Source organism: Henckelia pumila, chromosome 1, assembly GCF_033568475.1.
Source record: "Henckelia pumila isolate YLH828 chromosome 1, ASM3356847v2, whole genome shotgun sequence".
NCBI classification, from domain to species: Eukaryota; Viridiplantae; Streptophyta; class Magnoliopsida; order Lamiales; family Gesneriaceae; genus Henckelia; species Henckelia pumila.
In genome coordinates, this window is record NC_133120.1 from 61,407,027 (window position 1) to 61,479,115 (window position 72,089).

A 72,089-nucleotide genomic window follows, 5' to 3' on the forward strand; every position below is an offset into this window, starting at 1 on the left:
CACCAAAGATGCGTTTTCACAGGGGCCTACTTCAAAAGCAAAAATGCCCCGACAACAATAAAGCAGACATGTGAGGAGAATAAAGCCAAAAGAAAGTGGCAGACATGTGATTCCTCCACTAGTAAAAGATGTCATCAATAATGGCATAAAAAATACAAAACAGCTGCCTCCTCCACTAGTAAAAGATGCCATCAATAATGACATAAAGAAATAGAAGATAACTGTAAGATTCCCTGAAGTTTCTCGGTGAAACGAGTGGAACCTCAGCTATAAATACAAGCGTTCAAGGAAGCTGAAGATATCGATCATTCCCTTCAGTTTTCTTACAAATAAATTGTTGTAATATTTCTCTGTCTATTGTATTAAGTTTTCTTTATGTATTACAAGAACAAGACTACTATGAGTAGCTAAACAAGTTGTCTTCTCCTCTTCAAAGGAGTTGATTTATGTAATAATATCATGTCTGAATAATTTCTTTAAAACCTCTTGTTCTTTCATGCTCATATTTTATAATTAAATTTATATACCATACGCCTTAAGGTAGAAAACGAATTAAGGCTGTGCTGGGTGTCGTTGAAGGAGCTTGTGCAGAAACCATCTGTTGCGACTGCGTGGTTGGAGTGTGAGGAGCACTTCGTAAAACTCGGCAGGTATGACCCGACGACATTTTGGTCAAAGAGGTATTTAAATTTATTTCATCTTACGGAAGCATGTTGGACCCTAATTCGGAGTATATCGGCTAGAAACCTTGCGTAACATATAGTCTTGCATGGCCGGGACTGGTTCGATAGGTTAACAATGCCACGTACAAAGGATTAGTTGCTAAATAATATTTAATTCAAAAATGGGGGCCACTAGGGAGTTGAAATAAAAAAAATTATGGTTAGAGAGTTAAGATAAAGTTTGAAGGGTTGGTAGGGATTTTTAAATCATTTATACTATATATATAACCGTTGAATATCAATAAAAATTATATTTATTTTATTTATAATAAATAATATGTTATTTTGTATTAATTAAATTAATCTATTTTATATAAATTTTGTATATATAAATATATAAAATAAATTGATAGTTCTAATATTTAAATTGGATTGCGGGGTTCATAAAAAAGTTGTTTTAGATTTTTGTTATAGTGAAAAGTAGATGAGTTTTTTTTGTTTTTGACGTGACAATAATGTGACGGACGAGGGACCACAAATTTAGTGGTTAGATAGGTTTTGGCATTGTAGATGCCCTAACGACAGTGAGTGATTGAGGATGACGCCAGCCGTGACTCCGCTTCTCCCCAAGATTCTCTCTTCTACCTCACAATGTGTGCATATATATATATATATGTAAGGGTTCTGGTTTGGAGTTCATTCACCAGCAAATTCCCGCCATAAGGAAGAAGAAGAGCAGCAATGGCAGTAAATGTGGAGAAAATCAATCTGGGTTCACATGGATTGGAGGTGTCTAAACAAGGGCTGGGCTGTATGGGAATGTCCTCTGGTTACGGCGTCCCTAAGCCTGAGCCCCAAATGATTTCCCTCATTCATCATGCCATCAACTCCGACGTCACGTTTCTTGATACCTCGGATTTCTATGGCCCCCGCACCAATGAAGTTCTGATTGGCAAGGTTTTTTTTTTTTTTTTTTTACCAGAAATTAGGCGCTTCATTTTGTATCCGTAGGCTTTCTTCTGATGCTTTGAGTTTGCCTTGTGTTATTTTGTGATTTCAATTAATCAATTTGAACATGAGGGTGATACGTTCTTGAAAAGCGCTTCATCCTTTTTCTTGTTCCGGCAAATCATTTTTAAACAGAATTTTTCGCTTTTGTTTTGCTAATGAATCGTAGGTAGTTATGGTTAAAGACCACTCCCTGAAAACTGTTCATAACCAATTTTATTCATTTTAACAAAACTATTTTATGAGCTGAAGTGTGTTAATATGAAGCTTTTGTTTGGTACCGAAACCAGACAAGCCATGAGTAATTAGTACTTGTCAAGAAGCTGGAGATATATGACAAACTCTATATTTTTTTTTCCAGTTGGTCTGCATTTGTGTTATATATCACTATTTTAAGCATGCAAATGTCTGATTCTTGTATGTTTTCATATGTACCGTATCACATTCTTGAGTCATATTTAGCGGAAATTATATTAAGATTATGAAACAGAGTATGGCCCAAATTACGTCAGCAAATATGTAACCCATGTGTGAGTTACATATTGTTGGATTTGGTGTAGGCTTTGAAAGGAGTACTTTGAGAAAAAGTTCAAATCGCCACCAAGTTTGGGTTAACTTTCAAAGACGGGAAGATGGAAGTATGTGGTGACCCTGCATATGTTAGAGCCTCATGCGAAGCAAGTTTGAAGCGTCTTGATATTGATTATATTGATCTATATTACGTTCATCGGATTGATACTCGTGTGCCTATTGAAATCACGGTAAGCAGTGTTATGATGTTTTTTTTGTGATTTTGTTGGTAAAAGTGTTATTTGATGCTATATTAAGACAAATGATGAAGAGCATATAAAGCCACTGGTGTATTTCTGCACTGATTTTGTTGTACTTGTATGTAGTTGAAAATAAGATAGTTACCGTACGAAGATTATCTTCTGTCTCATGTGTTTTTTAATTGATAGCTTCAAGGGCACTAAACTTTTGGATTTTTAGCAATAATTGCATTGAGCAGACTTGAAATAGACCAAAACAATTGCATTTGGAAAAGTTTTCTAGAACCTCATTTTTTCCACCTATACAAACTACAGAGTACGGAGCACCTAACTTTTGCTGTAATGCTTCTTTTGTGGTGAACATTGTCTACTACGCGTTTATGCATTTTTCTTGGTCAATTACAAATACAATTTCAGTTTTGATATTTCTGTTTTCCGTGATAGTCAAATCTTCAGTGATGGCCTTATGATTTTTCATTTGGTGGACAAGAAACCACCGGGATAATGGGAAACCAAACCAAAAATTTTCCTTGGCATCGTGATTCCTAATTATCTGTACCACGTACCTGAAACATCTTTGGCTTCATTGGCCTGCATCTACCCATAAACATTATATGCAATAGTAAAATAAAGAATCCAGGATTGGAAGCTATGCCACACCTGTAGTGTCAATATAATGCTGCTTGGTTCTTGAGTTTTTTTAGCTGAGACCTCATCCACTTTGCGTCTTTCAATACCTCTTTATTATCATATCCTTTGGCATGCCTTTTAAGATGGGAGAACTAAAGAAACTTGTTGAAGAAGGGAAAATAAAATATGTCGGCCTCTCTGAGGCATCTGCTTCAACAATCAGAAGGGCTAACGCTGTTCATCCGATACTGCTGTCCAGAATGAGTGGTCCTTGTGGACAAGGGATGTGGAAGAAGAAATAGTTCCTACTTGTCGGTGAGACATCTTTCCCTCTTGCTTTAACATAGGCACAATTGTTGCGATGAACCTGTATGTTTTATTATGACAAAATTACCCTTTTTTTCTCTGTTTTATTACTTTCAGAGAACTGGGAATTGGAATCGTCCCCTACAGTCCACTTGGACGCGGTTTCTTTTCATCAGGTCCTAAACTTCTAGAGAACTTCTCAGAGAATGATTTCCGTAAGGTTGGTGCCTATCTCCGTCCGTGAGACTACTTTTTAGAAATGCCATAACGGTACTTGTGATTTCCTATATGTGAAAATTTATAGAGCATTGATTTATATCTGTGATTTTTCTAATTTACATGATCGGGGATAGGTATGGAATAACAAGTGTTCGTTTTGATACATCTACTCTGAATCAGTGTCATAGGGCTAATCACTGCCTGTCCTAATGCTACTTGCCTGCTCGTAAACGAGGAAAATTTCTCCTGATAAGTGAGCAGAATTCCATCTTCTGCACAGCGAACATTTGATACTGATTTGATCTATAGAGTTACACGATTATTGGCCTGACAACATTATATTTTACTTGAATGCAGAGAATTAGCCACTTCATAATATATAATATTCCATACAGGGGATTGGTTCAATAACTGAGTTTTACTGTTATGAACTACAACATTGTTGTAAGCGGCGACACATGAAGATGACACTTTGATGGGATCGTTTGAGTTTATTCTACAACATTTAATTGGAAAGTAAAATCTGTATTCTTACTGTGATGGGATATTTTGAATTTATTCTTTTTTTATGAATAAATTTCATTAAAAAGGGGTAATTCTTTGCATTCTTAATGGAAGCTGTGTTTTGGATTTGTATTCTTCACATTTCTATGCGTCATGGCCACAATAAATAAATGTGGCTATCATAATTTGCAGAAAGTTCCTAGATTCCAAGGAGAAAATTTTGAAAATAACAAGCTTTTGTACGAGCGGATTTGTGAAATGGCTACCAAAAAAGGTTGCACCCCATCGCAACTAGCATTAGCTTGGGTTCAACATCAAGAAGCCGATGTTTAGCCCATACCTGGTACTACCAAGATAGACAACTTTATTGAAAATCTTGGATCTCTGTCTGTGACGTTAACAACACAAGATCTGGCTGAGCTCAATTCTTTGGCTGATATGGTCAAGGAAAACAGGAGTCCCTTCATGGGGAACACCTTTTACAATTCTGAGACGCCTCCATTGTCCTCCTGGAAAGATGAATAGAGATCTTTACTACAGCTTCTTCTCTATTTTGAAGTTGCTGAATGTAAACGAAGCCAATCGTTATAGAGACTGGAGAGTTGAAGTATCCTACTCGACACAGTTGTGGTAGATCGAAACATCAATATATCATAGAAGAATACTAATAGTAAGAAGGCTTAAACATTTCGATATTGAGCGTGTAATAATTTCCGTCATAGTTTACAAAACCAAGATAGAAAGGTTGTGTTAGTGGCATTGAAAAATAAGCAAGATTAGTTTCATTTGTCTAATAATTGTCCTGTCCTGCCTGTCCTGTCCAAGCTTGTAAGGATTATGAAAGCAAGTTTTAATGTTTATGTCTTAATATCTCTGTCTATACCATGGTTGTTAAAAGCGAGCGCCTTGGTCGCTTAAGCGCAAAGCGACGCGAGGCGCTCAGGCTGCGCTTCAGAGAACTCTGAAGCGCAGCAGATCTTCGAGGCGGTCGCTTTATTGCGCCTCGCTTTGAGGCGCAAAGCGATCGCTTCTGCGCTTCTTAAAAGCCAGGCAGATTTCGATTTTTTTTAAACAAGGCTTAAAGTCGCACATTGAAAGTGCACTTTTAAGTTTTTTTAAGCCCAAATAACTTATATAATATTAATAGATCTGATATTAAGCCCAATAAAAACTCACGGTCCTAACACTGCGTCTCTCTGCCTCACGCTCTGCTCCTCTACTCCTTTGCCTCGCCGAGCCTCTGCCTCGCCGCCGTGCCTGCCTCGCCGGTCGCCGCCGCACCGCCCTGCCGTTCCCCACCTTGTTTACTTACCACTTCCCTTCTCTTTGTTGCCCAAATAGGTGAACCCTAATTTTATGAATTTTTGTAAATTGTATTCAAATGTGTTTTTTTTTTTAAAATTTAATTAGTAATTTGTGATTGTTATTTATTTTTTCAGTTGTTATAACAATGTCACAATCAAACCCAACACTTCCATCGAATCGAAAGGATATTGCTTGGAATTATGCAACTCTTCCGGATCCTAAAAATCCAAATAATGTGTGTTGTTGTTTTTGTGGTAAAGTAACAAATGGTGGAATTTATCGGCATAAATTACATTTAGTTGGGGGCAATAGAAATGTGAAAGAGTGTTCGAAATGTCCGGAGCATGTTAAGGAAGAAATCAAAGAGTTCATTAAAAAAAAGAGCAATTTGAAGAATCAAATGAATGATATTCCTCATTTAGATGACATTGTTGATTTGGAAGATGATGAAGATGAAGACGATCTTCAAACTAAACGGAAAGGTAAACGACCAATATCCGGTTCAAGTGGGCTTGGGCCTACGGTGCAAGGTAAAAAGAGTAAACAAGCAGGGCCTATTGATCTTTATTTTGCGAAAGATGTAGAAGAAATTGTCAGACAAAGGCGTGCGAAAAATAAAGGCCAATATGATGAGAATAAAAAAAAATTAAGAGAAGATGCGGTTCAGAAATTTGCTACGTGGATGTATGATGCTGGAATTCATTTTAATGCTGTTAAATATGATTCTCTGCAGCCTTGTATTGATGCTATTGGGACTTTTGGAGTGGGAATGAAACCTGAAGTAAGAGTTAAGTATTTGAAGAAGGAGTTGACAAATACGAACTTGTGTCTCAAATCCCATGAAGAAGATCATGCTAAGTATGGGTGTACAATCATGGCAGATGGGTGGACGGATAAAAAGAGCAGAAGTCTGATAAATTTTTTGGTTAATGGTCCTAAAGGAACCGTATTTGTTGAATCAGTGGAGGCTTCAAGTTATTCTCACACTGCTGACAAAATGTATGAGTTACTTAAGTTATTTGTGAATCGAATTGGTGAAAAGAATGTGGTACAGATTGTGACAGATAATGCAAGCTGCAATGTCAAAGCAGGTAATATTTTAAATTGTAAATTCATGTTTAATTCTGAATTTTTTTAAAATTTTTGAGTGACATTACCTTATTTCATATTCAGATCGTCTTTTGGAAAACAATTTTCGACACTTGTATTGGACTCCATGTGCAGCACATTGCATAGATTTGATGCTTGAGGAAATATTCAAAATTCCTCGTCTCAAAAGTTTGCATGAAAGGGCATTGATGGTGAATGGTTATATTTACAATAGACCACAGTTATTGAGCATGATGAGGGAGTTTACCGGACAGAGAGACATGATAAGAACTGCAAAGACCTGCTTTGCAATCGCTTTTTTGACTTTAAAGCGGTTTCAAGTACATCAAGCAAATCTGAGAAAGATGTTTACATCTAAAAAGTGGGCAACAAGTCGATATTCTAAAGAGGTGGCTAGGAAACGTGTTGCAGAAGTGATGATGATGCCTTATTTTTGGAAATGTGCAGTTTTTGCATTGAAAGTTGGCGGTCCATTGGTGAAAGTATTGAGGCTGGTAGACGGTGAAAAAAGGTCCCCTATGGGTTACATCTATGAGGCAATGGACAGAGCCAAAGAAGCTATCGCTGCGTCATTTAATATGAACGAAGAGAAATATCGTGGTGTTTTTGAAATCATTGACAGAAGATGGAACGTTCAACTCCATCATCCTTTGCATGCCGCTGGATATTTCTTGAATCCCGAGTTTTTTTACACAAATCCTGACATAGAAAATGATGCAGAAGTGTTGGAGGGTTTGTACAAATGCATAGCTAGATTGGTGAGAGGTGAAGATTTGCAAGATAAGATCACAAATCAATTGGAGAAATACAAAAATGCAGAAGGACTTTTTGGTTTACCCATGGCTATCAGACAAAGAGCTTCAAAATCATCAGGTAATAATATTTAGTGCAATCTCAATTTACATTCTCAAGCATTACAAAGTTACAAACTTTGGGAGGTAAGAAATTTAATTTTTGTGTTTCAACTTTAAAGCTGATTAGTGGTCCTCTTATGGTGCATCAACACCTGGGTTGAAAGCATTTGCAATGAAGATTTTGTATCTTACATGCTCTTATTCAGGCTGCAAACGTAATTGGAGTGTATTTGAACATGTAAGTTTCAAGTGTTTTTTATTATTTAATTTAATACATACTAAATTTCAGATTATGGAGTATGAAGTGTAACTTCTTAATTCTAATTCTTTGGCAGATACATTCGAAAAAAAGAAATAGATTGTCTCAGCAACGATTGAATGATTTGGTATATATCAAATATAACAGAGCATTGAGGCGGAGATATGTCATGCGAGATATGATTGATCCTATTTCTTTGTCAGAAATAGATGATAGTAATGAATGGTTATTGGGAAAGTTGGATGATGGTGATAGTGCCAATGAGGATAATGATTTTGTCTTTGAAGATGATGATTTGCGTTGGAGTGATGTAGCACAAGCGGCTGGTGTTGGTGAAAGTGCATATGGCTTTCGATCTAGAAATGCATCTAGATCAAAAGGAGCATCATCATCATCCATTTCAGCAAAAAGAAAGCAATCTTTAGCTCGAACTAGACTTGTTGAGGAAGAAGAGCTGAACATTGATCATGAAACTGAAGAAGAAGAAGATACCGATGGATACAAATCAAGCGATGGGGCTGAGGACGTAGATTTGGAGAATGAAGATGATGACTCTTATGATATTTGATGTTTATCTATCACATTTGCAAGGATTCTTGACTTTATTCTTATTATTTTGATAATGTTTTGTTTATTGCGCTTTTGTTCCATGAAGCGTGCGCTTCGCTTTGCGCTTTAAGCCCAAAGGCACTTGAGCGCTTTTTTGCGCTTTACGCTTTTAACAACTATGGTCTATACATATATGTTATTGATTGTGAAAAGACATAGTTGTCCCGTATAACTGCTTATTTATAAAATGAGAATGCCCTTTCTTTTTTCCATTTTTATTCAGCGTGCACATTTTGGGGATAGGAAAAGGAATAACAACTTTATTTTATATGGTTTGTATTTGAGTGTTGAGACTCACGATCAATCAAGGCAAATCACATTCTAGATCTGTATGAGATTTATTTGATTATATATTATGCAGTTATTGGGATTGCGTAGCTGTATATTTACATTACATTATTTATGTTTTTCCTAATTTATGGGCTTTATTTTATCTATAAAGAGGCTGAAATATCAATATATATGTATATATATATATATATATAATTCTTGCATAAACTACATGGTATTAGAGCCAATGTCATTGGTCTACATCCTTCAATTTCAAGAATTTCACTCTGCTTCGTTTTTTCCCGTCTAACCATGTCTGAAGAAGCTACTACGAATACCAAACCTAGGTAGTGTTTGGGAGAGCTTCTAGGAAGCACTTCTCAGCTTTTTCTTAACAAAATTTTGAAAATTTGTGAAATTTTGTTAAGGAGAAGTTGAGAAGTGCTTCCTAGAAGCTCTCCCAAACACTATCCTAATACATCCAAACGTCCAACTGAATCACTCTTTCACTCTATCCAAATAACTGTAATTTGACTCAATGGGAACAACTTTCTCAGGTGGTTTCAGTCAATTAGAGTGTAACCCGTTGAGTTAAGTGTTGGTCGAGGGTCCTTGTCATAACTCTTTGTATGACAATCTTTATTTTAATAATATCTGTATACACATAGTAGTTGCATAAACAAAGTCCTTGAATATACAAATAGTATAAAAAATATGAGATGATCATGTGATGACTATCATGAAACTCATATTTGAAATAATGTATATTCTAAACCGTTCCTAGTCGATTCAATAGTCACCAAGAGGATAAAGGCCGCTTAAACTTGAGACTAGTATTTGCGATGTGAGTATCATGTTTCATTGGTAGGGGACATAGTGATGCCCAAGTATACAAATTGGTGCTCCTTGTAGAGTGCACTGAACAACCCTCCCTAAAAGACTTTCGAAGTGGTTCTCACTTGTCGAGTGTAAATATTCTAGTTTATGGTTGTACACCATTAAACCGTATGATATGGGATAACATTGAGACTTTATGTTCTAGCGCTGCACTTTGACATGTTTACCGACTCCGTTGGAGTCATAAGGTGACAAAGTTGGGTGTTGTGATGAAACATGTAGGATTCGATGCATTGTAGTCGAGGATTCACTGCTTAGCTTCGGGTATGGATATCCTATGTAGATAAAATAAATGTCAAAATTGAATAAAAAAATAATTATATATATTAAAATAAAAATTGTTCATTACTCCCGAGTCAATAAAATCCCTAACCAACAGTTGACTTGTAGGGCATCTACTCTAACACTAAGAGCGTGGTACAAGAGACTGACACATTTCTTAACCAAAAAGTGCTACAAGAGAAGGGGTTTAGATAAAAACCTTGTTCATTAAAATTTTGATTATGATATTATTATTGCTCAAATTAATGTTGATGACATAATGTTTTGTTCTACTTTGTTTGCTGAAGTTGATACATTTGTGAGCCAAATGAAAGACGAATTTGAAATGAGCATGATTGGTGAGTTAAACTACTTTTTAGTATTGCAGTTGAAATAGTGCAAGGATGGAATATTCATTTCTTAAAAAAAAAATATATGCAAGGAAGTAGTGAAGAAATTTGATCAAGAAAGCGCAAAACACATGAAAACGCCAATGAGATCAACAGAGAAATTGACCAAGGATGAAAGTGGAGTTTGAGTTGACACAAAATTATGTAGGAGCATGATTGATAGCTTGTTATATCTCATTGCTAGTCTGCCTGATATATGCTTTTTTTTAAATGTCTGTGCTAGATACAAGCTAATCCAAAAGAGACCCATCCGAAGGCTATTAAGAGATTGTCTGGTATTTTAACGATACATAAAATTATGAATGACACGAGCACTTGTCTCGCAATTTTTAGTTATGCAGATCAGGCTGAGAATTTTGATGATAGAAAAAGCATGATTGGAGGATGTTTCTATGTGGGATGTAACTTGTCTCATGTTATAGTAAAAAACAAAATTTCATCTCTCTATCAACTACTGAGGCCAAGTATATTCTGTTGGAAGTTGATGCACTCGGCTACTTTGGATGAATTACATGTTGAAGGATTACAGTTTTGAACAAGATATTTTGATTGTTTACTGTGATGATATGAATGTAATAGATATCTTTAAAAATCTTGTATAACATTGTTACTATAGGACGAAGCAAATTGATATACGCCATTGTTTTATACTTAGGTAGTGTTTGGGAGAGCTTTTTAAAAGTACTTCTCAGCTTTTTCGTTAACAAAAATCTAAAATTTTGTAAAATTTTGTTAATAAAAAGCTGAGAAGTACTTCCTATAAGCTATCCCAAACACTACCTTAATCTTGTTGATTGTAAAAAGTCGTCTTACAGCAACATAATATATAAAATGAAAATTGAAAAAAAAGAAAGAATATATAAACAGAAACCAACAAATAAAAAAAATTAAATTGTGATGTGAGTATAAAACTATACCCCAGTATCCGGCCCCTACCGTGGCCCATGGGCATCCCATAGTAAGGGATCGTTCTCGTTCCAAAATATGCCTAACATGCTTTTGTCAATGTATATATATATATATATATATACTAACTAATTTTGAGAACACCAAAATTCTTTATTCCATAATTACTCCTTATCCACTTTTCTACTAAACCTCCCACTCACTTCATTTTTTGCTTTCAAAAAAAAAAAATTACATATAAAAATATCTTTATTTTACACATGTTTTGTGCATTTTTCACTGGTGTTTATACAGATTCATAATTAAACATTAACTATAAGCGCAACAGAATGAAATTCTAATCATTGTGTACATAATGCACTATAAAGATAAAATGATGGAAAGTAAATCAGATTCAAGATATTGAAATTTTTATCACATTCAGATTCTTATTTTCCTTTAACAGAAGTAGTTAGACACACATTAATCTTATAATTAAGACTAATTCTGAAAATACCTTCTTATGTGGTTCCAATTCACAGTTATCATGACATTCACCCAATCATTCACATTTATCACCATCTTAAAACATACAATCCCCCAAGAATGTTTGAGAGCTAAAGTCCCGAAGACTCCCCAAAAGCCAACAATGAACCCAAGTGCCATAGCAATGTAAAAACCTCTACTTATGAGCTTACCATCGTCTATCTCATCCACATTTTCTGAAGAGATTGGATTTTCAGGCCTTTCGTCTTCGGGACAATGCTTTGGGAGCGGAGGACCACAAAGTTGAGGATTTCCAATGTATGAAGAAGAGTTGAAAGTTTGCATGTGAGTGTTCCATGGAATTGTACCGGATAAGTTGTTATAAGCCAAGTTTAGGATTCCAAGATGGCTTAGTTGTGAAAGGGTATCTGGAATTTCACCTGAAATGTTGTTTTCTGACAAATCAAGAGCATTTAACATAGTTAATTGACCAATGTCATGTGGGATAGAACCCGTGAAGCTGTTTCTTGAAAGATTCAAGGCAAAAAGGCCATCAAGACTTGAAATTTCATCAGGTATTTGTCCAACTAGCTTATTGCTTGAAAGATCAATGACTTTCAAAAGTATTAGATTTCTGACATACTCGACCTCCTTCCCTTTCCATATTATGTTTATGCTGTCATAGAATGTATGCCCGAAATCCGAAGCTAGGAAAGCATATGATATATTGTCCGGTATCTGGTTGACATCCGGGTTCAAACTCATAGAAGTGAAATTGTTGATACATTTGGGTATTGTTCCAGAAATCTTATTCAAAGATAGATCCAAAAGTTGTAGATTTTGAAGATGACAAAAGGTTAAAGGCAATCTACCAATGAAGTCATTGGATCTTAGGCTCAGCACAGCCAACATTGGCAAACTTCCTCCTATCCATGCTGGAATGTGACCAGTCAAATTGTTTTCTCCAAGATCCAAAACATGCAACCAACGGCACTTCCTCAATGACGTAGGAATTTCTCCCACAAAGCTGTTGTTTCTTAGATGCAAAGAAGAAAGAACATTCATGTAGCCAAGTGATTCTGTAATCCTCCAGGATAAATTGTTGTTTGCCACATTAAAATACTCGAGATATGTCAAATTCTTTAGACAATGAGGAAGCTCACCTGATAATCTGTTGTCTGAAATGTCCACAACGCTCACAAAACTTGCAGCACAAACACGATTCAATCTCCATGACAATTTATTCATTGCAAGATTTACAAAATTGAAGGACGAAGCCAAAAGGGGCAGTGTGTCAAACTCATTGGAGCTCAAGTCTACATATCGGAAGGTTTCACATGATAAATCAGGAGCAACGCCAGAAATCTGGTTGTTTGACATATTCAAATACTCGAAACAAATTGAATTGTCCCAAATCTTTTTATCTATTGTGTCTGAAATCTGACTATTCGAAATATCAAGACTTGCGGACTGGCCACATGCTTTCAAAAGCCAGTATGGAAATTCTGGTCCCAAATTGGTAAATGCCAAACTTATAGAGAGCAGTTTAAAGGGAGGTTTCCAATGAGAGTTGATCTTTACTCTTAAATTCGAGTTGAAAGACAAGTGGAGTTCATAAAATTGATCAGAAACGTTCAAGAAATGGCCTTCATTAATTATGCCTTCCAAGTGGTTTGAACCAAGGTCCAATAACTCAAGTTTAGAAAGGGATCCAATGCTTTTAGCCAGAGTTCCATTGAATCTGTTGCCGTTCAGCTGCACCAATATCAATGATGTACATGATGCAAGATCAGGCACACTGCCGACAAATCGATTTTCATACAATGTTAGTACTTCAAGATAGGGAAGTCTTAAAGTATGAGGTAATGAACCGCACAACATATTTTCACTTAGACCAAGATATTTGAACATGGTGGAATTCCACAAACCACTAGGAATCCGTCCTTCAAGCATGTTATTGGAGAGATCAACGTAGAGGAAGGATGTCATATTCCCTAAAGTATCAGGAATCCAACCTTCAAGCATGTTATGAGAGAGATCGACATGGGAAAGGGAGTCAAGATTCCCCAAAGCATCAGGAATCTTCCCTTTCATAGCATTATGCCCGAAATCAATGTAACTAAAGCTACTGCTCATGTTAAGAAACCAGACTAAAATCGACGTGGTGTTCAGGGAACATCTAGAAAAATCGATGACAGAAAGAGTAGTAGAAGAGTTGATCAAAGGAAGTGATGCTGCTGCAGGAAGAATTGATGAAAAGGTACAGCTCTCCATGTGCAACTCTTTCAGAGTGCCAAGTTTGCTTATTGTTTGCGTCCATGTCGTAACCGTAGTGAGATCAAGTCCACCGAGATCAAGATATTCCAAAGAGCGAAGATTAGAAAGCCAATCAAGATGTGTAATATTTAGTGACAAGTTGTAACCAAGATCAATATGTTTCAGCATGGATAGGTTCCCTAGATGATATGGGATCGTACCACCAAAATTGGAATTAGCCAAATTGAGATACTCAAGTCTAGCAAGAGAGCCAAAAAATTCAGGAATACTAGTGTAATTAAAATCGTTGGTGCTGAGGTCGAGATGATTAAGATACAGAGTTCAACCAATGACGTACTTATCTTACCGGCCAACCGATAATAATAGGCATATCTCCCCTTGGGACTGACAAGATCCAATGCCACCATGTGATTACTGCGGTTATCGCAGCGAACACCATTCCATTTGCAGCAATCTTTCTTGGGTCCCCAAGTAGAGAGCATGCCATAATCATCGATGAAATCATCTTTGATCTTGAGTAACACCAATCTTTCCTTCTCTAAGCATCTGACTTCATTGTCTCCGATAGTTCCACTAACGAGCCAGATTGATAATAAAATTATCAGAAAAAGTAGCGCATGCATGGAAGTGTTCATGAGTTTTAATTGTGGTGACATCATTCATTTTTTATGTAATATATACGCCATTGACAAAGGGTTTTAATGCATATAATTAATGGCTAGCTAGCTCTTAGATAACAAAATCCCAAGTTAGGACACAAGATTTTGCCCTCTTTTTTTTTTTTCTTTCTTTTTTTAACACAAAGTCCACAATTCTTAAATTCGTCGTGAATAATACTTCAGTTTGCTAGAGTGGACTTCAAGTCAATGGGTCACTCTCTATTATTAATTAAGCTAGCTTGACAAATTCCTACTATACTTTTGGATAAATGTGTGTGAAGGGTATTTAGGTGTACTTGATCCTGGTCAACAATATTTTTTTTCGCTAACTAGTTTTGCACATCAATGTTTATAAAATAGTGAATGTAATATAAATTTAAATATTTTCATTTTTTACAAACTAAACTGAATTGAGAATAAAGAAATGAAATACAATAATATATGATACGGATTATGTAAATAATTTTAAAATAATAATTATTTTTTAGTCTGTTAAAATAGGAATAGAATACCAAGTTTAAAATATAACGAGGGTAATTTAAGTAAAACCAAAAAAGCTTCACCATCAGCACCCTTCCTTGATGTCTTTTACTCAATAAATACTAGCGATTTTATGCATAAGATGCCTGCTTATGTATAATATTTTTTTAGCAAAATAAGACAATTAATTTGTTTTAAAATCATATTATTATAGAATAAAATATCACAGGAAAATAATAGTGTCTTAATATCCCATAGGTGGATGCATAAGATATAGTGATTTTTATTTAATGGAATATATTACATTTTGTTTTTAAAATTTAAGATAAATGCTACTTTAAAAAAATAATAAAAAAAATTGAAGGTTGTGGAAAAGAAACGTGAAACCAACTTCGAGGGCTATGAGTATATTTGGTATTAAAAAGGGACTTCTTCACCAAATTACAATTTTTATTACATCTCTCCCTCATATATAGTATAGATTAATAGGTAAAACATTTTTTTGGACTAAAAACACATAACTTTAAGCTTTTAATTTCTATTTCGACGCGTCGGGTTGTTTTCAAAAATCAAATGTGTACAGTGATTGACCCAATTCTATCTCTATGTGGATTTAAAGGATGGATTGAAATCGTTAGTTCAAAATACAAGTTTTTCCGATTGACAACCTGTCTCGATACACGAGGAAATCATTATTTGAAAACTTATAAGTCAGCGAAAACCCTATACATACTCCCGGGAAGTGCTATGATCCACCGGATGAAATGTGGATCTGGACCGTTCATGGAAACTGGGCCTCATAAATAGGAGCCCGGGCCCCACATAATTATGTGAAGCCCGGGCTGTTTGGATGGCAGATGCTACACCGAGTGAATTTCACCCGGTACAGCATAAAATAAGCCCACACTCCCACCAATCTAAGTTTGTGGATAGATGATAGCTATGTACTTCAAGTAACGGTAAGCAAAAATTTGGTCCAAATGTTTATTTTTTTAGAATATAATACAAATCTATTAATTTCTCACAATCTACTAATATTTACATTTATACATCTATACATATTACAAATTTTTTAGAATATAATACGAATCTATTAATTTCTCACAATCTACTAATATTTACATCTATACATATTACAAAAGTATTAACCAATGTCAAAGTTTTACATTTTATATCGTTGAAATCAGTCGTGTGTGTAGAAGACTGTGAATACACATTTTTAACATATTTCAAAAATTTTTCGAATAAGGCAAACGGCTTTGTTAGGGTTAGCTAAGAAAAACTATTTTTCTCAATCTTAAAAACAGTTTGCACCGCAACAATAATGTGGATAAATGGTCCAAGAGATTTTAAGATCTTTTTATACTCAGAAAAGCACAAATAGCAAGATACAAGAGCAAATAAATAAATAACACACTAGATATGAAAGTTCGAAAGCAATATCCTTCTACATCTCCATTTTATTACACTTAAAAAAAAAATTCACTAGAAAACTTTGGTTTATACAACTCACTCCAGTAATAGGGCTTATTCCTTGCCTAATATGAAAATTCTAGCACTTAAACACTTAAGACAATCAATCTTAACAGTAAATAAAACGGCACAAATAAGATATTTGAATGAATCCTTAATCAAACTGATGAGCAGTTCTTTCAAATGGTTCTGGATAAGTAGTTGAGAGAATGACTACAAGCTTTTGATGATCCTTAATGATATATATGATCGATTGACTTGTATGTTGGCAAGTTGAGTAATATAGATGAGGATCTTGTAAATGCTCAAAGGATGCAAGTTTGAGAATGCGTAAAGACAACTTCAAAGAGTGTTATTCTATATCTTCAACATTGTCTTGCATCTTCTGTTTATAGGCATCAATGTCAATGTTCGACTACAATCTTCATTAAATGCTTGGAATAAAGAGGCCTCATATCTTCTCAACTCCTTGCACTTCTTAATAAATACGAGACAAGACTCTTTCTCAAAGTAGACGAGAGCAGTTCTGCAACTTGTAAAAGTGGATTGCCCGAAGGTACCATTTTTTGAAATTTTTTTTCTGAATTTTGAGCATTTATCGGTACCATTTTGGCGGCTCTTTAGAGTACTTGAAGTGTGACTTTTCTTGCAGGAATATTGGAATTGATGTATCAGTTTGTCATCAATATTTTCAACGATAGTATCTTTAATGCTTAGCATTTTGAGCAGTTTAGCACTGGTTTTCAAGAAGTACTAGCGGTTTGAGATTGAGTGTCAAGTTCAGTATTTCCAAAGGAACTCATAAATATTCCTACAACCGGTTTGAGTTATCTGAACTGGTTGAACCGGCTAAGATATACTTAAACGGTTCTTTCTTACTAAGTTGTTGAGTAGTTGACAGTTTTGATCAGTCTTGGATATGTGAGAACCAAAAAATTCAGTTTAGGACAAAATTCAGCAGAGTCAATTTAGTTGATATCGGAATTCAGTTGAGGTCCAATAAAACTATATACTCATATTTAATTTACATACTGGACATTATTACTCCTACTTTTATCTTGAACACCTCATTTGACGGGGACATATATGCAGGTTGACCAAGATTTGGATTAGTGATTGGTCGGTGGCAAGTCTTGGGATGGTCGGTGGCAAGTCTTGGGAGCAGAGGTTGACGATGGTTTAGATTAAGATAATTTTCAGTATTTGATTATTTTCGATTGAGCCGTATAATTATTGTTTTGGATTTCCAGTTTAATTCTTGTTGTATACTGTCGTGTTGGTAACTTAATTCAGTTTCTGCAGTTGTACTCCAATTATGTTTATCTGTTTAGGTTAATTAATATTGCATGCATAAGTTTATGATTAATAGGTGATCTGGGGCACATGTATGCTCTTTTATAAATGACTACAACCTGGTTTTTGAAGATAAATTACTTCTTTGGAAGAATAGAATCAAAAGCTAAAAAAAGAGAAACAAATGATAAAATCACATCCCCTTCAAGGGAATGGATTGTCAAAAGTGGAAGACTACAGATCATTACACTACATAAACATGAAAATGGATGCCTACATCAATTCTTGCAATTCATTTATCAAGATCTATTCAAAATAAAGCAGTCATTCATGAAAATACCAGCCTATAGTTCTGCTACTTAATGCCATTCTATACCTCCAAGTGTAGTACAACCAATTCCTTCCCATACCGAACTGCAACCGACGTTTTCACTGTCGATACCTTCCATATTGTCGTCCCACCAGCCACCCCCATTCTCATCTGTTTCGAAATTACAAGGTTTTTGTCACGTAACTGAAGTTAGGGAAGAATGCATGAATAATAATTGAGGAAAGTGGAAGAAATGACGAGATGGTCACTTTCTTTTTTAAGAATATATCCCTTACAGTGATTGAAGAGAGGCTTAGATTCGTCCTTGCTGGGCAATTTCTTCCTTTTCCTGCTTTGTATCGGTCTTAAATCATCTCCAATAACTGCCAACACCTTTCTAGCCGATGGCTTGTCATGATCTAATCATAATTCATATATCGTATAGAATTATAAATATATATCTTGATCAAACATTCTCTTGTATCATACAAAATTGGAAATTATGCACATATTTTAACATCATCTACTACATATGAATTCATCTACCTAATCACATCACTCGAGTGATAATTTTGTTGATAGCATTGAAGTAAACTTTTAAGGTGGTTATATCACAATTCACTAATACACAAAAGTCTGAATGGAGGTTATATATTATTGAAATATTGTCTCACATCGGTTGGATAGAGTTCCTGGAGCCCTTAATATACAAGGGCAACCTCAGCAATTGAGCTAGCTTTTGAGGTGAGTTAGGTCCTAGTCTCAATTTATAACAAGTTATCAGATCTCAAGCCCTCCGTGTGTGATGGATTCGTTAATATCTTCACGTTCCAGATGTTCATTTCTGGGCGTGTATTAGGCCACCCGTTAATATCTCTACGCTCCAGATGTTCATTTTTGGGCGTGTGGGGATGTGTTGAAATTGAAATATTGTCCCACATCGGTTAGATGGAGTTCCTGGAGCCCTTAATACAGACAAAGGCAACCCTCACCTCTTGAGCTAACTTTTGAGGTGAGTTAGTTCCTAGTCTCAATTTATAACATATATATATATATATATATATTTAAAAATGTAATATTTTTCAATAGAGCTCTTGCATTACATCTGTATAGACGATGCAACACATTCAAATCACACTTAAATCACTTTTCGTATGTGCTCAAATTTTGAGGCAGCACTATATGCTCTATATCTACTTTTTCAGTATGATTCATGTGCTATTGATGGGAAAATTAATCTGGAAATTTCTAATTTATTCATTCACACCATAGGCACTATCTTAGCAACAGAGAAAATTGTGTTAATGTACTATGGTTCTGCCAACATCAACTACCTTATATTGAATGCTAAGTCCGGATGACACAGCAGCTTGTAAACATATAACCAGATATTGAAACGCTTTGATTTGTGACTAAGTATAGTTAACTATGGCTTATCTTTTTAACAGGCTTGTGGTGTATGAATACTTCATCACCTGACTAATACAGGGTTGCATACCTTCAAACAGATTTTCTCTGTTTCTTGCTTGTCGTAATTCGTGAGTATCATTTTGAGCAGAGGTGTTTGAGCAATCTTTCTTGTCCTCGCCATTATCCTTTAACATTTGAAGAACACTATCAATAGACAGGCTTGCATCTGCTTCTCCACCATCATTAGCATTTACTCCAACTACATTTGAATTTGACTCTTCACGACTTAAGGGTGACATAAAGGGCTGCTCCTTCCCCTGCTTATATTACCTTACATTACAGTATGTACATATGCAATTTACCTGTTTATGAATTTAAAACTTCTTGACAGTCTAAATAAATGTAGCACACACATACAGTCTATGCACTCACAACATCTTCCACAACTTTCGTGGTAGACAAACCAAAAAGGTATGAACAGACAACAGATAAAGATCCAACTACATTTGATAGTAGGGAGATTTCATTTTATTATTTCTCACTTCAATGTTTTGTCTGGTTTTGTTTGCAGAGGTTGTTGAAGAGAAGAGACTTTCCCACCTTTGAAATGTCCATTATTTGTTTCAGAATACACTCTTACTAGTTACTTCCTTTCCCTTTTTTATTCTCACTTCTGTTGTAGCTAACTTCTAACTATTTTTACCTAACCAACTACTTGGGAATACCACATTTATTTATTTATTTTATCCGCCAATTTTCTTGGAAAACTTCGCACTCTCTTATCTCTATTTTTCCCCGTCTTCTACTTCAAAGTATCATAAGCAAAAAAACAAAGTCATCAGAAGCACTCAATAGAAATCAACCTCAAAAATCTTATGATTAAATCCTCACTTGTTGATTGACTTATTCCATATACCGAAAAATAATAACCCCTTCCTGGTGCCAAAAAATAATAATCCCCCATGAACCGGGAGGCCATTGTGATTGGGCAGCTCGCATTAGCAAACCAGTGGCTTAATCCGACCAGTAGCTCATAATTTTTCCCTTCACGGAAATACAATTCCAACTACCTCATTTATTTTTAACGCAAGAGTTTCTCAAACATCAAAACCGTGTTATTCTTTTAATAATTTGTAAAAAAAAACATGGGCCACTGTATGATTTTGAGGATTACCCGAGACGAGTGTAGCACCGAAGTCCTCGGCAACTTCCGTTCAAGGAAATCTGATAGCGAAAGCTGCGAACCCAGTTGAGTAGAAGCTTTGATTCCAACATCTTTTTTACAAACATTCGACCTGAAAACGCAACGCAGATCTGAAAATTGAAAAAGAGAGCAGAAAGCAAGAAATCTCCAGTATCCAAGAATTTGAAAAAAAAAATCAAAAATTATAACAATAAATGAATAAATAAACCCTAGTCACTACCGATTTGGGCCACGGAAGAGAACGGTAGAAGCGATGGAGCGTTGCCCTGGCGGCCTGAGCGAAGGCTGTTTTGAGTTCATTTCAATGGCGACTCTTATTCAGAACTGAATCCTTCTCGTTTTCCTTTGGTATCTGCAGGCTACTTCTATTTTCGGAATTATTATCAATCATTGGATCATCGTCAAACATATGTCAATTTCAATAAACGTACATGATCTCATCTGATATAATAATATTAAAATAAAGAGAAAAATACTCCCAATTTAATATAAATTAACCCCTATTTTTGTGTTTAGCGCCATTTTTTTAATGGTAATTTGATGTTAAGTTTTTGAACCCAAACATAAATATACGATCAATTTTTGTCATAAAAAAATTAGTTTAAACTATGTCTACATGTTTTTTTTCGGATAAAAATTGATACAAAATATTAAAAATATGATACGAATAATGATATTTGAGTATCAACTGTTTCAAATCTGGTATTAGTGTATGATTTTTGAGTACTCAAATATGTAAGCAAATATTTATATTAATGACACATTTGTCTTTTTTGGATGTAAATCGGTACAAAATATTAGAAATACGGTATTAATATATGATATTTGAGCATCAAATATGTTACATCTGATACAAATATATGATTTTTGAGTACTAAAAAAAATTAATATTAATCACACATTTTCTTATTTGGATTTGGATGGAAATCAATGCAAAACATTGAAAATATGACACTAATATATGATTTTTGAGTACCAAATGTGTTAGATCTGGTACAAATATATGAATTTTGAGTACTCAAACGATTAAGAAATCAATATCTAAGTTTTGGTGTTTAACAAAACAACTCTACACATCAACAGTGGCAGAAGCCGCGAAGCAGAAACAAAAGCAGAAGAACTAAACCGCGAAATAGAAACAGAAGAGCTTAAAAGTGAAAATCAGAAGCAAAAAGCAGAAGCAAAAACTCAAATAAGCTGACATTAATAAAAGATCAGGCTAGATCAGAACATTTTATTAATCAGTCCAAGATTTTACCCAAAGGTTTCTAGTACACTGACTTGCGCAGCCACAATGTACCGCTCTACAGTAAACTAAACGACAAGAAAACGGATATTAATCAACGGATGTATTTGAATCAAGACGACTGTTACCTTGCAGCTATAAAAAGAGACCACATCATTCAGAACAAGACACCGGCTTACAAGAACTCACATTACTTAAAAAGAAGCAACTGAACACTTTTAGTTGTTATATACATCGAAGAAGAGTTCGACGCTAAAGAAAAAAGATCATTTACAGAAGACGAAGAACACTAGCACACACATCTAGACATATTAAATCTTTTAGGATCACTTCGTGTTATGTGTTGAGTTATACAATATCTGTAAACTATCAGTTGTGTGAACTGACCAAAACATTAGTGTAAGAATCAGTAGAGAACTGATTCATAGAGACTAGCAGTCTCAGTTGTAGGCAGTAGAATAAGTTCTAGCTGAGGTGGGGTGTTGCAAAGGTTGTAATACTCAAAGTTTTCTAGCGGTACCTTCTGGAAGAACCAAAAAAAGGGGTGATGTAGGAGCAGTTGAGTTTTCGAACATCCAGAAACAATCTTTGTGACATCTACGGCATTTATACTCTTTCTCATACACTAGTAGATCCAGATGATGCTAGTCAAATCTCCCACTTAACCTTTTTCGCACAACCATATCTTGTTGGTTGACTTCTGAAGATTCAGAGACAAGGAGAGCTCAGTGGCTAACACTGCTGAACTCAATGCTGGAACAGTAGACGTATTTTTTAGTCTTTCAGTAGAACAAGTAGCAGCTCACTATCAGTTTTACATCAACAGAATCATTTCGATCCTGACAAGTGATATCAGAGCGAGGATCCCTTTTCTCTTTCCAAAATGACGCATCAGAACCAGAAGACATGTTATGAAAGAACAACTCATTCAACACCTCTGTCAGCTGCAACTTCAAGGAGATTTCTGTCTACCTTACTGTTAAGAATCCTAAACAATTTTTACAAAGAAAGAAGAAAGCACAGATGCTGAGCTAAAGATTACCACAAACAAATGAAGTTGTTTATCAGCTAGTCTAGAAGCAGATTCAGTATTAATATCAACGAGTGTCTCGTTAAGACTGGAAAACAGCATCACGACTAAACTTTCTCATTCCCTATCTTTTAATCTATTGCATTTTATTTCATAGCAGTAGATAATAAGAACATAACAGGGAATGTGAATAGATTTCACTTTTGACTCCTAGCTACACATATCTATATTAGAATAGATAATTTTCACAAATCTATCCAGACATCCAAATCTAATGATGGACTTTTTAGGATTACTGGATCAGTAGAAATTTTGCATAAAACCCTGTATTGCTCAATCAAGCTTTTTTGAAAAAAAAAAAGGGTGAGGTTCCCTCCGGCCCATTCCCGGATTGCCTCCCCCACTACAGAAGGTACCCCAGATAATGGAACTTCCACTATAAAAAAAATCCAATCTGTAGGTACTTTTTCTTTGGTATATCCGAGGGTCAAATGCCAGTCAAAGAAAACTGACTAGCCAAAAGGCCGGAATAAGCGTAAAAGGCTTGATAAGTGAAAGAATATGAATACCCTAAGAACTAAAAATCTCTTCAGTCACTTGTACTTCTCATACTTGTGATGCCTCTCCTTAGGATAGACGGCCAAATAATTTTTGGTAAACTGGATATTTACCTCCAACAAAATTACCCTCAGTGCAACTTCTCTTTTAACATATTTTTTACGCATGAATACATCCATGATCAGTTATGGTGCACACACTTCTATTTTCTCTATATTTATAGATATAAATATAATTAATATGACTGTTAGCATGCTCACATTTTCCAATAACAATTTTTGAGTGTCAGAAATATGAAAGGAATTCTAGTCTCGACGAAGTCTTAATGCTCAGACACGTCAAATCAATTAAAGTAGACCAGAAGCTACATGATCAACTACTGTTGACCATTGCAGTAGATATCAACAATAATATTAGCAGAAGCCAAAAGTTAGAAAGATCAGAATTCATCTTGAAAGAATAATTGAAGATAGGAGAAATTTCAGCATTTCAAACGACATTACAGATTATACAAATCTGGCAAACAACAATCAATCATTCAAGACTAAGCTCTCTCATCCTTAATCTTTTTATTCCTTTTGCGTATTTGTGTTTGCATTATAAGTTGCCTCTTTACGTATTTATTCATAAGTAAATAACAATGTGTATAAAATGAAAAGATCATTTCAGTGAATAATAACAAATATCATTCATAAATGACGAATTGTAATTTCTATCTCCATCTCTACCACCTCTGTCCGGAAATCTATCCATGTGATCATTTCACCTTCTGAAAATACACCATAGCGAGTAAAGAGATTTAAAATCTGAAGTTATTTTTCCAGTACCAGTAGACGGATACCTTCAGAACTTAGGACATACGATGTGTTGGTATTATTAAGCTTATTCTTGTACTTCTCAAGTCTTCTTCTCTCCTCTATCCGAAGAATTACAGCGCCCCGTGATTGCAATGCTATTGCCTTCTCCTTGAGTACCTCGAAGCAATTTGGGCTAGCTCATTGGCCTCCCAATTTTTTTTGTCTTGGCACGTACTGGAAATTAATTTTCTTGAAGTCATTAGCCAGCTGTGAAGCGACTGTAAAATATGGTGCCAATGATAAACTGGTGCACTTGTATTCTCCAGCAACTTGCCGAAGTACTAATTGTGAATCACCAATAACCTGGATGTTTTTTTCTTGCAAATCTTTGAGGACATCTAATCTAATCACCAATGCCTCGCACTTAGCTTGGTTGTTGGTGCATGGGAATTCTTTTATCTTTTCAAAGGCTTCTTGGTGGTGAGATCCCCATACAAATTCCTTGGACTCCTTGAGCTTCAACAGCTGAGAGAACTCTTTGGTTTTTCCTGCCAAGTTGGAAATGAACTTTCTCTAGTAGTTTACCTGGCCAAGGAACCTTTGCAATTCCTTTTTGCTCCTCGGGGGTTTGGCCTCCAAGATTGCTTTAGATTTGTTCTTTTCCACCTCGACACCTCTTTGGTGCACCAAGAATCCTAAAAAGTTCCCTGCTTTAACTTCGAAGGCACACTTCAGTGGATTCAATTTGAGATCATGGTTCCTCATCCGCTCAAAACCTTTCTTCAAATGATCTATATGATCCTTTGCATTTTTGGACTTCACCACAATATCATCTATATAAACTTCATTAAAGTGATTAATCATGTCATGAAATATGGCATTCATCGTACATTGGTATGTAGCACATGCATTTTTAGACCAAATGACATCACAAGCCATTCGAAAGTGCCAATAGCTCCTGGACATCTGAAGGCAGTCTTTGTTGTGTCACCCTCATTAGTCTTTATTTGGTTGTACCTGGAGTAGCCATCCATTAAGGATAGTAGTTCATTGTTGGCCACTGAATCCACAAGCATGTCGGCTATGGGCATCACATAGACATCCTTCGGAGTGGCTCGATTGAGATCCCTGAAATCAATACAAACCCTCAATTTTCCATTTTTCTTTACCACAGGAACCATGCCATTCTGCATATCTGATTGGTTTGATGAACCCTTTTTTCACCCACTTTCTCTATTTATTCCTTCAATTTTGCTTCAACTTCCTTGGACATTCTCCTTGCTGGCTATTTGTATGGCTTGAAATCATATTTGAAAGGAGGACAATGTTCTACCAATTTTCGATCCAACCCAGGCATGTCCTCGTAACTCCAAGCAAAGAAATCCTTGAATTCTGTCAGCAATTCTTTCAACTTGATTTTTTAATTCATCATCTAACAAGGAACTGATATACACAGGTTTAGGTTTATCCAAATCTCCCAAGTTCACTTCTTCTAGTGGATCTTGAACTTGAGGTTGGTGATCCTCCATCTATGATGGTGCTAGTGCAAGATCCTCCAGTTGTAATTCTTCGGAAGTGATGTGAATTCTTATGCACGAAAGACAAATACGATTATAACTAATCGCACCCTCAATTTGATAACAAAAGAAATCAAAGAATTTGTCCCAAATTTTGAAACAAATAAAAGGTTTTGGATCTCCACCTCTAGTTTACAACAAAACTAGCAACATATGATCATAATAGAAAACAACCAACAATTCAATTGGACCTTCAAAGGAAACTGTATTTGACAACCCAATTAAAAATCGATTGACAAACGCCACAAAGTTTTGACACTTTGATAAATTTGATTTGATGCAAAGAAAAAGCTTCAACAAAATTCTAGAGAGAATTTTTAATTGATGAATATCAAAAATATGAATTGTATTTAATAATGAATGTCTTTGTTGTATTTACAATACAACTACAAAATAATAATAGATAGAAAAATATATCTAAAGATATCAAAGATACCATCCAAAAGTTTTCTAGTAAGATTTAAAAACTCAAAATAGGAAAAATAATGCCAAAATATCAAAAAGTCTCGCACACACACAAACATGCCAAAGTGTGTGAAAGAGAATGCAGGCGCGGGCGCGCGACAAGAAAGGCGCGGGCGCGCATGAGCTCCTGTCTATCATCGTCAAAATCCCTTCGTCAGCGCGGACGCGCAACTTGAATGGCTCGGGCGCGCATGGGCTTCGGCCTTGTTGACTTATTTTTCTATTTTCTTCAAGGTTTTCTTCACTTGCTTGATCTTTTTGGACTTCAAGAATATTATAGCATCCCCCAAGGTGATCTTCAAGCATTCCAATTCCTTCTTGATAATTCATCATCAATGATTGAAGTGCTTCCTTAAATTTTTTGCTCCGACCCCTCGTAATTGGTACTCGTGGCATTTCCAACGGGTCCTTAGCTTCCTTAGCAATGTGATCAACACTCTAGTCATCCATGATCGCATCATCCTCTCCTTCTTTAAAAAGATTTGTCCTCAAATCTCGATCATAACCTACATCAAACAATGATAAATCAGAAAAATTAAAACTTATACTCACATTATACTCACTTGACAAGTCCAATTCGTAGGCATTGTCATTGATTCACTCCACGACTTGGAAAGGTCCATCGCCCCTAGGCAATAACTTAGAACGCCGCTTTTTTGGGAACCGTTCTTTTCTCAAGTGCAACCACACCCTATCTACCGATTCAAATACAACTTTATTTTTACCTTTATTTGCTTGCTTCGTATATTGAAAGTTCTTCTTCTCAATATTGGACTTCACTTTCTCATGCAAATTCCTCACAAATTCAGTTTTCTTCTTACCATCCATATTAACCTTTTCACTCATAGGCAAAGACATCAAATCCAATGACATTAAAGGATTAAAACCATACACAACTTCAAATGGCGAAAAATTCATAATAGAATGCACACTACGATTATATGAAAATTCAACAAAAGACAAACATTCTTCTCAACTTTTCAAATTTTTTTTTGAATATAGCATGAAACAAGTTCCTAATGTCCTATTAACAACTTCAGTTTGACCATCCGTTTGAGGATGACATGTAGTTGAAAATAGTAATTTAGTACCAAGTTTGCACCATAGCGTCTTCCAAAAGTAGCTCAAGAAACGAGTATCCCTATCAGACACAATACTTCTAGGCATGCCATGCAATCTAACAACTTTATTAAAGAATAAATCCGCAACATGAGAAACATCATCAGATTTATGACACACAATAAAATGAGCCATCTTAGAAAACCTATCAACCACAACATAAATACAGTCCCTTCCCTTCTTAGATTTCGATAGTCATAGAACAAAATTCATAAAAATATCTACCCACGTACGGTTCGCTAGGAACAGGAAATGAAGTATAAAGTCCATGTGGTTGTTGCTTAGATTTAGCCTTTTTACAAGTCACACACCTCTCACAAATATTTTCAACATCATGCTTCATGTGAGGCCAATAAAAATGTTCATGCAATGTCTCATAAGTTTTAGCCACAACAAAATGCCCCATTAAACCACCCCCATGTGATTCTCTAACAAGTAATTCACGAATTGACGACTTAGGAACACATAACTTATCTTTCTTAAACAAGTAACCTTCATGCATGTAAAATTTATCCTTTGGACCACGCATACATGACTCATAGATTTTGCCAAAATCAACATCACTAGCATATAACTCTTTCACATGCTCAAAACCCAAGAACTTTGAATCTAAAGTAGACAAAAGGACATACATTCGTGATAGAGCATCTTCTACCACATTCTCTTTACCTTGCTTGTACTTGATAATGTAGGAAAAAGTCTCCACAAACTCTACCCACTTGGCATGTCTCTTGTTCAACTTTTGTTGTCCTTTGAGATGCTTCAAAGATTCATGATCCGTATTAATCACGAACTCTTTTGGCCTCAATTAGTGTTTTCTCGAGTACCCTCGCCAACACATAAAATTTCTTGTCGTAGGTAGGATAATTCAAAGACGCCCCACTAAGCTTCTCACTGAAATATGCAATCAGCCGCCCACCTTGCATCATGACACCTCCAATCTGTACACCTGACACATCACATTCAATTTCAAAAGTATTATAAAAATCAGGTAGTACAAGTAAATGAACATTAATTAATTTTTTCTTAATAATATTGAAAGACTTCTTTTGCTCCTCGCCCCAATGAAATGGAACATTCTTCTTGATCACCGCAATCATAGGTGCCGCCAAAGTGCTAAAATCTTTCACAAATCTCCTATACAAACTTGCAAGACCATGAAAACTTCGAACTTGACCAATAGAAGTAGGCGTTGGCCAATCTCGAATTGCACTTACATTCTCCTCATCAACTTTTACACCTTGAGTACTCACAATATAACCAAGAAACACAAGTTCTTTTGTACAAACACATAATTTTTTAAGTTAGCATTCAAATGTTCAGCTTTTAGTGTGATTAGTACAATTCTCAAGTGTTCCACATGATCATCCAAATTCTTGCTATACACCAATATATCATCAAAATAAACCGCAACAAATTTTCCAATATGTGCACGCAAGACATGATTCATCAACCTCATAAAAGTACTAGGTGCATTAGTTAATCTAAAATACATCACTAACCACTCATACAAACCATACTTAGTTTTAAAAACTGTTTTCCATTCATCACCTCCCCTCATTCTAATTTGATGGTAATCACTTTTAAGATCAATTTTACTAAAAATGCTAGAACCATGCAACTCAATAAACATATCATCTAATCTAGGTATGGGATGCATATACTTAATGGTAATGTTATTAATGGCTCTACAATCCATACACATTCTCCATGAACCATATTTCTTAGGAACTAACAAAACAAGCACCGCACATGCAGACATCGACTCACATACAAAACTTTTATCTAAAAGCTCACTTACCTGCCTTTGTAGCTCTTTTGTTTCCTCCGGGTTGCTCCTATAAGCTGGATGATTTGACAACGCACTTTCAGGAACAAAATCAATTTGATGCTCGATTGTAGTAGCCCGTAACCAAACAAGGTAATTAAGGAACTAATCGCATTGGCTAAACTTGAGTTCGGACGATCCGAAGTGACGGAGGCTCCGAACGAGATCGGGCGATCCGAAGTCAGGATCGGAGGCTTTGAAGGTGTTTGGACGCTCCGTTGGCAAGTTCGGACGATCCGATCTTAACTCAATATTACGTCATTGCTTATGTCAGCAAGATGACGTCATTGCTAACACATGGATGGGACTTCGGACGCCCCGAAGTCCAGTTCGGAGGGCCCGAACTCTGTCTATAAATAGGGGGTGCCGAGCTCATATTTGAGTGCACTAATTCCTCTCTTCTCTCTCAATTCCTTAGCCTTCTAACTCAGATCTAGGGAATTCTAGGCGTCCCGTTGGGAATCCGGAAGTGGCATAGCAGTCCAGGCGTTGTAGCGAAGCTATGGCCTAGTTTTGAGGCAATCGACAGCAAATGGCTAACAACGGACGAAGGTATAACTTTTGCTTCCTAAAAATATTTAGGAGTATGCTTTAGCTTAGTTAAGGGTTTTAGAGCGCTATAATGATAGTAGTATCATTTGGCAGTGTAGCGCGGATTATAGGCGTGGACCTAGGGCTGATAGCACTTGCCTAGTATTTGAGGTACGAAAGTACTGTTTGAGATATCCTGACTGAGTATGCATGTATTATGTGACTGCATGATTTATATGTCATTGATTTATGCTGCATTCATTTGCATATTGAGCTATCTCGTTTGAGATGTCTATAGTAGGGTTTTACCCTATCCTGTTAGTGGTTGGACTTCCATTGATTTGGGTCCGGCATATCCACTGGTATTTTGGTATGGGAGCCACCTCCTGCAGCGACGGCACAGCGTGCTACATACCAGGGCCCGGTCTGTCTCTGTTATCTGATCCTTGACCTCGAGTTTATAGGGAGTTCACTTTGCATGCATGTATACTCATACTCTCGTGCTGAGCATTTTATGCTCACGTATCGTACTCTGTGTTTCTGGACACCCTATTCCATGGGGCAGGTTTGCGATTGGATGAGGCGGGTGGATCCAAGAGGGGCTAGGCAGTGGTTGATCAGCTGGAGCTTCGTTTAGGTTTTTATTCTGTTGTTTTGGGTTATACAGCTATTCGATTTGGTTGTATATTATTTTGGATATTTACAGATTCTTTTTCTTGGGATTGTATAAATGTTATGGTTTCCGCAGTTGAATTTTGATTTTTGTTTAATTAAGTTAATTGCATGCCTAAGTTCAGTTTAGTAGGTGATCCGGGTAAGGGTCACTACATCCTCCTCAAAGGTGGTAATTCTTGAGGTAAATCCTCCGAGAATAAGTCCTCAAATTTCTGCAAAAGAGAGACAACATTGCTCGAAAACTTTCTGGCTATATCACTTGTATTTAGGAGAATCTTCTTATGAAAAATCAACACAAGTAGAGTATGTGTATGCAAAATCTCTCGCAACTCACTCTTTCGGGCCATATACATTTTTTTGTCGGCCGCTTTCAATATTTTTTTCTTCTTTTCTCTCATTATTTTTTTCTAAGGCCATCTCACTTTTTTTATAATTCTTTTTTCGGCCTCTTCTCTCTCTTTTTTTTAAATAATCCTCCAACACTTGCTTTGGAGTCATAGGTAACAATAAAATAGGCTTCTTTTTCAAATTAAATAAATAACGATTTTTAAAGCCATCATGTACCACTCTCCTATCAAATTGCTAGATCTATACAACAAGATATGAAAATCTTGCATAGGAACCACATCACACAACACTTCATCCACATATTTCCCAATAGAAAATGGTACCACAACTTGATTGGCTACCCTTACCTCAGAACTATCATTGATTCACTGCAATTTATAAGGTTGAAGATGTTTTATAGTAGGCAAAATCAACTTCTCCACAAGCTCATAACTCGCTACATTAGTGCAACAAACACCATCAATAATAACACTACACACTTTATTATTCACAATGTTGGAAAAACTGGCGTTCAGATCAATCAGGATTGATACCCGGTGCAGCGGAATTTTAAAATTTTATTATGGAACAATTCCATAGTGTGGGTATCAACCGTTCAACGATTAAATTATAAGTGTGTGTAAAATCAAATAACAGTTATTAAATTTTACCTTCAATCTCGAAGCGAGATTATTGGACACCAACAGAATTAATCTGCTCTTGTTGTCTCTCCCTGGAACCGATGAACTCCTTCAATCAGGTCCACGAATGGGGTTTAAATCCCTCTGATAGATTGCACTAGAAAATCTATCAGAAGTTTCTGCGAAGAGATTAAACGAATCTGATTCGTTATTCCTGACTGCAATTAAAAATCACAGACCGGAAAAATCTCTGACAGAGGGGGAGTGTTCGGCCGATTGCTTTTGAGAGAGCTAGGGTTTCGATTTTTATCTCTCAAAAATAATGAGCTGTTATGTCTAATTTCTGTACTGCAATAACTTATTTATAATGCAGGCCACTAACACCTTAGGGCCCATTAGTCATAAGTTGAGGCCCGACAAGCAAAGCCCGCTCGTTCAGAAATTAATATAAAATTCATCGTGACTCCGATTGATGAACCGATTTCACCAATGTGCACAGAAACCATTTCTGCACATTTTAATGTCAAGATAAATTTTCCTGAATCCTAATTCAGTGGTTTCCAAAAATGTCCATCCCTATGTCATTTTAGGAAATCCTACTCCCTTACTCTTATTTAAGAAGTCCAACTTCTTAGTTCATTAAATTTAACTCTTTAAATTTAACTATCTCAACGGGGATTAAAACTCCATTACACTGTGTGACCCTCAATGGTTCAGGGATACAGCTAGCCGTGGGCTCACAACTCCTTGTGACTCGGAACAACACTTTCCGACTTGCCCAACGAATCATGGTAAAGCGCCTAGCAACATCGCCCCATGATTCCCTAGGTATCACTGATAGTGCCTACAAGAACCAGTAGATTTTGGTTAGCGTACAGTACGGTCCCTTCATCCATATATCCCGATCGAATCAACAACCATTGGTATATCGAGAGTCGCTCAAGATTCGATAACTATGCAATACATCTTGAAGATCAAATTAGTGACATCGCATGTGCTACTAAGAAACCATTTCTTAAATCACATCAAGTACTCTGGCCAGAGATTCGTCACACTAATATCTCCTCAGATCGCATAGGATATCCACACTCGCAAGTATGTGGTGAATCCTTGACAACAATGCATCGACTCCTATATGTGTTGTAACTGTACCCAATCTCGACACCTGATGACCCCCTCAGAGTCGGTAAACGAGTCAAAGCACAGTACTAGCATATAGAGTCTCCATGATGTTTCAAGTAATAAGGACTAATGGTGTACAACCAAAACCGCGGACTATATCCACTCGATAAGTGATAACCACTTGGAAAGTTCGGATAGGGTAGTTCGATTATTCATCCTATGAATATCCATTTGCATGCTTCGAACATCTCCATGTTCCCTACCAATGAAACGTGGTACTCCGCATCGCAAATGCTAGTCTCAAACTCGAGCGATCCTTATCCTTATTTTCGGACGGCTCAATCGACTAGGAACAGTTTAGAATATACAGTGACTATAAGATGTATTTCATGATAGACATCTCCATGTTCTACCACATCTTACATACACTATGGTATATTCAAGGTCTTTATCAAAACAACAATAGTATATCACAATATAACAATATGAAGTAATATAAAGTCATTGCCATTAATAAAAGTGTAAATAATATTAAACAAAAGATTGTTTATACAAAGAGTCATCAAAGCCCATAGCCACAAGTTGGCTCACTGGGCACCCACTCTTACACACAAAGCATCTATTATGGAATAATTTTCTCTTTGATTTTCTTCCTCCTCCTTTTGTTGCACATTCCAAATTCTCCTAGTCACTAACAATTCACCAAAAAACCCATCATATCCCTCATCATCAGGATCCTCCAATGCAGGCACATCATCATAATTTTCCACATCCTCCTCACTTTCAAATACAATCTCACCACAAGCACTCATAATCATAATTTTTTTTATTTGGGCATTGGCTAGCAATATAACCAACACCTTGACACCTAAAACATAAATATCTTTAGAACGATTACTAGGAGTTTCAGATTTACCTTGCACTCCTTGCTTTGGTGTTTCTTGCTTGGTGTCGCTTTTTAGCTTAGACACCGATTTGACATCCTCTCGTTTGACAACGTTTGGATGCCAAGGAGTAAAATATTCTCCACTCGAAGAAACTTGACCCATGCCTCTCCTTTTGAGTTGTTGCTCCAATTTCATAGCCAATTGCACCATCTCTTCAAGATCCACACAATGTCGAAGCTCCACTTGGTATTGAATATCCCTATTCAAACCGCATAAAAATCTAGCCATGGTTGCTTCACGATCTTCCTCAATGTTAGCTCGAATCATAGTAACTTTCAACTCCTTGAAATAATCCTGTACGCTCTTCGAACCTTGCTTCAAATTCTGCAATCGCCTAAACATGTCACGATAATAGTTAACAAATTGATCCCACCAAATAAGAGCGTAATCCACAAACTCAACCACCGCAAATTTTATTTTTTTTCAAATCATTGTAGTTGTGGCAATCAAATACAGATTCCTCCCTCATATCCTACTCTAAATAAGCCCCCGGATCCGATTTTCCATGAAATGAAGGGATCTTCATCTTAATACCACTAATGTTTCCATCCTCTCTACCCTCTTAAACGTATCTCCCACGCCTAGCTTCCCTTCTATTTCTTCCACCCTATTGATCTCTCCTATTTCTACCCCAATTCTCACCAAAACTAACATCATCATCACTACCACCAACTTCAAATTTACTTATTCTCTCATGTACTGTCTCCAACTCGGCCCTCATTGCTTCCCTCACCATCTTAGACAAATAATCTATTTGGGTCTTGGAAAACCCTTGGCTAGAACTATCCCCTCCTTCTTTATTAAAACTCATTGTACCTGCAAGAAATGGTTAGAGAAAAAATAATATTTTTCCTCACCCAAAAATCTCACAAGTCACTCCAAAGAAAAACACTCAAATACTCTTTTTATTTTCACTCAAACTTTATGGAAGGGATTTTTCTTTTTGACGTGAATATCAAATACTCAAGTTTGAGACTTGTGGACGCTTGAAAATTGACTAACAAGAGTTGCACAAAAACAAGACGAAGAAATTTTAATGGACAACTTTGAGATATTTTTGACTTGCACCCAAGGATGAACAAAGACAAATTGATCACAAGTTATCTTGCTTCTTCTATCTTTTTTTTTTTGAAGCTTTCAGTCCTTTCTATTTTTTGACCAATTTTTTTCTCTTTTTTTTTTAATTTTTTGATTTTTAATTTTTTAATTTTTGAGATAACTTGTAACACAAGACATGAAACTTTGGCAACAAGATGAACAAAAACAAACGACACGGAAAATTTAACGAAAAATAGACTCAGACGAAGAACGAAAGGTGAATAAAAAAGAACACGAAGAACATATAGAAACAAAGAATTGAAACGATACTTTCTTGTCTCAAAACCTTGATATTGATATCAACTGATATGAATTCTTATGCACGAAAGACAAACACGATTATAACGAATCGCACCCTCAATTCGATAACAAAAGAAATCAAATAATTTGTCCCGAATTTTGAAACAAGTAAAAAGTTTTGGATCTCCACCTCTAGTTTACAACAAAACTAGCAATAGATGATCATGATATAAAACAACCAGCAATTCAATTGGACTTTGAAAGGAACCTGTCTTTGACAACCTAAGTAAAAATATATTGACAAACACCACAAATTTTAGACACTTTGATAAGTTTGATTTGATGCAAAGAAAAAGCTTCAACAAAATTCAAGAGAGAATTTTTAATTGATGAATATAAAAAATCTGAATTGTATTTAATAATAAATGTATTTGTTGTATTTATAATACAACTACAAAATAATAAAAGATAGCAAAATATATCTAAAGATATCAAAGATATCATCCAAAAGTTTCCTAGTAAGCTTAAAGACTCAAAATAGGAAAAATAATTCCAAAATATCAAAAAGTCTCGCACATACACAAACATGCCAAAGTGTGTGAAAAAGAATGCAGGCGCAGGCGCGCAGTAATAGGTGCGGGCGTGCATGCTCATCACTCGTGTGGACACGAGCGCATGACAAAAAAGGCGTGGGCGCGCATAAGCTCCTGTATATCATCGTCAAAATCCCTTCGTTAGCACGGGCGCGCATGCCTCTCAAGAAACAAAGCACGGGCGCACGGAAACACTGGCACGAGCGTGCATGGGCTTCGGTCTTGTTGACTTGTTTTTGTATTTTCTTCAAGATTTTCTTCACTTGCTTGATCTTTTTGGACTTCAATAATATTATAGCATCCCAAGGTGATCTTCAAGCATTCCAATGCCTTCTTGATAATTCATCATCAATTATTGAAGTGCTTCCTTACATTTCTTTCTCCGACCCCTCGTAATTGGTCCTCATGGCATTATTAACGGGTCGTTAGCTTCCTTAGCAATGTGATCAATACTCGAGCCATCCATGATCGCATTAGGAAGGATTATGTCCCTCATCGTAAATGATCTCGGAATCATTTACTTCCCACAGTAAGTTGTCTCATACGAATTCCATTATCTGCTGCACTTGTGCTTTCTTAATGGAGGCTGCAGCTGTCTCCATCTCTATCTTGAGGAACTCAATCATCAATACCTACAATGAGTGGCTGGATCATTGGCCTAAGAGGCTCAATGAGTCTTTAAGATTCTTCCAAACATTTCATTGGTCCCCAATGTCTCCATGTACATAGACTTGGATTGTCCATCCTTGCTCTGTCCATAAAAATTAATTGGAACAAAGTCATCATTATAATATCTGGATTCAACTATACTTGAATTTTTTTGGAAGGGCTGGGAATCTACTTGAACAATCTCCACATCATCTTCTTTCCAGAACATTAGGAACTGGTGCATCGACGATGGTATGAAATGATTTGCATGTATTCAGTCCCGGCCTAGTAAGGCCTGGAAATTGGAAGAAGAGTTCACCACAAAAATGCCAAAATAGAAGTTTTTCTCCCTACCAATACCTCTGTAGGGAACACTACAATAGTTTTGGTGGCTTCCCTAGTGATCGCTGTTACCGAGACCTCTGTTGGAATGAGATTTTTTCCTCTTTCCCGAGGTTCCTGAATACCCTTAATGGCAAGATGTTTACTGCAGAATCATTATCGATCAATACCATTGAGATGGGTTGTGAAACGACCCTAACCTCTAGTTTAATTAATTAAATGAGAAAAAAAAATTTTGGGATATTATTTTAATTATTATAATTATTTATAGAAAATTTTCAAAAATTTCGCCATGACCTATCTGTAAATACTTAAATCCGACCTGTCTCATCATAGTAGTTTAAAATAAGAAGGAAGAATCCCAACAAAAAGAAACATAACACGATAACAGAAACAACTAAGAGAATGTAATCCCAAATACAAGGGGAGAACAATGGATACCCAGTTTACTTCTCAAGTAACAAGCAGGGAACCACATCCTGCTACACAACTAGAAAATAAACAAGTGTAAATAATTCTTATTACAGACAACTCAAAACTAAAAAATTAAAGGGAAGCGATGTTCGTGGGTGTGCTCCGCCAAAAGCTATCAACCCTGGTGATCCTGCCCCTCGGTCACTGAGTTAACATCCTCACCTTCACCAAGCAGATGTAGTGAGTCTAAAGACTCAACAAAAATATGAGGAGAAATAACAAATAATAAATATACATGCGCACACAATTAAAAATAGCTTATACTAAAAATACATTGTTTTTCCCTAACTGAATCTCTAACAAAAGGGAGTACTTGAAAACATGGCATGCATGACTAAATCTAACTGACTGAAACAAAACTCAACTGGAAGAAACAAAACAAGATTGATCATGAGGACTGAAAAGACTAAACGGAGAATGAATAAGCTGAACCGTAAAACTAATAGACTGATAACTGATAAACTGAACTATAAACTGATATACTAAACTGTAAACTGATAAATTGAACTGTAAATTGATAAACTGATAAACTGAATAACTGATAAAATGATAAACTGAATAACTGATAAACTGAATAACTGAAAAACTGATAAACTGAATAACTGATAAACTGTAAACTTAGATAGTTGATTGTAACCTTCTATTTTTGATCGATCAATGGCTGCAGTATACTATGCCGGCAAGACGCTGAGATTTCTCCCGACGCAACATTGCCCCTTATAATTGATTTGGTAGAGGTTCCGAGATTTCTCCCGTCCGCACACTACCCGTCGATTTGGTAGGGGTTCCGAGATGTCTCCCGGCCGCACACTACCTGTCGTTTGGCAAGTGAGCTGAGGCATCCCCCAACCGACATTGCCCGTCTTGGCACAATCAACTTTCATTATTCGAAATATTTTATTTTCTTGACTTGACTCGAAGACTTGGACTGAACGCGAGAAAAAAACTTCTTTCAAAATGATTACTCGAATACTCGACTCACAAATAATTTGTAACACCCGATGTTTTTAATACGTAAATGCGCATGTATAATTAGGAAATTTATTTATTTAAAATTTTAGATTATGGGTTAAATATTTATGTGAATTATTTGTTCATGATTTAAATTATTTTCAAGCATTTAACCCATAATTAGAGATTTTTCATGATTTATGGAAATTTAATTATTTTATCGCGTAGACGGGACCGTGGACGGACAAGATGACAACTTTCTACCAAAATTATTTTATGAGTCTTTTAGGAGCCCAAAAATATTATTTTGAGTTTTTATTCCTCAAAATTATCAGTATTTAATTTTATATATTTTTAGGAGTCCGTTTTTATCCAAATTTAGCCAAAATATTGACTTTTAATTACCTTTAAAATTCCCTAAAAATTTTATTTCGGGATTTTAAGTTAGTTATCGGATTTTTTTCTTATTATGTAGAGTTTTAAGTTATATATTTTATATTTAAAAACCCTTATTAATATTTTAATTATCCTAAACCTTATTTTATTTTAATTACCCTAAACCTACCCCAAAATCCTACGCTCAAAGCTCCCAGCCGCCAACCCCACCTCTCCTTCATCTTCTTCAGTCGGTTTTAGCTCCAAGACTCCATTGTTTATCGGTTTTTCAAGCTCCAAGTTGGTTGTCATCGCCCCGTCGTCCCGGAATCGTCATCTACGTCTTCTTCTTTTCATTCCACGGTGCAAGGCATGTTTCTTTCTCTTATTTTTACACCATATCAGTGATTATACGTGTGAGTGTGTAGACATCAGATTTTTCAATGAGACTTTCAAGAGAGGATCAGTTTTTACGATTATTTGCACATGGTTCTTTGGTTTCTTAATCATGCTCACGTTTTTGGTTAACCATGGCTTGTATGACTGCTGGTCAAGGTTCTTTAGGGTCCCTAGGCTAGGTAGGGCTCGGGGGTTAAGGCTGGAGAGGGATAGGAAAGAGAGGAGACGAGCTGCACCATGGTTGGTGCAGTAGATCGCGCAGCTACGTTTGATGGAAGGGGTGATCGGTTGGTTGGCTGGGGCTGCATGGGGTCAAGAATAAGGGGTGGTTCGGACCGCCCAGACGTGGGCTATGTCTGGGCGGTGCTGCTCCGGTTAGTAGCGGCCGGAGCAGGGCGGCAGCAGCCTTAGAAGGGTTGCTGCTCGCAGCCGCATGGAAAGAGAAGAGGGGGATCGGGTTCTAGGGTTCAGTGATGGGTCCGGGTCGGGTTTGGTGATTCGGGTCGGTCAGTAAGTCATGGGTTATGTTAGTTGGGTCCGGGTCCGAGTTAAGTGAGTCGGGCTCGGGTATTTTTATTTTTAAGTTTTAAGTTTAATTAAGTGTTAAATGGGCCTAATGAAATCCAAAAATTTAATTGGATTTCATTTAATTATTTAAGTTGAATTTAATTGTTATTGGGCTTAATTAAGTTAAATTAAGTTAGCCCGATAATTTTTATGGGCTTGGGAGCCCATGGAAGTTATTGGGCCAGTCTTTGGGCTTTTGGGCCCATTGGGCCAGATTAAGTTGTTATTGGGCCAAGTATGTGCTAATGGGCTTTAATTGATTTATTGGGCTTAGAAATGTGATAATGGGCTTAAGTATGTTAGTGGGCCAGTCCCAGTGTTAATGGGCCAGAATGTAAGAAAATGGGCTTGAGTGTTAGGGCCAGCAGTTCAGTATAAACCATGAGAAATTGCATGTGTCCTAATTATATATTTTATTATTATTTTATGCATGAAAGTTATTTTAGTATTTATATGTTAGTATAAAAATTAAATTAAATATATATGAAGGACACACATTTTTATTTAAGTACATGCATTCATGAAATAATTTTTATGGCATGATTTAATGTTTAAGGTTGAGCAAAAAAATAATTTTATGTTGAAAGTTGAAGTAGTGTGACAATTTAAGGGGGCAAGCTCCCACATGCTAAGGGCAGTTTACTGTCAATTTAAGGGTAGTTTACTACCAGCGAGAGGTGATTCGTCACCTCTTCGTACGTTGGTTTTAAGAGACTGATCAGTCGAACCATTTATGTTTAAGATTACACTATGGATATGACCATGCGATGTTAGAAAAACGGTATGCTCAACAATGTTTATGTATGTATTATATGATTATATTTAAGATCAAGTTTAAGCAAGATTTTAAGTTATGATTCACGATTTTTAAGCATGCTCATTCATGTATATGTTATGTATTAGTACTTCAGTGATTTAAATTATTTTTAATCCTTGTTATGATAGCATGTTGGGCCTCTAGGCTCACTACACTTATATGGTGCAGGTGAGTACGTAGAGGAAGAAGTAGTACCTACCGGCGGCGAGGACGTATGAGCGGACAGGCAGTGATCCCCCGCAGCCGTCGTTTGAGTCATTATGAATATTTTTAAGAATTTTAAACTCTGTTATTTATTTATTTCTTTTAAATCTTTATAGTGGCAAATTTTAACACTATTTTTATTAAGTAATTTATTGCATGCAAACTTTTAAGTTAATTGTTTTGACAGTATTTTATTTAAGTTTAACTCAGATATTTAAGTGTAAAATGTTGCATTTTATTTAAGTTATTTTTAAATCTGTTTATTGTTGTGCATATATCTATGGCACGTATGTACATTTATTTCACTTAGGATATAAATTTTTTTTTTTCCGCATATGTTAGTTTAGAAAATTTGGTCGTTTCAATTGGTATCAGAGACGCGTTCTTGGTGGGGTCATCACTGCTATGCGAGCTCAGAAATCCATGCTACCGGTCTGTAAGTTTTAATTGCATTTAGTATGATTTTGTAGTAGCATGTTTAAGACCCAAGTATTTATGTTAGCAGAAATTTTTTTTTTAAGTACTTAGTTATGCATGGCGATTTACGTAAAGAAATATGTGGTGGTACAGAATGCCTCCGAGACCAGATAACAGGCGTGAGGGATCCCCACCACCGCAGAACCCTCTTTCAGCATTGGAGCAAGCCAATGCAAACATGATGACTGAGATTACTTGTGAGGACCCGAGTTCTAATCTCTCATTAATCAAATTATTGTAATTAATAGACAAAGAACCAAAGTCTCAACAAAGTAAATTTTTTTTTTTTTTTTAAAAATGGAGCACCTCGCTCGATCGGTAAAAAGCTACCGATCGAGCGAGAACATTGGTTCAACTCTCGGATGTGCTCCAATTGTGGCCTCGCTCGATCGGTTAATCTTCACCGATCGAGCGAGCCACTCATGCTCACAATTCTGTTCTCAACTTCAGGGTCTCGCTCGATCGGTGATAATCACCCAATCGAGCGAGCTCATTTTCCAGAAAACATCAGGAGCTTTTGCTGTCAAATGCTATGCAATTCCTTCCACATACTCTAGTCATTCATGGTATATTGGTACAACAACCATTCAATCTTGTAACCACAACTAACATATATCCTAAACATGATATAGTTGAAGAGAAACAAGATTACCATACACTAGAATAAAGTCTCATGCTAGAATCAAATATCATATAAGAGTCATTAAGTTACATCATGTTTTCTTAAGGATTACAACATCATTACCAATCCTATATACATCATCAAGACAACAACTTGATATGTGACGCCCGGGGCTGAGGAGGCAGGGAGTGATCGCCGGTGCCAAGAGGTTGCACGGACAATGAGCGGCTCTTGGTAGGCTTCTAGGCGGAGGGAGACATGAATGAACCGATCCCATGCCGGAATGAGAGGGGATTCTGAGACTGTGTAGGTATGGGACTACATAGTTGAGGAGGGCTTAAAAGATTTCATATGTATTGCTCATAGAAGGTGCATCTTCTTTTCGGAAGTTCATCACATAAGAACTCCAAAGTTAAGCGTGCTTTACTTGGGGCAATTATAGGATGGGTGATCCCCTGGGAAGTTTTCCAGGGTGCGTGTGAGTGAGGACATAAGCACGCTGAAAAGACCCGTCTTGATACAGTGGATCGTTACAAATAAATGAAACATCCTAAAAGTACTACTGATTTTTTTTTATCTCTATCTCTAATTATAAAATAATGAATATAAAAATATATATGCAATACATATATATATATATACATCATACTTAAAAATAACTTTTCTTAATTTAATATGCATCTACACGATAAATATAAATAATAATAAAAGTACAAGCATGCAACTAAATACCTAACATTAATTACTAAATAATCATTTATAAAAATTTTCATAATAAAATTCCTAAATAATATCTCTTTCACAAAAATCCATGAAAACTTAGAAAATAATTACTTAAATGTAAAATCCATGCATATACTAAAAATCTATAATAATAATACATATGCGGAAATATATGTTCTAGTCTCAACATAAAAATCATCTTAGAGCAATGGTCACGGGTTCTAGCCGCCTGGATACTCATATGCCCTCGCCACCAGTCGGGAACACATTAACTTCATTAACATTCTGCTCACCTGCACCATTTAAATCTAGTGAGCCTAGAGGCTCAGCACGTTCTATCCTTATATAACAAAATGAAACCACACACAAGCACACATCATATAAAATACGTGAATAATAATTATACGTGCATGCTCTTAAAATATTATGCATATAAACATGAATAAATAATTATAATGCTTCATCATCATGCTAAACATAAACATCATATTTAATAAATCTCATAAAATGTCTTATCATAATTTCTTAGTTCTCAACAGGTCGTATCCATGTCGGTGGCATCATACTGAGCGATTGATCAATCTATAAACCAACGTACGTGACGGTGGGGTTTCCACCTCTGTGCTGCCACTTCACCAGCCCTCTCAGCTGGATCCATAAGCTCATCATACTTATACATCATTAGGAAGGTCACCGGGCCCAGGTATCCCGGCCTCCAACCACATCACTTTCCACCTTCACTTCAACTTCCATAAAATATATTTTTCTTAACATGCATTTAATTAAATTTATCATAAAAATTCTTACATGATGCATGAACTTAAAAATTCTCATTATTTCTTTATTTCATGAAAATTTTGCCCGTAAATATATATTTAATTTATTTTCTTAAAAATAATACTTATATAACTAATAAAATACATGCATGAATTAAATATATATTTACGGACCCTTTTTTATTTTCCATGGACTTGTTCGAGCTGCTGACCACTTAACTTAAACCCATAAATTTTTAGACTGGCTCAAAAACCCAAAAGCCCGACCTGAAAGGCCCATTAAGCTTCATGGGCCCCCAGGCCCATGAAAAACTAATGGGCTCACTAAAAACATAATTTAGGCCCATCAACTTATTAACTTAAAGTTAAATTAATAAAATTATTAACTAACCATTAACTTATAAATTTGACTGATAAAATTACTAAACCCGACACAACTTGGCCCAATAATTTTCATAAATCACACGACTCATGAAAAATTAGTGGCTCACTTCATTAATTATTTAAGCCCAAAATTAATATTAAATTAGTGTAATTAATTAATTAAGTCAAGCCCAAACCCATTAATTATTAACTAAATTTCTTATTTAATTTAAAATAAAAATACCCGAGTTCAACTAATATACCCCAGACCCGGACCAAACTAACTCGACCCATTATATTTTAGACCCGACCCGGACTCGAAAAGCGGAGCCCGGCCTGCCAAAACACAAGACACAACCCTAGCTTACCTCTCCCTAAGCCCAACTCGAGGCAGCCCTGAGCGGCTTCAGAACATCTGATCGTGCCGCCTGCTCAGGCCACCTTTGGCCGTGAAACCACCTCTCATACTTAGCCAACACCCATACGGTTCTAACCCAACAAATTTTACCTCAAACCGTGCTCTGTGGAAGAAGAACAAACCAAAACACTCTAGACCTAGTTTCTGCTCGCGCGCAGAACGCGAGCAGCCATTTCCGGCCGTTCGGCCGCCAATCCCCGGCAATAACCGGCCGGAGAACCACCTGAAAAATCTTCCCCAAGGTCTTGGGGTTCTAACCTAACTGGAATCACCCTAAAATACGCTCTGTGGACCGAGAACGAGCAAATCTCCCAACCTCGCTCAACCTGCGCGACCTGCTGCGCACCAGAAGATATGGCCGGTTCCAGCCCTTTCCAGACATGAAACAGCCCTCCAAACCGACCCTAAGGACCCTAGATCAGACCCCTAACAAAGGTGCAGCAGTCCCGATCAAGCCGTGGTCAGAAAACTCGTCAACATGAGCCTTATGCATAAAAAACGTGATTACATGCATGAATCATGAATAATATCCTTAAATTCTGAAAACACATGCATTAACAAATCATTCATAGTAAAAATCAGTGTATATGATTTAAATGGTGGCCAAGAATGGATTCGAGACGTGCCTTGATGAATATTTGCAAGAAATAACGTTTATGTCGCGTCGTACGGCTCTCCGGGACGAACAGATCTCCAACCAATATAAAATCTTAAAAGCTCGGCTACGGGGCTGTGAAAATCTTGCTGGAACGATGAAGATGATGGAGAAAGGTTGAGGGAGGCGGCTAGGGAGTTGAGGCGTGAGATAGGGTAGAAAATCTTAGGATAATATTTGGGTAGTCTAGGTTAAATATTTAAATAAATACTTTGGGTAGATAATTACTAAAATTTAAACTAAAAAATACATGATAATTTGCTAAAAACTTAAAAATCCCGAAATAATAAAATAGGTGATTTTTAAAACTTAATAAAAGTCATTAAAATGATTTATTTTGGGTAAAAACGAACATCTAAATATACATATATATAAATACCATAATTTTCTTCAAATTATACCTTAAAATAATATTTTAAGGCTCCTAAAAATCTCCGAAAATATTTTGGGTGAAAACAAACATCTCGTCCGTCCACGGCCCCGCCTACGCGATCATAAAATAAACTTTCTCAAATAAATTCATAAACCACAGAAAACAAATTTAAATGCCGAAAAAAATATTTAAAACATGAAAATAAATCACATAATTTAAATAATCACTCATAAAAATAATTTAACACATTTTCACATTATTTTAAACTTATTACATCTCTTAGTTATGCATGCGGATTTACATAAGAACTCCGAAGTTAAGTGTGCTTTACTTGGGGCAATTATAGGATGGGTGACCCCCTGGAAAGTTTTCCAGGGTGCGTGTGAGTGAGGACATAAGCACGCTGAAAAGACCCGTCTTGATACAGTGGATCGTTACAAATGGTATCAGAGCCGACCTCTCTTAGTAGGGTATGGTTCGGGGACGAACCAAGCGGAAGCTGGTGGGCATGTGACGCCCGGGGCTGAGGAGGCAAGGAGTGATCGCCGGTGCCAAGAGGTTTCACGGACAATGAGCGGCTCTTGGTAGGCTTCTAGGCGGAGGGAGACATGAATGAACCGATCCCATGCCGGAATGAGAGGGGATTCTGAGACTGTGTAGGTATGGGACTGTTAGAACCTAATGGGGGGGGGATTTAGGTTCTATTGGCAACTTTAGCAATTTAAAGTGATTATGCAAGTACGCAAGCGGAAGACTTAAGCAATCAAATAAATAAGTGCGGTAAATAAATACGTAATGTAAATAAAGCAGTAAAAGGGATAAGAGATGTTTATGGAAGTTCGACGATAAATCGTCTACGTCTCCCCTTCTTGGTTAAGTCGATTAACCAAGGATCCACTAGCACTTCGAACGTCTTGGCCTTGATGGCTCCAAGGATAGCCTTACAACTTGACACGATCACCGCGCCGATACAACTCAACACTCTTGGCCTTAAGGGCTCCAAGGATAGCCTCAACACAACACTTGGCTTCACACTCAAGTGCTTACAACGATAGCACAACACACTTGGCTTCACACTCAAGTGTTTACAACGATAGCACAACACACTTGGCTTCACACTCAAGTGTTTACAACAATAGCACAACCAACTCACAAACTATTTTTACAAACACTCTCAAATATATCACACAAACACTTTGATAGTGAGAAATTGCTTGCAAAGGAGAGAAGAGATGAGTTGGGATGATTCTAAATGGTCTTGGCAAGCCTCTATTTATAGTTGGCAAAGATTTGAATTTGAATTTGTGTGCTTGGAGCGTTTATTGGGAAGCCAAGGAGTAGAGACAAAGTGTAGGCGCCGCTGCCTTCTTTTTCCAGCACTGAGCAGCTTTTGTGGAAAAATCATATCTTCCAATATAACCGTTGGATTGATCTGAAATTTAAACTGAAGCTTTAAAACATCTGGATCTTCAATCTGAACGGTGGAGATTTGATTCTAACGAGTCAAACATTTCCAGTAAATCTCGGAAGTCGCAAAATCACATTCTCGCTTTTGTTCTGAGCATTACTTTTCACAAATTCGAATCTCACAATCCATCCGTTGGATTGGCCTGAAATTAACACACAATCTTTGTAACATCCTGATATTGATCGTGATTGGTGGAGATTGGATTTGGATGCCTCCATCGATTCCAGTAGTCTTCTGAATCCGATACTTTAGCAGTTAGCTCCTTGCAGAAATAGCTACTGTTCAACATATTTGCAAAACTCATAACTCCATATCCAGCCGTTGGATTGATTTGAAATTTGGATACAAACTTTAAAACATCATAGAAATCCATGTGATCGGTGGAGATCGGATTTTAATAACCGAAGAATTCCCAGTTATTTTCTGAAGTTGAGTCTTCATAGTTCATTCCTTGCAGAAGTAAGTACTGTGCAGCTTTGTTAAAAAAACTCATATCTTCATATCCAGCCGTTGGATTGCTATGAAATTTGGAGAGAAGCTTGAGAACATCCTGATCTTGATTTTCATTGTTGGAGATCTGATTTGGATGACCGGAAAGTGCCCGGTGAATTTTGCAATTTTCTGCTTTATAATAATGGCTTGTCCTTGTCCATTTCTTTTACAACTTCAAAGTAACTTCCAAGAATTTGATTGTTAATATGATCTAATCTGCAAAGTCTCACTTTAAATGGTTAGTAACAATTAACCGAGTTTTGTAATCATCAAAACATAATAATATGAGATTTGTTAATGCATTAAAAACATTAATCTCATAACACGAGATTTGTATGCGTTTAAGGCATAACAATCTCCCCCTTTTTGATGATCACAAAACTTGGTTAAATAGGAGAAATAAATGTACAATATTAAATAAATAATTTAAATTTGCACAATATAATTGCATGAATAAAACTCCTCCTAAATTAAACAATTAGTTAAGAAGAGTTTGTTTATCAAATAACCAATTTTTTTTATTCTCTATGCATTTAAGCAAACTAACTCTCCCCCTTAGTTAAAGTATTTAACCAAACTAATTCTCCCCCTTTTTGTGATAATCAAAAAGACTGAAAAAATAAATACAAAACATGATAATTAAATATGATTTCTAAAAAGCAACACATAAATTTCACATAAAATGTGAGCTTTATAACTTTGAATAAATACAATTAATTTGTATTATCCAGAATTAAGTTGCTCAAATTTTATATTAAGCTCCCCCTTAATATGACATTAAATTTATTTATGTCCACAAGTGATTACAACTCAATCATGCCAAGTTCACCACGCAAACGAATAAAAGTATTTTCATCTAGTGGTTTTGTAAAAATATCGGCAATTTGATTTTTAGTGTCAACATATTGAAGTTCAACTTCATTTCGTTCGATGTGGTCACGAATAAAATGATGACGAATGTCAATATGTTTGGTGCGCGAATGTTGAATCGGATTCTTTGTAAGACATATGGCGCTAGTGTTGTCACAGAAAATAGGGATTTTTGAAAAAGAGACGCCATAGTCGAGCAATTGATGCTTCATCCAAAGAATTTGCGCACAACAACTACCGGCAGCCATATATTCGGCTTCGGTCGTTGATAACGCAACACAGTTTTGCTTTTTGGAAAACCAAGAAACCAAACAGTTTCCTAAAAAGAAACAGGTTCCACTAGTGCTTTTTCGGTCCACCTTATATCCACCAAAGTCGGCATCGCAATAAGATTTTAAATCAAAGAAAGAATTTTTCGAATACCACAAGCCGAGATTTGGAGTATTTGAAAGATATTTGAAAATGCTTTTTAAGGCGAACAAATGTGATTCCTTTGGACATGATTGAAATCGTGCACACAAGCAAACACTAAACATAATGTCCGGTCTACTAGCAGTAGCATATAATAAGGAGCCAATCATACTACGAAAGGAAGATTGATCTACAGTTTTACCATTTTCATCCTTGTCGAGTCTGATTGCTGTGCTCATCGGTGTGGATGATGATTTTGTGTTCTCCATTCCAAACTTCTTTAGAATCTCCTTGATGTATTTGCTTTGGTTCACAAAGAACCCATCCTTGCACTGTTTGATTTGTAATCCGAGGAAATAGTTAAGTTCCCCCATCATACTCATCTCGAAGTGTTCCTGCATCAACTTAGAGAATTCTTGACAAAGAGATTCATTAGTAGAACCAAAAATTATGTCATCAACATAAATTTGCACAATTAATAAATCATCTTTGTCATGTTTGGTAAACAAAGTAATATCAACAATTCCTCTAGTAAAGCCATTGGTAATAAGGAAAGAAGAGAGTTTTTCATACCAAGCTCGAGGAGCTTGTTTCAATCCATACAAAGCTTTGTTGAGTCTATATACGTGATCAGATAACAAATTATCAACAAAGCCATCAGGTTGTTCAATATAGACCTCTTCTTTCAAATCACCATTCAAGAAAGCACTTTTAACATCCATCTGAAATAATTTAAAATTTCTAGAGCATGCAAAAGCAAGTAACATACGAATGGATTCAAGACGGGCAACAGGAGTATAAGTCTCATCATAATCAATGCCTTCTTCTTGACTATATCCTTTAGCTACGAGCCTAGCCTTGTTTCTAGTGATGGTGCCATGCTCATCAAGTTTATTTCTAAACACCCATTTAGTACCTATCACAGGTCTATCATGCGGCCTAGAAACAAGATCCCAAACATTATTGCGTTTAAATTCATTTAACTCATCTTGCATAGCAATAATCCAGGAATCATCAAGTAAAGCATCATCAACACATTTTGGCTCAACATGAGAAACAAAAGCAAGATGATTACAAATATTATTGAGAGAAGAGCGAGTAGATACTCCCTTTGATGGACTTCCAATTATCAGATCTTTAGGATGATCTTTGTGATGTGTCCATTCCTTAGGAAGTGGTGTTTCCTCAACTGTAGCATCTATATCATTTAAGCTTGAGGAAACCATCTCTTCTTCAAGTATTTCTATATCATCATTGTTAGTGCGAGAAATATTTAACAAAGATTCATCAAATATAACATGCATTGATTCTTCAACAAGTAAGGTGCGCTTATTGAATACTCTATAAGCCTTACTTGTAGTAGAATACCCAAGAAAAATACCTTTATCGGATTTGGCATCAAATTTGCCAAGGTTGTCCTTACCATTGTTGTGAATGAAGCACTTAGAACCAAAAGCCCGAAAGAATGAAATGTTAGGCTTTCTCTCCCTCCATAACTCGTATGGAGTTTTCTTGAGAATTGGCCTTATTGATACGCGATTGATGATGTAACAGGCAGTGTTCATTGCTTCAGCCCAAAAATATTTTGGTAGAGAATGCTCACATAACATGGTCCTTGCAATCTCTACTAGTGTCCTATTTTTCCTCTCAACGACCCCGTTTTGTTGAGGAGTCCTAGGACAAGAAAAATTGTGACCGATGCCTTTTTCTATACAAAAGTTTGAAAAATTCTCATTTTGAAATTCAGTTCCGTGGTCACTACGGATCTGTTTTATTGAAAGATTTTTCTCATTCTCAACTCATTTAGCAAAAGTTTTAAAATACTCAAAGGCATCATTTTTGTGAGCTAAAAACAATGTCCACGTGTAACGTGAAAAATCATCTACAATGACAAACGCATAAAGCTTTCCTCCTAAACTAGCGTTCATCGAGGGACCACATAGATCTAGGTGGAGAAGTTCAAGGGGCATAGAAGTGGATACAAAATTTTTGCTTTTAAAAGATTCCCTTGTATGTTTGCCAAATTGACACGCATCACAAACAGAATCAAGTTTCAAATCAAGTTTTGGCATACCAACGACTAAGTCAAGTTTTAAAAGTTTTTCGATGGTACTAGGACCAACATGACCCAATCGTCTATGCCAAAGAATGTTGTCATCAACATTCACGGATACAAGGCTTTTTATATTTGATAAAGATAAATTATTTAAAGAGACCTTGTAAACGTTCTCACTTCTATATCCTTTGAAATTTATGGATTTGTCACTAATAAATGATACAGTGCAGTGTTGGGGAGTGAATTTGACTTCATAACCTCTATCGCACAATTGACTTATGCTTAGTAGATTATGCTTAAGTCCTTTCACTAGGAGTACATCATCAATTAGACAAAAATTAGATATACCTATTGAGCCGAGGCCTTCAATTACTCCTTTGCTGTTGTCTCCAAAGGTGACAGTCCCCTTCTCCTTTGGTTTGATTGATTGAAGAAGATCCTTGTTCCCCGTCATATGTCTAGAACATCCACTGTCTAGATACCATATGCTAGGGAGAGCATTTTTCTTGTTTCCCTGAAAATAATTGATTTTGGTACCCTTTAGTTCTTTTGGGTCCACAATGTTAGAAAAGAAAGATACAAAATAGACTTCTAAGAGTTCAGTCTCTCATAGCAACATCATCGCCACTTTCCAAGAGTGCTCCCAGTAGTAGGTAGGGCATATGGCCACTTTAAAAACCTATTTCCTTGGACAGAGCAACGTTCAACAGGGAGACCAGCCGCCAGTCAAGGCATTTTTAAGCCGGTCTATATTGAACTCCCTTAGATTTTGATCTCATAATGCCGACTAATGAGTTGTTAAGTACTCTTAGGCCTCCATTTCATATAGCTCTTTTGAACATATTGATATTTCAATGATCTGCATTTATGTCTTACATGACCAGATTTGCAACAATAAGAACAAGTAGGGGTTGATCTCATTTTAGCTTTAGCTATTAGACTAGCAAAGTCTATAGACTTTTTACCATAGCCTATTCCTCCCTTATCAAAGCTACATTTCTGCATGCTAAGTAGGTTGTTCAATTTATTGCTACTCACATTGAATTTATCGAAAGATTTTTCTAAGTGATCTAAGTCATCCTTAAGTCTAAGGTTATCATGCTCCTTAGTTTCTAATTCCTTTTTAAGATTTCTATTCTCTTTTCTAAGAACCTTAACCATATCAAACATATCTTTATAAGCATGTAAGAGTTCATCGTAAGTAGGTACCTCATCATCGTCGTCAGAGACGATGTCATCACTTTTAGCCATTAAGCAGAAGTTTGCTTCCTCGTCGTCGTCGTCGCTATCACTCCAGGTAGCTAGTAGGGCTTTCTTCTTTCCTTTGTCCACTTTCTTCTTGAGTGGGCATTCATTGGCGTAGTGACCTTGTTGTTGACAGTTGTAGCAGGTCACTTCTTTCTCAGGTTTCTTGTCCTTTTTGAATTTGTTTCCTCGCATGAATTTCTTGAATTTTCTTGCGAAGAGAGCCATGTCATCATCGTCATCTTCTTCGACTTGTGTAGTCAAGGCTATCCCTTTGTGCTTGACATCTTCTTTCTTTGATTCTTTTCTTGTGGACACTTCTAACTCATGGGTTTTTAGGGTCCCATGTAGTTGATCAAGATCATAGGCGGCAGTGTCCCCTTTGTTGGATTCGATGATGGCGGTTCTCTTTGCATCCCATTCTTTTGGTAGGGCACAAAGAGCTCTCCTCCAAACTTGCTTGGTAGGATATTGTTCTTCCAATTGTGCTAACTCATTGATGATTTGAGTAAGCCTTCGGAACATGGTGTCAACATCTTCGTTGGATTCCATCTCAAATGTTTCGTATTTGAGTTGGAGTAAGTCGATCTTTGTTTCTTTCACTTGGTTGGTGCCTTCGTGACATATCTCTAGCTTGTCCCATATCTCTTTAGCAGATGAGCACATCGATATCCGGTTGTACTCGTTCATATCTAAGGAACAATGCAAGATATTCATAGCTTTAGCATTTTGCGAAATTAATTTCATGTCCTCTTTTGAAAAGTCATCCATTCCCTTAGGAATTTCAACCCCATCAACTATTTTCATAGGTGTATAGGGACCTTTCACCGTCACTTTCCATAGGTCATAGTCTACGGATTGGATATATAGGGACATACGATTTTTCCAATACCCGTAGTTTATGCCATTAAAAAGAGGAGGACGATTAGTAGATTGCCCTTGAGCATAATCACTCGCTAGGTTTGCCATAAAAAGGATTTGAAAAGTATTTTCAAATGGCTCTGATACCACTTGTTAGAACCTAATGGGGGGGGGGGGGATTTAGGTTCTATTGGCAACTTTAGCAATTTAAAGTGATTATGCAAGTACGCAAGCGGAAGACTTAAGCAATCAAATAAATAAGTGCGGTAAATAAATACGTAATGTAAATAAAGCAGTAAAAGGGATAAGAGATGTTTATGGAAGTTCGACGATAAATCGTCTACGTCTCCCCTTCTTGGTTAAGTCGATTAACCAAGGATCCACTAGCACTTCGAACGTCTTGGCCTTGATGGCTCCAAGGATAGCCTTACAACTTGACACGATCACCGCGCCGATACAACTCAACACTCTTGGCCTTAAGGGCTCCAAGGATAACCTCAACACAACACTTGACTTCACACTCAAGTGCTTACAACGATAGCACAACACACTTGACTTCACACTCAAGTGTTTACAACGATAGCACAACACACTTGGCTTCACACTCAAGTGTTTACAACAATAGCACAACCAACTCACAAACTATTTTTACAAACACTCTCAAATATATCACACAAACACTTTGATAGTGAGAAATTGCTTGCAAAGGAGAGAAGAGATGAGTTGGGATGATTCTAAATGGTCTTGGCAAGCCTCTATTTATAGTTGGCAAAGATTTGAATTTGAATTTGTGTGCTTGGAGCGTTTATTGGGAAGCCAAGGAGTAGAGACAAAGTGTAGGCGCCGCTGCCTTCTTTTTCCAGCACTGAGCAGCTTTTGTGGAAAAATCATATCTTCCAATATAACCGTTGGATTGATCTGAAATTTAAACTGAAGCTTTAAAACATCTGGATCTTCAATCTGAACGGTGAAGATTTGATTCTAACGATTCAAACATTTCCAGTAAATCTCGGAAGTCGCAAAATCACGTTCTCGCTTTTGTTCTGAGCATTACTTTTCAAAAATTCGAATCTCACAATCCATCCGTTGGATTGGCCTGAAATTAACACACAATCTTTGTAACATCCTGATATTGATCGTGATTGGTGGAGATTGGATTTGGATGCCTCCATCGATTCCAGTAGTCTTCTGAATCCGATACTTCAGCAGTTAGCTCCTTGCAAAAATAGCTACTGTTCAACATATTTGCAAAAATCATAACTCCATATCCAGCCGTTGGATTGATTTGAAATTTGGATACAAACTTTAAAACATCATAGAAATCCATGTGATCGGTGGAGATCGGATTTTTATAACCGAAGCATTCCAAGTTATTTTCTGAAGTTGAGTCTTCATAGTTCATTCCTTGCAGAAGTAAGTACTGTGCAGCTTTGTTAAAAAAACTCATATCTTCATATCCAGCCGTTGGATTGCTATGAAATTTGGAGAGAAGCTTGAGAACATCCTGATCTTGATTTTCATTGTTGGAGATCTGATTTGGATGACCGGAAAGTGCCCGGTGAATTTTGCAAGTTTCTGCTTTATAATATTGGCTTGTCCTTGTCCATTTCTTTTACAACTTCAAAGTAACTTCCAAGAATTTGATTGTTAATATGATCCAATCTGCAAAGTCTCACTTTAAATGGTTAGTAACAATTAACCGAGTTTTGTAATCATCAAAACATAATAATATGAGATTTTTTAATGCATTAAAAACATTAATCTCATAACACGAGATTTGTATGCGTTTAAGGCGTAACAGGGACTACATAGTTGAGGAGGGCTTAAAAGATTTCATATGTATTGCTCATATCAAGAAGGTGCATCTTCTTTTCGGAAGCTCATCACATAAGAACTCCAAAGTTAAGCGTTCTTTACTTGGGGCAATTATAGGATGGGTGACCCCCTGGGAAGTTTTCCAGGGTGCGTGTGAGTGAGGACATAAGCACGTTGAAAAGACCCGTCTTGATACAGTGGATCGTTACATGATAACCAACAAGTCTTGGTACCAGTAACTATAACATAATCATGTGTTTGACATTCAACACTATCATTGACAGCTCACACAAATCATCTAAACTCAGATAATCACGCTATTCTCCTCATCCCTTGTTTTTCAAGATTGCCTTTGCCCTGTTCCATTCCCGCCTATTGCCATGACACATACAACATAACAATAGCCAGATAACTCCGGTGAGAAATATATTTCCCAGTAAAAGCAACTAAACATGCATATAAACATATATCAAGATCATGATATAAGGAAAAGCAATGCATGTTTTAAAACAAGGTTCACTATTCGAATTCTATCGTTTCATCGGTTGGGATCCCGAGAAGTAGATATCATAACTAATCCACCGACTCTCCCGATCGAGGTGGAGCTACTTATCTCACTTCTCTAGACTTTGAAGCCATTATATATGTAAATCAGACGCTAGGCTAAAACAACCACCCAGGCCATACATATACAATCCCTCAAATCGTCTATTCGAACGTTTCCGTTCATTTCAAAATCAAGGAATAAGCCTTTCAAGATGAATGCAAGATATATCAATCAAACCACATTCAGTAACATCAAGACTTATTCAACAATTCAAAGAAAAACACATAAAAGCAAATAAACAAAAAAGTATGTGATTTAGGGGAACTCAATACAAACCATCTCGAGTTGTAATCCCAATCAAATAGTAGTCCACTTTTACCTTCGTATTTTGTCTGTTCTAAATTCTTCAAATCTGAATTGAAATCTCAAAACATTCACATCAATCTTCGTTCAATTCATTCCTTTCAGAATCGAGTCAAAATCATCAACACATCTTCAATCAAATTCATTTCAAACCACAAGCGAACTTCCTCGGTTCACAATCCGATCTCTTGAGTTGATTGAGCTCGTAGCACTTCTGAAATATAAAGATTATCATCTAACAAAATCAGTATACAATACCAAGATCATTGGCTCAATCGTAAACTATCAGCATGGTTTCAAAACATAACCAAGCATCATAGCGATTGAAAATTGGGAATCGTTACGGTATCGAATTCAGTTCTAATTTCAACTCCATTCATATGGCTTTTCATATCCGTTCATTGTCATTCAACTCTTCATACCAAGAGCTATAATCATAAACATATCAAAAAACATCTCATCTCAAAAATCATCTATCAAACTTGTCTCAAAACATGAATCGACGGCGTAGCGATTAAAGATCGGTAACTGAAGAAATATCGAAACCATTTTCAACTTCAATTATGGCTTCTAATCAACATATCAGCAACATCACATCATATTCGCAGAATATCAGAAGTATACATTCGAGATACATGCTGTAAAAACTCATTGGAATTCATACGCATCAAATAACCGATTCGACATCGATACAGAACTACATAACCCATTGAAAACCAATATTCATGCTCAACATCTGATCTGTCCAATATAATGATTTAAAAATCTATCAGAAACCTCACAATACTAACATAAAATCTAAGTCCTCGTCGCAATGATTCCAGAACATCTTTCGGAATCAAAATCGGACGATCGGATCAAAAGTTACGGGGTTTTGAACAAATCGAAGACAAAGAAAATGAAAGGGGTTCGAGCTTTTGTCTTCACATCTGATTCTATTCTGAGTAATACATATTTCATGCTGATTATTATCTTAGAAATCAGATATGTATTGTCATATTTTCAATTTAGTCCCTGAAGTCTTCATTAATTGCAATTCAGTCCTCGACCTTCTTTTTAATTCAATTTCAATCCTAAATAATTTAAGAATATTAGAATTTAAATCAAAACTCTAAATATTCCCAAATTTAATATTCTCGGATTAAAATTAAATAAATTCGGATTAATCAAATAATCCCGGCCTTTTGCATTCGAGCCCTTCAACCTCGATATTTGCAAATCAGTCCTTGATCGAGTTGTATTGTCAAAGTTAATCTTCTTTAATTCCAGAAACATGGAAGTTAATATTAAATTCCATAAATATTCAAATCGAATATTTATTCTCTTAATTTAAGAATACTCGAAATTTAATTCTCAAAATCCGTAAATTCTCAAATTAAATATTTTCGGCTCGAAAATTAAATCTATCATTTTCATAACTTCTCAAATCAATATTAGCCCATTATATGGAATTTAATTCTCAAATCCCATAATTAATAATTTAACATTTTCAGGCCTTACAATTCCTCCCCTCTAAGAAATGATTTCGTCCTCGAAATCGTAGTCAAGCCAAATATCAAGTCTGATAGACTGAATGATTATCTGAAGTTATTCTCACTTCAATCATCAGTTGTACTCAAGTACTGAAAAGAATTCTCTCTGAGTTGTTTCTATTCTAAATCAAGAATCTATCGAATATTCGACTAAACTCAGTATCTTTTCATTATTTCTCTTGTCTGATTCAAGGTAACAGAAGGAATCTATCAATACTTCATTACTTTCGATACGTGGAACAATTCAGATTCATTATATCAAGCTGAAAAGAATAAATCTTTCCCATCGTCAATTCCATCTGACATCTTATTCAATGAATTTCAGTATTTGTGTCGACTTGTTTCTTTCTGAATATCATTCAATGTTCTGTATAGAACATATCAAGTCCACGCTATCACTCATTTCGTTGCTTCAAGATCAGTATTCAACTTCATCCTCTGAATCTGCAAATTAAACTCTGCGTTTCTTCTATTCTGAATTGAATGATATGTCAAGAATAACTTTGTCGCTTAACTAATCCATTTCAGCTTCATAAGTTATATCTATCATTCAATTACTACTTCTTGTTCTTCTTTCCGTTTTCATTTCATACAGATTCATCGTCAAAATCGTTGTGTGTCTCAAATCAAATCTGATCTGATGTCATATACTTCAGTAGTATCATTTCAACAAAACAAAATCAAATTCTTTCCATCATAACATAATAGCATTATCTCAAAATCGGCTCAATAGCTGTTACAGGAATTATAATCATCAAGTGGCAACACATCAAGTCAAGTAATACCGAATCAGGTATTAAAGTTCTGAGAATATTCTCAATATCTGGAAAATCGACTCAGATAATCCATCAATTGAAAAACATATAATGCAATCACATATAATCAACTCTCAGAACATTAATCAATCAATCGATGCCACCTTCTGTCGAGTAAATCTAAAGTCTTTATTCTGACAAAAGATTTTCATCATTCCTGTACTTTCATCATATCTCTATCTTCTTCACAGATCTGAATAGATAGTTGTTCGTCACATCACATACAGAGTATTCTTCCAAATTCTGATTAGTCTATTCGGACTATCTATTAGTCAGAGTATAATATGTTGTAGTCACAGATTTCAAAGTATTCAGAACTGTTGATAATCGGTATCATATCAGATAAAATTTCATTCTCGAAATTCGATTTATCTTCCCTGACTATTCGTCCAATTCACAGATAATACACTGTACCTTTACCTCAAAAAGTACTTAAAGTCTTCGGATCATCTGTATTGAAATTTAATAGTAAACCCAATGTTTCAATCTGAAACATTATTTCTTAACTTACTGTTCATCTTACAATGAATCTAATCACAATTCAGTGACTTGATCATACAGACAGATCATCGTATACAGTAACATCCATCATACTGTTCATAACTACCACCTTTTTACCTCATCTATACTGTTTCATCACGGTAGTTTTGCAAAATATTCTTTCAAATTATAATCTTGTTTCAATGTTTGAAGTTTATCATTGAACTCATCTGGTCAATGATTTTCAACTTCATCGGAAACTCTCTGTACGTTTTCCTTCAAAAACGTATTAATTCTGTTACTTCTATTTGCTTTATCTTCTGATAAAACAATTATCGAATGAGTATTGAATTCATTGTTATGCAATACTTCAAATTCTGATATCTCTGTTCGGAAATGTCAGAAAAAATCAAATAATCAATCATACTAGAATTCATTCAATCAGATCGGAGGCTTCAATTCATATCTCAATCTAGCATTCTTTACTGACTTCTCATCTCTTCAGTTTACTTTCCGTGTTGCTTTCATCTTTTGAACAGTTCTGCCTTACTTTCAATCGAAAAATCATTCTGATTGGTTATATATTCGTCTGAGTATTCAAACCAGAATACAAAGAAATCTGAATTCAATTCATCGAATGCCTATTTCATTCCTTATTCCTATCTCCAAAGACCGATAATTCATATCATCTAACCCAAAAATCATGGATCATATTCAAATTCTTCTATCATTTACGAGCCACAATCTTAAAATACGCTGAAATATCATCAAAGGATCAATAATTCTCAAAATCAAAAGAAATAAATCAAGATTGAGAAAATCTCTCAATCAAGGTCATCCAAAAATCAAATCTTCTGGATAACAAACTCTGCAAAGTGAAAACAACTCACTTGCATCACATAACTCAGAATGAGTAAATCACTCAGGCTCTATGAACAAAACAAGGAGAGCCATTCGAAATCAAATATTTCAAGAATTATATGTCCAATTGATGTATTTGATTCAGCATAATCAAAGAAAAGACTCATCTGTAACTGATTTTCATATCATCATCTATCTTCTAAACCTCAAGACTAATATCCAATTCATAATCTCATCAAGTCGATAATTCATAAATTCTTCAATTCTTCAATTCAATATTGAATTCCAGTTCACAACTTAAACTAAAGTCAAAAATCTTACAGGAACATATCTGTAATCTCTATGCATTGGCATACCTATCAATGCTGATTTAGATCTTGAACATATCTAGTGCATCAAATATACTGATTTCGGAATATTTTTATAATCAAACATCATATATGTAACACTTGGTATTTTTAAATACGTAAATCCGCATGCATAATTAGGATATTTAATTATTTAAATTTTAGATTTATGGGTTAAATAATTATGTGAATTATTTGTGCATGATTTTCCTTCTCTTTTCTTCTCCATATCAGTATATGCATGTGTGTATCGTGTATACATCAGACTTTTCCAAGATTTTTCCAGAAAGTTTTGGTTTTGGATGTTGCATCTTGTTCTTGCATTGTTTTGGTTTGCATACTCACGTTTTTCTTGCATGGATTGATCATGGCTGCTGCTCCTTGGTTGGAGACATGTATCAGGGTCCCTAGGGTCGAGTCAAGTCGGGGTTTGAGGCTAAGATAGGCAGGAAATGAAGTTCTTCACTTCTGATGCTCCTGTCGCGCAGGTTTAGGGTTCTAAGGAAGAAGACTTTGATCTCCTTCCTCAGGCCACTATTTTGGGTGACGTTTGTTGGGTTGGAACCTACTAGATGTTGGCTAAGTTTTTGCAAGTGTTTTCATGGTTTTAGGTGGTCGGAATCTCGAGAACGAAGCAAAACTCCACAGCTGCTCCTGTCTGCGCGTGAGCTGCGGGTAGGCTGTTTTGCAGAGCTTTGTTCTCCCTCTATACTTGATGGTTTGGGCTGGTTCTTACATGGTTGGAAACGTCTTGAAGAGGGCTAGAGGTAGGTGGTGGTGAGCCGACCATTGGATGGCCGGAGCATGGCGGCCGCCGGTGTTCTTTGCCGCTGCTCGCACAGCCGAGAGCAGAAAATGGGGGAATCGGTTTTGTGGGTTTGGGCTGAGTTGGGTCGGGTCAGGGTGAGCTAGGATCGGGTTAAGTTGGTCCGGGTCCGGGTTTTGTGGGCCGGGCTCGAGTCTTTTTATTTTTAAAGTATTTTATGAATTAATTGGATTTTTGGGCCTGGAATGTTTTATGGGCTTTAAATTATTTTAATTGTGCTTAGAACAATTTTATTGGGCTTAAGTATGTTATTGGGCCAGATTTGAGTAATTGGGCTTGAGTGTTAGAGCCAGAAGTCCAGAACAATCCATGAGAAATTTGCATGTGTCCTGATTATATATTTAATTATTTTTATGCATTGAAGTTATTTTAATATTTATATGTTAGTAAGAAATTAAATTAAATATATAAGAAGGACACACATGTTTATTTAAGTACATGCATTCATGAAATAATATTTTATGCATGATTTAATGTTTAAGGTTGAACAAGAAAATATTTTATGTTGGAAGTTGAAGTAGTGTGACAATTTAAGGGGGATTCGTCCCCATATGATTGAAGGGCAGTTTACTGCCAATTTAAGAGGTGATTCGTCACCGGCCACGTACGTTGGTTTCCACGCTGATCAGTATTTAATGTATGATTTAAGGTTACACTATGGATACAACCATGCTATGTTAGAAAATTAATTTGCTCAACAATGTTATGTATTATGTTATATAAGTTTATTTAATTTAAGTTATGTTATGTTTATGATATTTTAAGCATGCTCATTCATGTATATGTTATGTATTAGTATTTAATTGTTTTAAATTATTTTAAACCCTTGTTTTGTTAGCATGTTGGGCCTCTAGGCTCACTACACTGGTATGGTGCAGGTGAGTACATAGAGGAGGATGTAGCTCCCACCGGAGGCGAGGATGTATGAGCGGACATGCAGTGACCCCGTGACCGTGTTAGATGTCTGAGTCACAGCGCATGTTTTGAGTATTTTTTTTTTAACATGATACATTTTTATTATTTTTCAGTATTTGTGGTTTGAATATTTCATTGGAGTATTTTCAGTGCATGTAGACTTTACTCATTTTTATTTGTGCAGTATTTTTAATTAAATGTTTGACTCAGATGTTTATTTTATTTTAATTCACAAAATCTCTTTTCTGATACAGAGGGGATCATATAATAAGCGTTCATCTATTATGTATCTATTGCACCAATAATAAACAGATTAAAACAAAATAAATCTGTTACCTGAAATTTCATTCTCAGGTGCAATTTCATTCTGATCCTCTGTATACTTCTGCTATTTGTTCTTCATTCGAATCTTCTTAGAATCCATGTTTCTTCTAACAGATTCTAACACACATACCTAAATTTTATTTACACTATTTGTTCGGATATCATCCTCCACAATGTGTGTACTAATCTCTAATATACTCTGCATTCAGAAGCAAACTACTCCATCTCAATTTGCTAGAGTTAGAGATTTATTTTCATATCATTAATTTCATATCTGTTCTGGAATAAAAATTGTAGATAAAGTTGTGAGTATCTCACATACTCTTGCATGTCTACAATTCCATTCTCTTAACTCATCATTCGGCTTCAATTCTCTTAAACAGGACTATGTCTTTTAAAAAAATTGTTTCAGTCATCAACATTTATCAGACATAATCTGCGGATTCAAGCCATTAAATAATTTACTCAATCTTGAGCTTTTCATCATTTACAATTCAAAGAATTGTAATAGGCTTGAAATTCTAATAAGGCATTCCTCCAATTCAAAATATTCGGCTTCAAGAGGGTATATTTTTCTTTCTCATCATTTCTATCTGTTGTGGCAAAGAACTATAAACAAAATGCTGTTCTAAGCACTTACCAGCAATCAACATACATCTGCCTTCTTATCATTTCTTTATCAAAATCCACCAGCTGATTGCTAGGTTTCGAAGTTGGTATTCAATCAATCTGATCCGATATTCATCTGAATCTTTCAGATATTCGAACAACTGGACAAGTTCTTCAAGCCAACCGTTACCTACAACATCATCTATTCATTTGCTGATATTATGTTCTTTTCAATCAGAGATACTTCATTCAGCTGAGCAATACCGTTCTGTTCTGTTCAGTCTAACCATACCATTCTGTTCAATCTAGGGTGCTTACGTCACCCAAAGAACACTGTTCTATTCAATTATGGGTGCTTACATCACCCGGTAAAAATCTTATAACAAAACGGTAAAAATTTCAAAAATTTACAAATCAGTAAATCAGGAAGTTGAAGTTCAAATATAGATCATGCTCACATGCAATTTATCAAATCATCGTCTCATAAAATCGAGTAAGGCATAATCATGCTATACTATAAATTCATGTGACTCAATCTACCCCGCTCAGCTTCTATCTCAGTCCAAGAACTTACGCTCTGATACCACCTGTTGTGAGGACCCGAGTTCTAATCTCTCATTAATCAAATTATTGTAATTAATAGACAAAGAACCAAAGTCTCAACAAATTAAATTTTTTTTTTTAAATGGAGCACCTCGCTCGATCTGTAAAAAGCTACCGATCGAGCGAGCACATTGGTTCAACTCTCGGATGTGCTCCAATTGTGGCCTTGCTCGATCGATTAATCTTCACCGATCGAGCGAGCCACTCATGCTCACAATTCTGTTCTCAACTTCAGGGCCTCGCTCGATCGGTGATAATCCCCCGATCGAGCGAGCTCATTTTCCAAAAAACATCAGGAGCTTTTGCTGTCAAATGCTATGCAATTCCTTCCACATACTCTAGTCATTCATGGTATATTGGTACAACAACCATTAAATCTTGTAACCACAACTAACATATATCCTAAACATGATATAGTTGAAGAGAAACAAGATTACTATACACTAGAATAAAGTCTCATGCTAGAATCAAATATCATATAAGAGTCATTAAGTTACATCATATTGTCTTAAGGATTACAACATCATTACCAATCCTATATACATCATCAAGACAACAACTTGATAACCAACAAGTCTTGGTACCAGTAAGTATAACAAAATCATATGTTTGACATTCAACACTATTATTGACAGCTCACACAAACCATCTAAACTCGGATCATCACGCTATTCTCCTCATCCCTTGTTTTTCAAGATTGCCTTTGCCCTGTTCCATTCCTGCCTATTGCCATGACACATACAACATAACAATAGCCAGATAACTCCGGTGAGAAATATATTTCCCAGTAAAAGCAACTAAACATGCATATAAACATATATCAAGATCATGATATAAGGAAAAGCAATGCATGTTTTAAAACAAGGTTCACTATTCGAATTCTATCGTTTCATCAGTTGGGATCCCGAGAAGTAGATATCATAACTAATCCACCGACTCTCCCGATCGAGGTGGGGCTACTTATCTCACTTCTCTAGACTTTGAAGTCATTATATATGTAAATCAGACGCTAGGCTAAAACAACCACCCAGGCCATACATATACAATCCCTCAAATCTTCTATTCGAACGTTTTTGTTCATTTCAAAATCAAGAAATAAGCCTTTCAAGATGAATGCAATATATATCAATCAAACCACATTCAGTAACATCAAGACTTATTCAACAATTCAAAGAAAAACACATAAGAGCAAATAAACAAACAAGTATGTGATTTAGGGGAACTCAATACAAACCATCTCGAGTTGTAATCCCAATCAAATAGTAGTCCACTTTTACCTTCGTATTTTGTCTGTTCTAAATTATTCAAATCTGAATTGAAATCTCAAAACATTCACATCAATATTCGTTCAATTCATTCCTTTCAGAATCGAGTCAAAATCATCAACACATCTTCAATCAAATTCATTTCAAGCCACAAGCGAACTTCCTCGGTTCACAATCCGATCTCTTGAGTTGATTGAGCTCGTAGTACTTCTGAAATATAAATATTATCATCTAACAAAATCAGTATACAATCCCAAGATCATTGGCTCAATCGTAAACTATCAGTATGGTTTCAAAACATAACCAAGCATCATAGCGATTGAAAATCGGGAATCGTTACGGTATCGAATTCAGTTCTAATTTCAACTCCATTCATACGGCTTTTCATATCTGTTCATTGTCATTCAACTCTTCATACCAAGAGCTATAATCATAAACATATCAAAGAACATCTCATCTTGAAAATCATCTATCAAACTTGTCTCAAAACACGAACGACGGCATAGCGATTAAAGATCGGTAACCGACGAAATATCGAAACCATTTTCAACTTCAATTATGGCTTCTAATCAACATATCAGCAACATCACATCATATTCGCAGCATATCAGAAGTATACATTCGAGATACATGCTGTAAAAACTCATTGGAATTCATACGACATCAAATAACCGATTCGACATCGATACGGAACTACATAACCCATTGAAAACAAATATTCATGCTCAACATCTGATCTGTACAATATAATGATTTAAAAATCTATCAGAAATCTCACAATACTTACATCAAATCGAAGTCCTCGTCACAAGGATTTCAGAACATCTTTCGGAATCGAAATCGGACGATCGGATCAAAAGTTACAGGATTTTGAACAAATCGAAGACAAAGAAAATGAAAGGGGTTCGAGCTTTTGTCTTCACATCTGATTCTATTCTGAGTAATACACGTTTCATGCTGATTATTATCTTAGAAATCAGATATGTATTGTCATATTTGCAATTTAGTCCCTGAAGTCTTTATTAATTGCAATTCAGTCCTCGGCCTTCTTTTTAATTCAATTTCAATCCTAAATAATCTAAGAATATTAGAATTTAAATCAAAACTCTAAATATTCCAAAATTAAATATTCTTGGATTAAAATTAAATAAATTCGAATTAATCAAATAATCCCGGCCTTTTGCATTCGAGCCCTTCAACCTCGATATTTGCAAATCAGTCCTTGATCGAGTTGTATTGTCAAAGTGAATCTTCTTTAATTCCCGAAACATGGAATTTAATCTTAAATTTCATAAATATTCAAATCGAATATTTATTCTCTTAATTTAAGAATTCTCGGAATTTAATTCTCAAAATCCGTAAATTCTCAAATTAAATATTTTCGGCTCGAAAATTAAATCTATCATTTTCATAACTTCTCAAATCAATATTAGCCATTATATGGAATTTAATTCTCAAATCCCATAATTAATAATTTAATATTTTTGGGCCTTACATTACTGCTCTGTTGGAACAGCAGGTGGCGCGTCCGAGACTTTCCCATGATGTGGACGTGGCTGAGAGGTTCCAGAAGAAGGGACCAAAGGAGTTCACAGGTGCCACATATCCACTCGTTGCTGAGGGGTGGATCCGTTCTTTGGAGAGCATCTTTGCTTATATGGGGTTGACTGATGCGGACAAGGTGAGGTGTGCAGTGTACATGCTGAAGGGTGATGCAGACTTATGGTGGGAGAGTGCATCACGAGAAGTGAATCTGACTACTATGCTTTGGGCAGACTTTCGGAGGATGTTTTACTCCAAGTATTTCACTGAGGACGTGCGCAGCTGCATGATCCGAGAGTTCATGAGTCTCCGACAGGGGGACAAGACCGTTTTGGAGTACATCCGACAGTTCGAGAGGGGCTGTCACCTGGTGTCATTGATTGCTGATAGTGCACCTGAGAAGATGAGACAATTTATTGAGGGGCTCAGGGCTGAAATCAAGCATGACATTCGCATGGCGGACGTTCCTACTTATGAGGCTGCAGTCCGTAGAGCCTTGCGTTCTGAGGAGGGTAGGAGAGAGATCCAGAGGGAGCAGCAGAGTAAGAGGCAGTTTCAGTCTGGGTATCAGCGACCACCTTCGCAGCCTCCTGCAAAGAAGCAGTTTACTGGGCCGTCTAAGGGCCCGAACCAGCAGAAGCCACAGCAGCAGAGATAGCAGCCTAGGGGCGGGGCCCCTAATACTGGAGGATATCCTACTTGTCCGAAGTGCCAGAAGATGCATCCGGGACCATGTCTTCTAGGAGCAGGCGTCTGTTTTCATTGTAAAGAGCCAGGGCACCAGATGGCCAATTTCTCGAGGAAGAAGAACACTACAGGGAGAGTGTTTGTGATGCAGGCTGAGGAGGCAGACCCAGATACCTCCTTGATCACCGGTATATCTTACCCCTAGCATTTTATGATTTCTTCTTTTGGGTAATATTTTTTTGATTTTTTGTTGTGGAATAATTTGTTATTTGGGTTACTGATAAGTGCATTTTGTATGCATTATTTCATGTTATTTTTATGTTTATTTTGTGTGCATTCATATTATTTTTATGTGTTTTTATGTGTTTTAGTGCATGTGTGTGTATTTCACTCCTTGGGTTAATTTTGTAGGAAAATGGATTTTTGAAGAGTAAATTACGGAGTAGCCTTGATCGAAAAATCATATTTAATTTTAGATACATTGAAATCCAATCTCCACTGTTCAGATTAAAGTTAAAGATGTTTTGAAGCTGCTGTCAATATTTCAGCTCAATCCGACGGCTAGATCTTGAGATATGAATTTTTGAAAATTGTCGCTTGGTGCAGATTTTTTGTAATGCGCGCGCGCGAGAATCAAGCTCGCGCACGCGCGAGTCTAACGTACAGCCTTCTGTTTTTATGTGCGGCGCGCGTGCGAGGCCTATGCCGCACGCACGCGCGTGTTCGGGGGTCATATGTGTTCCGAAAAATCCTTGTTTTGAGAGGAAATTAACTGGTAGGCGTTCCGGACCATATATATAGAAGATATAACATATTTTTGAGGGTTTCGGAAGCTTGAGAGCGCAGACAACGCAAGAGGAGGCGGCTACAAGGCTTGGGAGAGAAGATTTCTTCTTTCTTTTCTTCTTTTTATTTTTATTTTTGAATTATTATTTTTAATTATTGAGTAGTTTATTTTCAACCAAGACGGCGTGATTGAGCCAAACAAATTTATGTAGAAAACTTGGATGTTTGTTTGGGATTTTTTAGAGTTGATTTTATTTTATTGATTGTCAGATTTATAGTTGTCTTGTGAATAGTCTGATCAACTATTTGCTTGCATGTTAATCAATTCCAAATCGACAGAGGAGGTTTTGATTTTGATCACTCTGATAATTAACATATTGTAAAACCAACTAGAAATAGAATTCAGTTTTAGTGTGCGTTTTAGGTGTAAACTGAATTTTCAAAAATATTTAATGCATTCAAATTTGATTAGAATTACGAAAGATTAGTTCATCAATATTTGAATAGGTTTGATTGTTCTAGAAATAGACCGTTGAACAAATTAGGAGAATTCCCGTGAATTAAGATTAAATCTGAGTCCTGAATCGACTACATGTTACGTGATTTGTTCGGTACCTACGTGTGTCTTGGTTGTCTTTATTTTAATTATTTTTATCTTTAGTTATTTTTATTCGTATTTCTTAAGCAGTTTTTATTTTATATTCTTATTTTATTTAATTCAAAATATTTTCTATTATTTTGTCTAGATTAAGTAAAATAATTAAATCTTGAGAATTGACAACAGTCCCTGTGGGATCGATACTTGGACTCTCAGTCCACTTTACTATTACTTGACCTGGTGCGCTTGCCAGTAGATTTTTATCAAACCGATTTAGCCGGTCAGTTACCTATCTGCATGTTAGAATAAGAAGCATGTTTTACTTGTGATTAGAATTAAGGGTTATTAGTGACTCATCTTTGGGGGAAAATTTAGTGGTGGTATGAAATTGTTGGGATTCTTCTGCGTGCAGGGAGAATTATAGTTGGAGGCAACTCCACGTTTGCGTTGCTAGATTCAAGGGCTACGCATTCGTTTATCTCCCTGGAGTTTATCAGACGGATAGGCATTACCCCTGAGATTGCCGACAATGGTTATGATGTCACTATGCCGTCAGGACAGATTATTACTACCTCTAGTGTCATCCGAGAGCTGGAGTTGGAGCTGCAGGGGCACTCCATTTGCGCAGATGTAGTGGTTTTGCCGTTGAGCGGATTTGATTTGATATTGGGTATGGACTGGTTGACAGTCAATGGAGCTTTGATTGATTTTCGTCGGAGGACAGTGTCAGTGAAACCGCTGGAAGGCGACCCGTTTACTTTCCATGCATATCAGAGCAGTGATATTCCTCAGGTGATATCTTATATTCAGACAAGGAAGCTGTTGAGACGGGGTTGCCGAGGTTTTCTAGTGAGTATTGTCACAGCCTCAGAACCATCTAGCAGATCATTATAAGAGATAGAAGTGGTTCGTGATTTTTCGGACGTCTTTCCGGAGGATGTTGCAGGAATTCCACCAGTGAGAGATGTGGAGTTCAGTATCGGCTTAGTGCCAGACACCGTGCCTATCTCAAAGGCACCGTACCGACTTGCTCCTACCGAGATGAAAGAGTTGAAGGAGAAGATTCAGGAGTTATTAGAGAAAGGCTTTGTTCGTCCTAGCTTTTCTCCATGGGGAGCTCCAGTGTTATTTGTGAAGAAGAAGGATGGCAGTATGAGACTGTGCATCGATTATCGAGAGCTCAACAGGGTCACAGTGAAGAATAAGTACCCACTACCGAGGATAGAGGACTTATTTGATCAGTTGCAGGGAGCTTCGGTGTTCTCCAAGATAGACCTGCGATCTGGTTATCATCAGCTGCGAGTTAGGGATGAAGATGAGTCTAAGACTGCTTTTCGGACACGTTATGGGCATTACGAGTTCTTAGTAATGCCATTTGGGTTGACCAATGCTCCAGCGGTTTTCATGAATCTCATGAACCGGGTATTTCAGCCGTATCTTGATCAGTTCATCATAGTCTTCATTGATGATATCTTGATCTACTCTAGGAGCATTGAGGATCATAGGCAGCATCTACAGACAGCCATGCAGACTTTGAGGGAGCAGCGTTTGTATGCCAAGTTCAGCAAGTGCGAGTTTTGGCTTGAGCAAGTGGCATTTCTTGGCCACATTATTTCGAGAAATGGGATTGCAGTGGATCAGTCAAAGGTTGAGGCAGTGCAGAAATGGGTTATTCCGAGGAACGCTTCGGAGATTCGCAGTTTCTTGGGTTTGGCAGGATATTATAGGAAATTCATCAAGGGTTTTTCCTCTATTGCAGTACCCTTGACTTCCTTAACCAAGAAGAATGCGAAGTTTATTTGGAGTTCAGACTGTCAGAGGAGCTTCGATCAGCTGAAGGAAGCACTCACTACCGCACCGGTTTTAGCGATACCAGTACCACACGAGGAGTTAGTGGTATACACCGACGCGTCTAAGCTAGGGTTAGGCGCAGTACTTATGCAGTGTGGTAAGGTTATTGCTTACGTGTCGAGGCAGTTGAAGATTCATGAGCAGAACTACCCGACACATGACTTGGAGTTAGCAGCAGTGGTCTTCGCTTTGAAAATCTGGAGGCACTACCTGTATGGCGAGAAGTGCAAGATTTTCACTGATCATAAGAGCCTCAAGTACTTCTTCACTCAGAAAGAGTTGAACATGAGGCAACGAAGATGGTTGGAGTTGGTGAAGGATTACGACTGTGACATTAGCTACCATCCAGGTAAAGCTAATGTAGTGGCCGATGCTTTGAGTCGGAAGTCGTCAATAGCATCGTGTTTGAAAGTGCAGTTACCACTGTAGAGCGAGATTCAGAGGTTTGATTTGGAGTTTTACTCGAGTGGTCATGCACCGAGCTTGTCAGTGTTGACGGTTCAGCCGATTCTACGAGATCAGATCAGAGATGGACAACCTACTGATGAGGAGTTACAGTGTTGGAGGCAGAGAGATGAGGCCAAGGGTGGTCTTCTTTATACAGTTGTGGATGACATTGTTCAGTACCGTGGTAGGATGTGGGTACCGAACGTCGATCAGTTGAGAGCTGAGATTTTAGCAGAGGATCACACATCTCCGTACTCCATTCACCCTGGAAGTACGAAGATGTACCGAGATTTACAGCTATTGTATTTGTGGCCCGGGATGAAGAGAGACATCGGGAGAGTTATGTCAGAGTGCTTGACTTGTCAGCAGGTCAAGGCAGAGCATCAGCGTCTAGCAGGACTTCTTAGACCTCTTCCCATTCCGGAATGGAAATGGGAGAACATTACGATGGACTTTGTAGTTGGTTTACCGAGGAGTGCCAGAGGTTGCACAGCTATTTGGGTGATCGTGGATAGACTCACCAAGTCAGCTCATTTCTTGCCGGTGAGGAATACTTACTCATTGACGCAGTATACAGAGCTTTACATCAAGGAGATTGTTAGACTGCATGGCATACCAGTGACGATAGTATCGGACAGAGATCCGAGATTTACGTCTGTATTCTGGAAGAGTTTACACACAGCTTTGGGGACTCGGCTATTATTCAGTACAGCGCTCCATCCCCAGATAGATAATCAGTCGGAAAGGGTGATCCAGATTCTTGAGGATCTACTGAGAGCTTGTGTCATTGATTTTCAGGGCTCTTGGGAGACCAGACTGCCATTAGTGGAGTTTACCTATAACAAAAGCTTTCAGTCGTCTATAGGTATGGATCCTTATGCAGCTCTCTACGGGAGGAGATGTAGATCGCCAGTGCATTGGGATGAGGTTGGCGAGAGGATTTTACTTGGTCCCAAGATTTTACAGCAGACTGCCGATATTGTGACACAGATACGGGATCATATGAGGACAGCTCAAAGTTGGCAGAAGAGTTATGCTGATACCCGACGACGAGATCTTGAGTTTGCAGTGGGTGATCATGTGTTTCTAAAAGTATCACCAATGAAAGGGGTGATGAAATTCGGACGCAGAGGCAAGTTGAATCCTAGATATATAGGGCCATTCGAGATCTTGGAGAGAGTGGGCACGTTGGCCTACCGTATAGCTCTACCACCAGGGCTAGCGGCAGTGCACAATGTATTCCATGTATCCATGCTTCGGAGATACATCTCAAACCCATCACATGTGTTGGATTTTGAGCCTCTTCAGTTGACACCGGAGTTAGAATTTGAGGAGAGGCCTATACGGATCTTGGCTAGGGAGGAGCGCAGACTTAGGACGCGGGTCATACCGATGGTCAGAGTCCAGTGGCTGAATCACTCGGAGGAGGAAGCTACATGGGAGATCGAGGCAGACATGAGGACTCGCTACCCGGAGTTTTTCGGGTAAGTACTTTAATTTCGAGGACGAAATCCAATTTAAGGGGGGGGGGGGGGGGAGGGAGAATTGTAACACCCGTTGTTTTTAATACGTAAATTCGCATGCATAATTAGGAAATTTATTTATTTAAAATTTTAGATTATGGGTTAAATATTTATGTGAATTATTTGTGCATGATTTAAATGATTTTCAAGCATTTAACCCATAATTAGATATTTTTCATGATTTATGGAAATTTAATTATTTTATCGCGTAGACGGGACCGTGGACGGATGAGATGATAACTTTCTACCCAAATTATTTTATGAGTCTTTTAGGAGCCCGAAAATATTATTTTGAGTTTTTATTCCTCAAAATTATCAGTATTTAATTTTATATATTTTTAGGAGTCCGTTTTTATCCAAATTTAGCCAAAATATTGACTTTTAATTACCTTTAAAATTTCCTAAAAATTTTATTTCGGGATTTTAAGTTAGTTATCGGATTTTTTTCTTATTATGTAGAGTTTTAAGTTATATATTTTATATTTAAAAACCCTTATTAATATTTTAATTATCCTAAACCTTATTTTATTCTAATTACCCTAAACCTACCCCAAAATCCTACGCTCAAAGCTCCCAGCCACCAACCCCACCTCTCCTTCTGAAACGACCCTAACTCTATAATAAATAAATATGCGGAATTTTTTTTTTTTTATACTACTAAATAAAATATGTACATATATACCCATACATATATGCACAAAATAAAAAGATATTTAAAATAAATAAATAACTAAATAAATAAATAATTAAATACTTAAATAAAATATGCATTCTTTAAAATAAACTAAATATCTGAGTCCAACAATTTAATTAAAAATACTACATAAATAAAATGTATAAAAAGTGTGCATGCACTGAAAATATTTAATAAAATATTCGAAACTCCCAACTGCTGTAAAATAAAATAAACTGTATCATGCTGACAAAAATAACAACATGCATAGTGACTCAGAATATATCACGGTCACGGGGCCACTGCATGCATGCTCATACGTCCTCGCCTCCGGTGGGTACAATATCATCCTCAACGTACTCACCTGCACCATACCAGTGTAGTGAGCCTAGAGGCCCAACATGCTAACATAACAAGGGTTTAAAATAATTTAAAACAATTAAATACTAATGCATACATATACATGAATGAGCATGCTTAAAAATTACATAACATAACTTAACTTGAATAAACTTAAATAACATAATACATAACATTGTTGAGCAATTAATTTTCTAACATCGCATGGTTGTATCCGTAGTGTAACCTTAAATCATACATTAAATACTGATCAGCGTGGAAACCTACGTACGTGGCCGGTGACGAATCACCTCTTAAATTGGCAGTAAACTGCCCTTCAATCATATGGGAACGAATCCCCCTTAAATTGTCACACTACTTCAACTTCCAACATAAAATATTTTATTGC

General features: G+C 36.5%; 4 protein-coding genes and 1 pseudogene across 4 annotated transcripts; 3 read left to right on the top strand and 2 right to left on the bottom strand.

Annotated features, from left to right (window-relative positions):
• Positions 1 to 1,264: 1,264 nt before the first annotated feature.
• On the top strand, positions 1,265 to 4,968 carry LOC140879450 (auxin-induced protein PCNT115-like; annotated as a pseudogene).
• Positions 4,969 to 5,549: 581 nt separating this feature from the next.
• Positions 5,550 to 7,401, top strand: LOC140863325 (uncharacterized). The gene is made up of 2 exons (XM_073266684.1): positions 5,550 to 6,495; positions 6,578 to 7,401. Exons 1-2 carry the CDS (start codon positions 5,550 to 5,552, stop codon positions 7,399 to 7,401), a joined length of 1,770 nt encoding a protein of 589 aa, XP_073122785.1.
• Positions 7,402 to 7,509: 108 nt separating this feature from the next.
• On the top strand, positions 7,510 to 8,254 carry LOC140878691 (uncharacterized). The gene is made up of 2 exons (XM_073282323.1): positions 7,510 to 7,606; positions 7,704 to 8,254. Exons 1-2 carry the CDS (start codon positions 7,541 to 7,543, stop codon positions 8,193 to 8,195), a joined length of 558 nt encoding a protein of 185 aa, XP_073138424.1. The 5' UTR covers positions 7,510 to 7,540; the 3' UTR covers positions 8,196 to 8,254.
• Positions 8,255 to 11,460: 3,206 nt separating this feature from the next.
• On the bottom strand, positions 11,461 to 14,378 carry LOC140863333 (receptor-like protein EIX2). Its single transcript, XM_073266694.1, has 2 exons — positions 14,060 to 14,378; positions 11,461 to 13,901 (listed from the first exon to the last, which is right to left on the bottom strand). The coding sequence occupies exons 1-2, from the start codon at positions 14,376 to 14,378 to the stop codon at positions 11,461 to 11,463; spliced, it is 2,760 nt and encodes a 919-aa protein (XP_073122795.1).
• A 3,434-nt stretch (positions 14,379 to 17,812) lies between these two features.
• On the bottom strand, positions 17,813 to 20,919 carry LOC140875566 (uncharacterized). The gene is made up of 5 exons (XM_073279283.1): positions 20,772 to 20,919; positions 20,522 to 20,642; positions 19,436 to 19,664; positions 18,234 to 18,356; positions 17,813 to 18,108 (listed from the first exon to the last, which is right to left on the bottom strand). The coding sequence occupies exons 1-5, from the start codon at positions 20,849 to 20,851 to the stop codon at positions 17,987 to 17,989; spliced, it is 675 nt and encodes a 224-aa protein (XP_073135384.1). The 5' UTR covers positions 20,852 to 20,919; the 3' UTR covers positions 17,813 to 17,986.
• Between the last annotated feature and the right edge of the window lie 51,170 nt (positions 20,920 to 72,089).

Coding starts and splice junctions, on each gene's coding strand:
- LOC140863325 (XM_073266684.1), top strand. CDS start 5,550: ATGTCACAATCAAACCCAACACTTCCATCGAATCGAAAGGATATTGCT. Junction 6,496..6,577: donor AAGCTGCAATGTCAAAGCAG/GTAATATTTTAA, acceptor TTTCATATTCAG/ATCGTCTTTTGGAAAACAAT.
- LOC140878691 (XM_073282323.1), top strand. CDS start 7,541: ATGAAGATTTTGTATCTTACATGCTCTTATTCAGGCTGCAAACGTAAT. Junction 7,607..7,703: donor ATTGGAGTGTATTTGAACAT/GTAAGTTTCAAG, acceptor ATTCTTTGGCAG/ATACATTCGAAAAAAAGAAA.
- LOC140863333 (XM_073266694.1), bottom strand. CDS start 14,378: ATGTCACCACAATTAAAACTCATGAACACTTCCATGCATGCGCTACTT. Junction 13,902..14,059: donor TCGGTTGGCCGGTAAGATAA/GTACGTCATTGG, acceptor CATATCATCTAG/GGAACCTATCCATGCTGAAA.
- LOC140875566 (XM_073279283.1), bottom strand. CDS start 20,851: ATGAACTCAAAACAGCCTTCGCTCAGGCCGCCAGGGCAACGCTCCATC. Junction 18,357..19,435: donor CAGAGAAAATCTGTTTGAAG/GTATGCAACCCT, acceptor AATTATGATTAG/ATCATGACAAGCCATCGGCT. Junction 18,109..18,233: donor TAAGCCTCTCTTCAATCACT/GTAAGGGATATA, acceptor ATTTCGAAACAG/ATGAGAATGGGGGTGGCTGG.